Here is a 72,089-nt window from a genome sequence, read left to right as displayed (position 1 = left end):
TGTACCTCAAAACCAACCACCTGCGATATTCTGTTTGTAGAGATCCAGATCTTCTTACATTTCAGGCTGGTTTCCTGGGTGCTCAGAGTGGTCTGGTAGATATCCAGCTCAATTCCGGTGACCAGCTGAAATAGGGTCCCCTACTCCTCCACCATCTTTCCCCCCTCTTGTGGATATATTATTTTTTTTACTTTTACTAGTTCCAATCTGTTATTGAGCCCCTCTGGTGAATTTTTCATATCAGTTATTGTACTTTTTAACTCTAGAATTTCTATTTGGTTCCATACATAATAGCTATTTCTTTATCCATATCCATATCCAACAACACTGTTTTTGTATTTTCTTTTAGTTTTTTAGAAATGCTTTAGTGTTTTTAATATATTTATAATATCTGATTAAGACTTTATCAACAAAGTTTGAAATCTGTGGTTCCTTAGAGATGTCTTCTTTTGACTGATTTTTCCCCCTTTGTATGTTTCACATTTTCCTGTTTCTTTGGATATATCATACATTTTTGGTTAAAACTCAATATTTTAGATTATATATTGTAACACCTCTGTTATCATATTCCTCCACCATCCAAGATATGTTGTTGTTTCTGGTTTGTGGTGTTTTTGTTTGTTTGTTTAGTGACTTTCTTGAACTAATTCTGTAAATTGGTCATTCCTTGCAGTGTATGACCCTTGTAGGGTTTTGGTCACAACTGTGTCCGTTTTAATAGCCACCCGATGTTTGTTCAGAAGATTTCCTTAATGCTTTGCCTATTTTCTTTTCCATTCACCTGTCTATGGACATCAGGCTCTTTCCATATTTTTGCTATTATTGACATTGCTGCTTTAAACATTGGGGCGCATCCCCATGCCTTTTTTGAGTGAGGCATTATCCTTGTGCATCCTTACATTTACAGGAATATTTCAGAGGTTTTCAAAATTTCTTATGGTGCTTTGGTACTCCAGTATTTCCTTTTAAATTGCTGGATAAGTTGTTGTTGATCCACCCTGAAATCATAGGCCTAGATAGCTGGTGATATGACAGTAGTTTGTTATTGTATTGGTAATGCCCTAGAGTAGGCTCTCCTCTTCCCCATGAGTTCTCAATCAAATCAACTAGCCACCAAATTTAGAGAATAAAGGAGTTAGGAACTACAGAGTTAGAAAAAAAATATTGGTTGTATTTTGGGGGTGATGATGATGCTTTTAATGGAGCTCCAAAAATAGATCTCTTCATTGTCTTCAGTGCTCTCCACTTTTGGCTGCTACACCACTAAGCTCCATGTTAAACCATCCCAGACTCCTTTCTCCCCAGTCTTCGTAAGGTTCAGTAGTTTCTCTTGGATAGACTATTTTCAATTTGTTCTGCAGTTTTGGGTAATTGCCAGAGTTTTGAAATGGTTGGTTTTCATTGTTCTGTGTGTATTTTTGTTGTTTTAGAAGGAGAGCAAGTTCACCAAGGTCCTTACTTCTCCAGGAAGTCAGTTCCCAGAACGTGCACTCCTAAGCACATGCTGCTAACGCTTATGTTCACCTACATCAACCAAGCTCTTTCCAGGTGTCTTTCTTGGACACTTCAGTTCTTGCTTACATTCTTCTTAATCTATGCTTCAGTTGTCCTGAAATGGCCTTCCACACACTTCCACATTCTGAAATGCCCTGCTCATTCTCTATTTTATCCTAATGTAGAATCAAAAGTGAATTCTATCACCATGTATCAGTAAAACCTTCAGCCATAGACCTAAGCTCTCTGTGCATCAGTTACCAATTTGTGATCATAAGAGAACCTTTGATTTGTGCTGTTGTTAAAGTTAAATCAAATAACTTAAAAACAAAAGACAAATAACTGAATTTAAAAATGGACAGTATAGGGACACCTGGCTGTCTCAGTTGGAAAAGCATGTGACTCTTGATCTCAGGGTCATGAGTTCAAGCCCCATGTGGAGTATAGAGATTACTTAAATAAATATAAAACTGAAAAAATGGACAAAATATTTTAATAGACACTTCTTTAAAGAAGATATGTAAATGACCAATAAGTACATGAAAACATGCTCAACAACCTTAGTCATTAAGAAAACGTGTCAAAACCCACAAATGAGATATTATTTAATACCCATTAGTTGAAATGGTTAAAAAAGACAGGTAATAAAAAGTGCTTGGAAGGATGTGGAAAATTTGGAACACTCATACATTGCTGGTTGGGATGTAAAATGGTGCAACCAATTTGGAACATGGTTTGACAGTTTTTCACAAGATTCAATATACAGCTACCACATGCTAGGTATATACCCCAAACAAATGGAAACGTACGTTCACAGAGAAACTTGTATATGAATGCTCATAGCAGCATTATTCAAAACTGGAAACAACTAAATGTCCATCAATTGATGAATGGATAAACAAAACGGACATATCTATCCAGCAGAATATTATTTAGCCATGGCTAGTTGAATATAATAAAAAATAAGACTAAGGAATATTAATCATCCATAAAAATGTGCTGCAATGTGGATGAGCTTTGAAAGCATGATGCTAAATGAAAGAATCCAGTCATGAAAGGCCACATATCGCATGATACCACTTATGTAAAATGTTCAGAATAGGCAAATCCATCGAGTGAGAGAGCAGAGTAATAGTGCCCTGGGGGGAGGGTGGGGAGTGGAGTGTGTGGAGGTGGGAATACGTGACTGCTAATGTAAATGAAGTTTCTCTTGGAGGAGTTGAAAATGTCCAAAAGTTAGATGTTGGTGCTGGTTGCACAACTCTGTGAATATTCTAAAGACCACCGAACTGTATGGTTTAAATGGGTGAATTTTATGGTCTGTAAAATATATCTAAATAAAGCCATGAAAAATTGAACATGGTAAAAAAAATAAAATACAGATAAAGGGCTAAGACTCCCCCCCCCCCAATAAAACTAAGTTGATGGCTTTGGCAGCCAATGGAAAAAAATTCAATTGAACAGTGCAAGAAAGGCCCTTAAAACCATGTTAGGTTCACAGGACTCTCAAAGTCTGTTAACATGTTTGTGGGCTTCTCCTTTGCTTCAACACTGTTTATCTCAGTAACATCATTCACTGTTAATATCTCAGCTAAAAATATAGTTTCCTTAGAGAGTCTTCCTTACCCATCCTAATCCCTGAGACTCCAAACTAAGCATTGACATCCAATCATACATCTCATAGCCTCACATTTTTGTTTTATTGTTACAGTATGTCTAACTGTGTGTCTTATACTCCATGTTAGATTTATGGGTTTTAAGACCATGTTTACTTTCTTTTTTATTGTATCTTCAGAGCCAACCACAGAGCCTGTCACAAAAGCTTTGCATCGACATGGATGGAACTGGAGGGGATTATGCTAAGTGAAATAAGCAGGCAGAGAAAGACAATTATCATATAGTTTCACTCATATGTGGAACATAAGGAATAGAGTGGAGGACCATAGGGGAAGGGAGGGAAAACTGAATGGGAAGAAATCAGAGACGGAGACAAACCATGAGAGACTTGACTCTGGAAAACAAATGGGGTCACAGAAAGGAGGGGGTTGGGGAATGGGGTAACCAGGTAATGAGTATTAAGGAGGGCATGGTTGGGATGAGCACTGGGTGTTATAAGCAACTAATGAATTGTTTAACACTACATCAAAAACTTATGATGTGCTATATGCTGGCTAACTGAACACAATAAAAAAAAAGTCACTCAATATTTGTTGATGAATAAATGAATGAATTTATATAATAGTTTTATATTCCTAAGGACTAATGCATTTTTTATTCTCTCTCTTGCTCAGCTGCTGGATCCACCCAGGCAAGAGATTTATATGGAGCTTCCTTGGGCCAGTGTGTGCCATCTTCTCTGTGAGTAATGATGTCATTACTAGGTATATACACCAAACAAATGGTTTACAAACAAATCAAAACTGATTATATTACTAGGTATATACCCCAAACAAATGGAAACACACGTTCACACAGAAACTTGTATATGAATGCTCATAGCAGCATTATTCAAAGCTGGAAACAACTAAATGTCCATCAATTGATGAATGGATAAACAAAACGTGACATATCTAGCCAGCAGAATATTATTTAGCATTTAAGCATCCTTAATGCTCTCACTCGATGGATTTGCTTATTCTGAACATTTTACATAAGTGGTATCATGCGATATGTGGCCTTTCATGACTGGATTCTTTCATTTAGCATCATGCTTTCAAAGCTCATCCACATTGCAGCACATTTTTATGGATGATTAATATTCCTTAGTCTTATATTTTATTATATTCAACTAGCCATGGCTAAATAATATTCTGCTGGATAGATATGTCACGTTTTGTTTATCCACTCATCAATTGATGGACATTTAGTTGTTTCTAGTTTTGAAACTGCTAAATAATATTGTTTAGCATTTAAGCATCCTTAATGCTTAGCTGGGGGTCATTAGAAAACCAAAACTTTAAGGGTGGTGACAGGGGCAGGCATGTCCCTGGATTGTCACGGCATTGTATGGTTTTCTAAGACTGCTCCTAAAACTACAAACTCTAACACTGTTGCTTAATATGGAAACGACTTAAATGTGGAATTGATGTTGGACAGGCTAGGATACAGATCACAGATTGAAATTTTATTGAATAAACCTTCTGTGGTTTCTTGAAGGTCAATTTACCTTTTGTTCTGATGAGCCTCTGGATTTTGAAAAGTAAACTGTCTTCCCTCAACAGTGATGTATCCACTCTCCAGAATAAAAGATAAGATTGAGAAGAGAGTGACAACCCCACAAACATGTGGGTGGTCCTAAGGACAAAGCCATGTGCCTCAGCAGTCCCTGATGCTTCTTCTTGAGGTCTGCTAAAGGGACCTAGAGCAGAGAGATGCAGCTATCCTTCTATGGCAGCTGGCTCAGATTCAGTAGTATGCTTCTGACACCCTGGCCAAAATATTATGTCTATTCTTTTTTTTTTTCTTCAGACAGAGAGAGAGTGTGGGAGAGGGGAGGGCAGAGGGAGAAGGAGGGAGAGAATCTTAAGCAGACTCCATGCTCAGTGCGGAGCCCAACATGAGGCTCAGTCCTATGACACTGAGATCATGACCTGAGCTGAAATCAAGACTCAGATGCTTAACTGACTGAGCCACCCAGATGCCCCTGTTCTATTTATAACCTCATTTTGTAACTCCGTCAGCAACAGAAAGAATTGGCATTGGTTAATAAACATTCTTTGGACTTTTGCCAGCAATCCTATGACAAATGTGCAGAGAACATTTATGTTCCCATGAAGCACTTAGAAAAACCTGTGATTGCTCTCACAACCCAACCTACACTTGCACACTCCATACTCAGTTCAGGCTTCTTCTGACCCCTCTTCCATTCCTCTCTGTGGAGAAAATCATAGTCAATGTCAAATCTTCTGGGAGGCTTGGGCAGTCCTTTGCTCCAGCAACCTTTGTGCAAATTTAATGCTATTTCTTCTATGTTCCTATTATTATCCTCTCCAAATGAAAATAGAAATCTTGTCCTTGTTATTTTTAATGCCCAGGTCCCAGCTCAGAGACTGATGCAAAATGCCTCCTCTGTAGTGTTGGATGAATGAAATTCAGGATCACCATGGAGCGTCATAAATTTTTGAAACTTACATTATGAAGTATCCCTATCTTCCTCAATCCGAATCAAAACTCCACCCAGGTCCCTCGTGGCATTTTTTTTCCTCTAGGGAATCATAGACGGTAAATATCAAAGCAGATCACAAGTCAGTATGAGAACTCATCACCAACAGGGAAAGAAAGGAGAATCCATAGGGTAGAGAAGAGAATGGTTGTCATTGTGTTGCCCCGGGTACATCATGAGCCTCCTTTCTCGTCCAATCCAGGATGCTGACATTTAAAACCACAGCTCAGCTCCTCATCCTGGGCTGCACCTGGTGCCTGGGCATCCTGCAGGTGGGTCCAGCTGCCCATGTCATGGCTTACCTCTTCACTATCATCAACAGCCTGCAGGGCTTCTTCATCTTCTTGGTGTACTGCCTCCTCAGCCAGCAGGTACCACTGCCCAGCTCCCACCCAGCAGTCTTCCTATCCTCACTCCTCTCAGTGAGCTGATCCAGAGTGTATTTGCCTCTGCAGGTCCGGGAGCAATATGGGAAATGGTTCAAAGGGATCAGGAAAACAAGAGCTAAGTCTGAGAAATACACACTGTCCAGCAAGGCCATGTCTGATACCTCCAAACCCAGCACTGTAAGATCAGGCATTGCTCCCAGAGTGCTTTACTAAGTGATCTGCTTGAGTACCATATGCTTATCACAATGAACACCTTTAGAGAGCAGCAGATGATGCCCTAGGGTGGCTCACACTTGGTTTGCTTTTTGACTCTTTACCTGTTAGTTTAATGTTAATAATTTAGCTGTTAATTAATTATTAACTTTTGGACTCCTCTATGAAGATGGTGCTTCCACCTGCTCTTTGGATCCCATCATTCATGCCTTCTCAATTATCTTTAACTATTAGCAATGGCCTTTAAAAAAAAAAAGGTTTGTTTAAGAATATATTTTGCTCCTTAGGAAACCGTGTTCATCTTAACTCTTACACATCAACACTCATGAAACTAAGTAAACAAGAATCAGTGATCTGAAGCAGTGATGCACATTCAACTCAGGCCACATTATCCTATCCTTTTTCTCTACACCAACCTATATCTCACAATTACTGAGCAGCAAGTCCCAGAAAGGCAATCATGGGGGAGGCTGATGTTCATATTTATAAATTAAACAGAAGAGTTAGCTGGCACTTTGGACTTTCTCATAAGAATGCCTGATATTTTCAGCACTCTCTACTCACTGCAAAACCAGGAAGGAAAAGCAGTAATGGCATGGTAAAATTCATGGGGATGGTTATTCAGAACCAAACTTACTGGTTTAGATTGAACCAAGTTCTTTGCCTATGGTTTCTTTCCTCTTCCATTTTCTGTTAAAGACTCCCCTGAGTCTCCCTTCCCATCTAAAGGAACCTACTCTGCTGCCAGGAAGTCCTCCTGCATGATCTTCTTCACCCAACCCCCACTGGAACTGTTTCTGCCACTGAATCTTCTGTGTTCTCCCCCTTTCTCAGCAAATGTGCTTACCACTTATTTCACAGAGATAAATGGAGTCATCATGATGACACCTTGTGAACTCTATGCAGTTGGCCATACCAACCAAATATCAGCATGCATCCTGTCCACATTTCCGGATCACGGATGCAGTTTCTGTGTTTCTCTAGGAAGAGTGCTTCCATCTGCTCTTCGGATCCCATCCTTCACACCTTATCAATTATCTTTAAATTATTGTTCACACATTCTCCTCTCTCTCCCCTTCCCTCTGGCATCATCTCAACAGTATTTCTCCCATAGTCATGGAAATATGTTTGGTTCTCTTCTATCTTAAAAACATGTACTGCCTGCCCCCCCTTTACCTACCAGCCAAGAGTTGACTTCTCTGTCTCCATTTCCTTGCCTTAAACTTACTCCTTCCCTCAACCCTTCCAAATATGGCTTCTTTCCCCCATCATGCCACCGTAACAAACATCTCTTAGACATACAATGATCTCCATGTCCCTAAAAGTTTTCTCAGCAACTTGTGACACTATTCATTCTTTCTCATGAAATACTCCATCCTCATCTGGTCTAGATCCTACTTACACACGCTTCTATGTCATTCTTCCATTCTTTCTAGCTTTTCTGTCTTTGTTTCCTTTATAGCTCCATCCAATGGATCAGTTCCAGAACAACTTCAGTCCTCATTAAATTCTTTCCTCCTGGACAATAGCATCTATTCTTTAGATTAGTTACCACTAGATACAAATGACGGCCATGTATATTTTTCTAGTTCTGATCTCTGAGATCTAGACAAGTATTTCCAGCTTCTTATTTCTCATATCTTGAAGACACCTTTAGCTCAGTCTTCCAGTAGAAGCCTTGTAATATTTACCCCAATTAAATCCTTTCCCATGATGTCTTTCTCTCTCTGGATGGCACTACATCCATCCTGTGGCACAAGTTTGGGCAATAAAAGTTACTCTCAAGAATGATTTTATTTCCCACCACAGCCTATCCATTATACAATCCTTGTTTTACCTTCTCAATATGTTCCCAGTATGTCCTGCTGGCTCAATCTTCATCACTCCTCCTTAGCAGGCTGCCATCTTTGCTTGGCTGAACAACTGCAGTATACCCCTTGTCACCTTTCCGTGTATCCTTTACACACAAGTTGGAGGGATCTTTTCAAAACACACAAAAAATCATGTCACTACTTTGTTAAACTCCTTACATTTAGGATCAAACCCCAAATCCATAAATCAATGAGTATTTGCTTGGGTTGTCTCCTGCTTTCCTCTCAAGCTTCATCTACCATAAACTCGCCATTATTCTGGCCACATTAGATTTCTTTCAATATTTTTTAAAGATTTGTTTATTTATTTGACAGAGAGAGGGAGAGAGAGTACTAGCAGCGGGAGTGGCAGGCTGAGGGAGAAGCAGGCTTCCTGCTAAGCAGGGAGCCTGATGCGGGACTCAGTCCCAGAACCCTGGTATAATGACCCAAGCCAAAGGCAGATGCCCAATCAACTGAGCCACCCAGGTGCCCTTCTTTTAATTTTTTAAATTCACTGTGCCTCTTTGGAGCAAAGGCTTTGCACATATTCCCTCTCCTTGAAACACTCTCTTGTTTTCCTTGACACAAAACTATGTAGGTCTTCAGATCTCAGTTCATGTGTCCATTCCTCAAAGAAGCCCTCTCTTCCTGCTTATATTAGGTCAGATTCTCTTGTTTTTCACTCTGATAGCCCCTGTACCTTTCCTGCAGAGCACTTGTCAGAGTCATTTACTCTTGGTTTTCACTGTTTGATTAGTGTCTGTCTTCCCTCTGGGTGTCAGCTCAACAGGCACCATGTTGGTTTTTCCCTCTAATGTATCCCCAGAATTTCACTCAGGGCCAGGCACATAGAAATCAGTGCTCAATACATAATTGCTGCATGACTGATTAAATTAAATGAACAAAGTGCTGTTGCAGAAGGTGCAGGAACTGTCGTGCTCACCAATCTCTTTCCAACTTTCCAAGTGGTCAGTAATTATCTAGTGAGCAAATAAGTGAATGAATAAATGAATGAATGAATGAATTGCCTGACCATGAGGGGAGTAAAACAGCTGAATAAACTACTGATTAGTTTAGGATGCCCCTTTCTCTTATGAATTTCAAGATAATTCTCTTCCCTGTGGTCTTATTACTGACCATCATGTCATCTTATTAAGACCCATATAGTTCCTGATGATCTAAGAGCATAATGTAGAACTTAGTTCTCAGACTGAAACAAGCCTGGAATGAAATACCAGCTCTCTCAAGTGATTGATATGTGAACTTGGTCAAATTGCTAAAAATTTTAAATCATCCATTGCTGCCGTCCTCTCTCCCCTACACATGAGAGAGTTTTCGTAGATTCACTCAATCAGTACTAATTATTTGCTTCCATGTGTAGGTTTTGGATGGCTCATGCATTGGTGGGAGGGGGCTGAACATCTTCCACACACATTGTAGATGTTGATTCAGCCAAGGAGGGGAATATAACCAAGCAGGAGCTAATGCAGCATCCCTCAGTACAACTGATGCCATCACACAAGCAGAGGGATCAGGACATACATCTTGAAACAGGTCTTTTTTTTTTTTTTCAGTAGCACATTTCATTGCTCTTATCTTCTGTAACTTGGGGGTTAGGAAATGTAGGGAGATGGGACTTCTGGGGAAGACCAGGGTCTCACCTAATGTAATCTGATATGGCCTTTTTTATTTTATTTTTTTTATTATGTTATGTTAATCACCATACATTACATCATTAGTTTTTGATGTAGTGTTCCATGATTCATTGTTTGCGTAAAACACCCAGTGCTCCATTCAGTACGTGCCCTCTTTAATACCTATCACCAGGCTAACCCACCCCCCACACACCTCCCCTCTATAACCCTCAGTTTGTTTCTCAGAGTCCATAGTCTCTTGTGGTTCATTTCCCCCTCCGATTTCCGCCCCCTTCATTTTTCCCTTCCTGCTCTCTTCTTCCATCTCCTTCTCCTTCTTCTTTCTTCTTTCTTCTTTCTTCTTTCTTCTTTCTTCTTTCTTTCTTTCTTTCTTCTTTCTTCTTTCTTCTTTCTTCTTTCTTCTTTCTTCTTTCTTCTTCTTCTTCTTCTTCTTCTTCTTCTTCTTCTTCTTCTTCTTCTTCTTCTAACATATAATGTATTATTTGTTTCAGAGGTACAGGTCTGTGATTCAACAGTCTTACACAATTCACAGCATTCACCATAGCACATACCCTCCCCAATGTCCATCACACAGCCACCCCATACCTCCCACCCCCACCACTCCAGCAACCCTGATTATTTCCCGAGATTAAGAATTCCTCATATCAGTGAGATCATATGATACATGTCTTTCTCTGATTGACCTATATTGCTCAGCATAATACCCTGCAGTTTCATCCTCGTTGTTGCAAATGACAAGATTTCATTCCTTTTGATGGCTGCATAGTAGTCCATTGTATATATATATATATATATATATATATATATATATATATATATATATATATATATATATACCACCTCTTCTTTACCCATTCATCTGTGGTTGGACATCTTGGCTCTTTCCACAGTTTGGCTATGGTGGACATTGCTGCTATAAACATCGGGGTGCACGTACCCTTTCGGATCACTACATTTGTATCTTTGGGGTAAATACCCAACAGTGCAACTGCTAGGTCATATGGTAGCTCTATTTTCAACTTTTTGAAGAACCTCCACACTGTTTTCCAGAGTGGCTGCACCAGCTTGCATTCCCACCAACAGTGTAGGAGGGTTCCCCTTTCTCCGCATCCCCACCAACATCTGTCGTTTCCTGACTTGTTAATTTTAGCCATTCTGACTGGTGTGAGGTGGTATCTCATTGAGGTTTTGATTTGGATTTCCCTGATGCCGAGTGATGTTGAGCACTTTTTCATGTGTCTATTGGCCATTTAGATGTCTTCTTTGGAAAACTGTCTGTTCATGTCTTCTGCCCATTTCTTGATTGGATTCTTTGTTCTTTGGGTGTTGAGTTTGATGAGTTCTTTATAGATTTTGGATTCTAGCTCTTTTTCTGATATGTCATTTGCAAATATCTTCTCCCATTCTGTCGGTTGTCTTTTGGTTTTGTTGACTGTTTCCTTTGCTTTGCAAAAGCTTTTTATCTTGATGAGGTCCCAATAGTTCACTTTTGCCCTTGCTTCCCTTGCCTTTAGCGATGTTTCTAGGAAGAAGTTGCTGCGGCTGAGGTCGAAGAGGTTGCTGCCTGTGTTCTCCTTTAGGATGTTGATGGACTCCTGTCTCACATTGAGGCCTTTCAATCATTTGGAGTCTATTTTTGTGTGTGGTGGGAGGAAATGGTCAGTTTCATTCTTCTGTATGTGACTGTCCAATTTTCCCAACACCATTTTTTTTCTTATGTTAATCCCCACACATTACATCATTAGTTTTAGATGAAGTGTTCCATGATTCATTGTTTGTGCATAACACCCAGTACTCCATGCAGAATGTGCCCTCCTCAATACCCACCACCAGGCTAACACATCCTCCCACCCCCCTCCCCTCCAGAACCCTGTTTGTTTTTCAGAGTCCATCGTCTCTCATGGTTCGTCTACCCCTCCGATTTCCCCCACTTCATTCTTCCCCTCCCGCTACCTTCTTCTTCTTCTTTTTTTTTTTCTTAACATATATTGCATTATTTGTTTCAGAGGTACAGATCTGAGATTCAACAGTCTTGCACAATTCACAGCACTTACCAGAGCACATACCCTCCCCAGTGTCTTATCACCCAGCCACCCCATCCCTCCCACCCCACCCCCCACTCCAACAACACTCAGTTTGTTTCCTGAGATTAAGAATTCCTCATATCAGTGAGATCATATGATACATGTCTTTCTCTGTTTGACTTATTTCACTCAACATAATAGCCTCCAGTTCCATCCACGTCGTTGCAAATGGCAAGATCTCATTCCTTTTGATGGCTGCATAATATTCCATTGTATATATATACCACATCTTCTTTATCCATTCATCTGTCGATGGACATCTTGGCTCTTTCCACAGTTTGGCTATTGCCCAACACCATTTTTTGAAGAGACTGTCTTTTTTCCATTGGACATTCTTTCCTGCTTTGTCGAAGGTGAGTTGATGATAGAGTTGAGGGTCCATTTCTGGGCTCTCTATTCTGTTCCATTGATCTATGTGTCTGTTTTTGTGCCAGTACCATACTGTCTTGATGATGACAGCTTTGTAATTGAGCTGGAAGTCCGGAATTGTGATGCTGCCAGCTTTTCTTTTCTTTTTCAACATTCCTCTGGCTATTCGGGGTCTTTTCTGGTTCCATACAAATTTTAGGATCATGTGTTCCATTTCTTTGAAAAAAGTGGATGGTATTTTGATGAAGATTGCATTGAATGTGTGGATTGCTCTAGGTAGCATTGACATCTTCACAATATTTGTTCTTCCAATCCATGAGCATGGAACGTTTTCCATTTCTTTGTGTCTTCCTCAATTTCTTTCATGAGTATTTTATAGTTTTCTGAGTACAGATTCTTTGCCTCTTTGCTTAGATTTATTCCTAGGTATCTTATGGTTTTGGGTGCCATTGTAAATGGGATTGACTCCTTAATTTCTCTTTCTTCTGTCTGGTTGTTGGTGTATAGGAATGCCATTGATTCCTGTGCATTGATTTTATATCCTGCCACTTACTGAATTCCTGTATGAGTTCTAGCAGTTTTGGGGTGGAGTCTTTTGGATTTTCCACATAAAGTATCATATTCTCTGCAAACAGTGAGAGTTTGATTTCTTTTTTGTCGATTCAGATGTCTTTTATTTCTTTTTGTTGTCTGATTGCTGTGACCAGGACTTCTAGTACTATGTTGAATAGCAGTGGTGATAGTGGACATCCCTGCCATATTCCTGACCTTAGGGGGAAAGCTCTCAGTTTTTCCCTATTGAGAATGATATTCGCTGTAGGTTTTTCATAGATGGCTTTTATGATACTGAGGTATGTACCCTCTACTCTGAAGAGTTTTGATCAAGAAAGGATGCTGTACTTTGTCAAATGCTTTTTCTGCATCCATTGAGAGGGTCATATGGTTTTTGTTCTTTCTTTATTAATGTATTGTATCACATTGATTGATTTGTGGATGTTGAACCAGTCTTGCAGCCCAGGGAGAAATCCCACTTGGTCATGGTGAATAATCCTTTTAATGTACTGTTGGATCCTATTGGCTAGTATTTTGGTGAGAATTTTTGCATCCATTTTCATCAAGGATATTGGTCTGTAGTTCTCCTTTTTGATGGGGTCTTTGTCTGGTTTGGGGATCAAGGTAATGGTGGCCTCATAAAATGAGTTTGGAAATTTTCCTTCCATTTCTATTTTTTGGAACAGTTTCAGAAGAATAGGTATTAATTCTTCTTGAAATGCTTGGTAGAATTCCCCTGGGAAGCCAACTGGCCCTGGGCTTTTGTTTGTTGGGAGATTTTTGATGACTGCTTCAATTTCCTTAGTGGTTATAGGTCTGTTTAGGTTTTCTATTTTTTCTGGTTCAGTTTTGGTAGTTGACACATCTCTAGGAATGCATCCATTTCTTCCAGATTATCTAATTTGCTGGCATATAGTTGCTCACAATATGTTCTTATAATTGTTCGTATTTCTTTGGTGTTGGTTGTGATCTCTCCTCTTTCATTCATGATTTTATTTATTTGGGTCCTTTCTCTTTTCTTTTTGATAATTGTAGCCAGGGGTTTATCAATCTTGTTAATTCTTTCAAAGAACCAGCTCCTAGTTTCATTGATCTGTTCTACTGTTCTTTTGGTTTCTATTTCATTGATTTCTGCTCTGATCTTTATTATGTCTCTTCTCCTGCTCGGTTTAGGCTTTATTTGCTGTTCTTTTCCCAACTCCTTTAGGTGTAGGGTTAGGTTGTGTATTTGAGGCCTTTCTTGTTTCTTGAGAAAGGCTGGTATTGCTATATAATTTCCTCTGAGGACTGCCTTTGCTGTATCCCAAAGATTTTGGACAGTTGTGTTTTCATTTTCATTGGTTTCCATGAATTTTTAAAATTCTTCTTTAATTTCCTGGTTGACCCATTCATTTTTTAGTAGGATGCCCTTTAGCTTCCATGTATTTGAGTTCTTTCTGACTTTCCTCTTGTGATTGAGTTCTAGTTTCAAAGCACTGTGGTCTGAAAATATGCAGGTTATGATCCCAATCTCTTGGTACCAGTTGAGACCTGATTTGTGACCTAGGATGTGATCTATTCTGGAGAATGTTCCATGGGCACTAGAGAAGAATGTGTATTGTGTTGCTTTGGGATGGAATGTTCTGAATATATCTGTGAAGTCCATTTGGTCCAGTGTGCCATTTAAAGTCTTTATTTCCTTGTTGATCTTTTGCTTAGATGATCTGTCCATTTCAGTGAGGGGGATGTTAAAGTCCCCCACTATCAATGTATTGTTGTTGATGTGTTTCTTTGCTTTTGTTATTAACTGGCTTATATAATTGGCTGCTCGTATGTTAGGGGCATCAATATTTACAATTGTTAGATCTTCTTGTTGGATAGACCCTTTAAGTAGGATATAGTGTCCTTCCTCATCTCTTATTGCAGCCTTTGATTTAAAATCTCATGTGTCTAATATAAGGATTGCCACCCCAGCTTTCTTTTGGTGTCCATTAGCATGGTAAATGGTTTTCCACCCCTTCACTTTCAATCTGGGTATGTCTTTGGGTCTAAAATGAGTCTCTTGCACAGCATATTGATGCGTCTTGTTTTTTTTTATCCAATCTGATACCCTGTGTCTTTTGATTGGGGCATTTAGCCCATTTACATTCAAGGTAACTATTGAAAGATATGAGTTTAGTGCCATTGTATTGCCTGTAAAGTGACTGTTACTGTATATTGTCTGTGTTCCTTTCTGGTCTATGTTACTTTTAGGCTCTCTCTTTGCTTAGACAACCCCTTTCAAGATTTCTTGTAGGGCTGGTTTTGTGTTTGCAAATTCCTTTAGTTTTTGTTTGTCCTGAAAGCTTTTTATCTCTCCTTCAATTTTCAATGACAGCCTGGCTGCATATAGTATTCTTGGCTGCATATTTTTCTCATTTAGCGCTCTGAATATATCCTGCCAGTCCTTTCTGGCCTGCCAGGTCTCTGTGGATCGGCCTGTTGCCAACCTAATGTTTCTACCATTGTAGGTTACATATCTCTTCTCCTGAGCTGCTTTCAGGATTTTCTCTTTGTCTATGAGACTCGTAAGTTTTACTATTAGATCTTGGGGTGTTGACCTATTTTTATTGATTTTGAGAGGGCTTCTCTGTGCCTCCTGGATTTTGATGCCTGTTTCCTTCCCCAAATTAGGGAAGTTCTCTGCTATAATTTGCTCCAATATACCTTCTGCCCCTCTCTCTCATTCTTCTTCTGGGATCCCAATTATTCTAATGTTGTTTCATCTTATGGTATCACTTATCTCTCGAATTCTGCCCTTGTGATCCAGTAGTTGTTTATTTCTCTTTTTCTCAGCTTCTTTATTTTCCATCATTTGGTCTTCTATATCACTGATTCTCTCTTCTGCCTCATTTATCCTAGCAGTTAGCACCCCCATTTTTGATTGCACCTAATTAATAGCCTTTATGATTTCGACTTGGTTAGATATTAGTTCTTTTATTTCTCCAGAAAGGGTTTCTCTAATATCTTCCATGCTTTTTTAAAGCCCAGCTAGTATCTTTAAAATCATCATTCTGAACTCTAGTTCCAACATCTTACTAATGTCCATATTGATTAGGTCCCTGGCAGTAGGTACTGCCTCTTGTTCTTTTTTCTGAGGTGATTTTTTCCATCTTGTCATTTTGTCCAGAGGAGAATAGATGAATGAATGAACAAAATGCTAACAGGGTAAGAATGACCTTAGAAAAATATACACTAAACAAATCAGAAGAGACCTAAAACCAGGGGGAAAGAAATGGAAAGAAAGAAAAAAGAAAAAAAAATTAAAGAAAAAAAAAAGATTAAAAAACCCAACCAAACAAAAAGAACCCCAGAATGTGATCAAATATGATCAGGCTGGTGCATAGATCAGTGCCACACACTAGATTTTGGGTGCATTTTGGTCCATTAGAAGAAAGTGCCTCCCAAAATTTTAAAGAAAGAAAAACTTATATATGTACAAAAATAAGGGTAAATATGATGAAGGGATGGAATATGACTTTAAAGATGAAAATTATAAAATATTTTATAAAAGGAATTGATAAGATAAGAAGTTGTTTAAAAAAAAGAAAGAAGAGGATTTAAAAAAAAAAAGGGAGAGTGGCGCCTGGGTGGGTCAGTCGTTAAGAGTCTGCCTTTGGCTCAGGTAATGATCCCAGGGTCCTGGGATCGAGCCCCGCATTGGGCTCCCTGCTCAGCGGGAAGCCTGCTTCTCCCTCTCCCTCTGCCTGCCACTCTGCCTACTTGTGCTGTCTATCTCTCTGTCAAATAAATAAATAACATCTTTAAAAATAAATAAATAAATAAATAAATAAATAAATAAATAAATAAAGGAGAGAATGTGATCAGGCAGGAGACTAGAACAAAGCCATACACTAGAGATGTAGGGTATATTTTGGTCTGTTAGAAGAAACTGTATCCCAAAATTTTAAAGAGAGAACAACTTATATATATATACCAAAAATAAGGTTAACTACTATGAAGGGATAGAATATGACTCTAAAAATGAAAAATAAAAAAGCTTTTTTAAAAAAGGGATTGATAAGATGTTCGTTGAAAAAGGGAAAAAGAAAAATTCAAAAAAAAAAGAAAAAATAGAATATTAAAAAAATTAACTTTAGAAGACTAAAGAATCATGGTAAAAAAGCCGTGAATTCTATGTGCAGTATTCCCCTAGTGCTGGAGTTCTGCCCTTCTCATTGATCGGTAAACTTGGTCTTGGCTGGCTGTTCTTGCTGATCTTCTGGGGGAGGGGTTTGCTCTGGAGAGCTTTTGTTCCCTGCAAGCTTTCTGTACAGCTGTGGAGGACAAGAGTGAAAATGGAGGCCTCCCAATCTCCCCCCCCAGGAGCCGAGAACTTGGGGTCCCCCTCCTCAGTGAGCCCCCAGAGAGAAGCAGTCAATGACTCTGTCTCCCTGGTCTCTGGCCGCACCCTGTGCTCACCCGGCCTGTGACTGAGCGTTTCTATCTCTGGCGCACGACCCCGTGTGGAGTCTCCAAACCCAGCAGATTCCTGGAGTGTGCTCCTGCGCTGCTCCTCCCGGGGGAGGAAGGGGAGTCTCCCTGGATCTGCCACTTGTTGGGTCCCTGCTGGAGAAGAAGTGTCCCGACTATGCCTCAGATCACGGCTTATGGCAACCCCGAGCTGGGAGTCCACTCCTAGGCTCTGTCTCTGCAGCCAGCTTCCCTGCTCTGATACCTGGGAGCCCTGCCACACTCAGGCAGCCTCGGTCTTTCTGTGACCCCAAGGGTCTTGAGACCACACTGTCCCAGCGAGGGTTCCACCTCCCGCTTAGCAACTGGAGTGACATCCCTCAGCAGAGCCGACTGCTAAAATTTCTGATTTTGTGCTCTGGTGCTCTATCATTTGCCAGTAGCAGCTGATGGAGACCCCCTCCCCCACCTTCTGTTTTCCTGAATATCGCCTCGGATTCATTTCTCCACACATCCTACCTTCCAGAAAGTGGTTCCTTTTTTGTTTGAAGAGTTGCTGCTATTCTCTTCTTCGATCATTTGAGGTTGAAGATGTTCAGAATGATTTGATCCCTATCTAGCTGAATTCCTGGGACCAGAGGGAATTTAGGTCTCCTACTCCTCCACCATCTTCCTGATATGGCCTTTTGATCTTACTCTGACATATTCACCTGGCAGGGAAATTTTGTGATTGAAGGCTTCTTAAATTTCTTATTTCTTTTTTTCAAAGGAAACTTTAAAAAAACATTTATTTATTTATTTTAGAGAGAGAGCATGAGTGGGAGGGGCAGAGGCAGAGGGAGAGAGAATCTCAAGCAGTCTCTGTGCTGAGCATAAAGCCCAATATGGGGCTCAATCTCACGACCCTCATCATGACCTGAGCTGAAACCAAGAGTTACACATAACTGACTGAGCCACCTAGATGCCCCAAAGGAAACTTTAAAATTATCTTTCGGTAGTGTTGTATATTATTCCTAAAATATTTTTTCTAGGTTAATTAAAAAATGTTTTGAATTATATCCTCTTATCCCATGGAAGATTGGAGCTGTTATTCTCTGAGCCATTGAGAGGATAAACAAGACTTTGTTGTGTGTGTTTCAAGAAATTCACCACGTCAACCATGTTTGACACTCAAGATCTGCAAAATCTGGAATTTTTCTGTGTCCTTCAGTGTGCTCAGAAAACTTTCAACATATAAAGGGCCAGATGTGGCCCAATTTCTTGGTCACTTTGGATTACATCTTTTTTTTCTGAAGCCTCTCCTTCCTTCAAAGGCTCTTCAAGATGCTGAATGTCTATGAGCAGGAAATCCCAACTCAATGGATTTTCCTACTAGAACATCCACAAGAATGGAAAAGTTCACACCAGAGTCTGGATTTTGTAATTTCTTTGTTCTGTTTTCTGTGTGTTTAATTATTCACTCATTCAAAGATATTAATTTCTCACTAGGTCCAAGGCAGAGATCAAGAGAGACACAGGTTTTGCCTTCATGGAGATTTCAGGGGGAAATAAAGTGATTTTTTTGCAGCTAGAGTTGACTCAGAGGCTGAAAGATTCCTATAATACATGTCTCTATGGCTGGATAATTGAAATATAAACCATTTCACAGACCCTTCTTGTTTTACCCTCACATGATGATACAGATAGTTTGAAAACTCAGATCATGTATGTTTTAGGCTTTGTGGGCCAGTGTATTAGTCAGGGTTGTCCAGAGAAATACAACCAACAAGATGCACACACACACACACACACATGTTTTTATGAAGTGATTTATAATGAGGTATTGGCTCACATGATTGTGGAGCTAAGTCCCACAGTCTGCTGTCTCCAAGCTGGAAACCCAGGAAAGACAGTGGTGTAATTTGAAGGCCTGAGACCCTGAGAGCTGATGGTGTATATTGCACTCTGTGTCTGAAGGCCTGAGTACTGGGTGTGTTGAGGGTAGAAGATGGATGTTCCAGTCAAACCATCAGACTGAGTTAATTCAACCTTCCTCCACATTTTTATTTTATTCAGGCCCTCAAGGGATTTGATGATGCCCATTCACATTGGAGAGGGCCTTCTGTTTTACTCAGTCCAACTCAAATGCTAATCCCTTCTGGAAACTCCCTTACAGATTCATCCAGAATTCATGTTTAACCAGCTCTCTGGCATCCTGTGACCCAGTCTAGTTGACACATGAAATTAAGCATTTTGGCTAGAATCTATAGCAACAATTTAATTCTGCCATTGTAACATGAGAACTGTTATAGACACTCATAAATGAATGATCATGACTCTGCGTGTGTGTGTGTGTGTGTGTTTTAAAGATTTTATTTATTTATTTGACAGACACACAGAGAGAGAGGGAACACAGGTGGGGGAGTGGGAGAGGGAGAAGCAGGCTTCCCACAGAGTAATGAGTCTGATGCAAGGCTTGATCCCAGGACCCTGAGATCATGACCTGAGCTGAAGGCAGGCGCTTAATGACTGAGCCACCCAGGTGCCCCGATCATGACTGTGTTTTAATAAAACTTTATTTTTGGACACTGAATTTGAATTTCATGTGATGTTCAGAGGACATGAAATATCATTCTTCTTTTGATTTTTTTCACCTGTTTTAAAATGTAAAGACTATTCTTACCTTGTGGGGTGTACAAAACCAGGTGGTGAGCCAGATTTGGCCCATCGGCTGTAGTTTGCTGACCTATATCCTAGGATGTTCTGGGGAGCTCTTCATCCCACATCAATTTATTCAGGCACTTTTCAAATATGTGATAAGTACTTACTCTTTATGGCATGATACTAAATTGAAAAATTGGAAATGAACAAGCCAGACTTGATTCCCATGTCTGGGAATCCTGAGGATCTGTGCATTAGCTTAGACTCCCATCACAAAATACCATAGACTGGGGGGCTTAAACAACAGAAATTTATTTTCTCTCAATTCTGGAGCCTGGGAAGTCCATGATCTAGGTTTGTCAGTGTTCAATTTTTGGTGAGAGCACTCTTTCTGGCTACCTTCTCACTGTGTGTTCCCATGGCCTTCTCTCCCCACTCACGTATAAAGTGATAAAAGGCAAACTCTCAGGTGTCTCTTCTTACAAGGGCACTAATCACATCATAAGGGCTCCACTCTCATGTAATTCTAATTATCTCCCACAAACCCCATCACCAAATACCATCACATGGGGAGGGGGCTAGGGATTCAAAATATGAATTGGGTAGAGGTTCACAAACATTTAGTCCACAACAATCTGTAAGGTGGGAAATTAGAAGAAAGGGACATACAGTATAGTAGCTACTGTGGTCTAGGGGACCCTGTGCCTGTGGGGACATGGCAGACGTGGGACAAACCCTGTTTGGGGAGGGCAGGTGGGAAGGAGCAGTAGGGTCAACTGATGGCTGCCTCCCTAGGTTATGGTTTGGGGGGCAGATCTCAGCATTTGTCCCCATATCTTCACTTTTAAAATCTATCAAATTTAGTCTTTTTATTTATAATGGGAATGACTGTATTAATTTTGTTATGAGTCAGTTTTGAATGTTAAGTGAGAAAATAAATCTTAAGTTCTAGTAGGAAAATGAAAGACAAACAAGAGTTAACCGGGTCAATTGGACATGGGTGTTTTCTAGCTCATTTCTCCAGAATTCTGTCATCAAGTTAGAAACCACCATGAGGCAAGGCTCTTAAGTGGGATTCCACTTCTCACACTAGAACTCCAGTACAAGACCACAGCCATCAAAGAGTAAGTGGTAGAGAGGGGCTAAGATTGGAGGTTGAAGAGATCTATCCCTTTTGGTTTCTGCTTTGAGGGGCAGTGGTGAGGAGCTTCCATCACCAGTTGCCCCTTTTCCTGGATCTGACAGTAATTGTATGGATGAGTACACAGGAACTCATTTAGGATTTAGCCCCTTCGTAGAGATCTGGAATCTGAACACCAGAAGTATGTTACAATAAGGTTTTGGAAGCTGAAAATTAGGGAGCCCATGTGTTGAGGAACTGGAAGTGTAAAAGTCAGGGGCCAAAAACCACAACAGCAGAACCTGCAGACTTGGAGTCCTCAGGTCCAAGGGATTACTTTGATATCCATAAGTTGGGCACTTGGGTACTAGGGATGTGAGCATGTGAGAATGAGTGTCTTGGATATGGAATTTCCTAGGGATTAGGAGGGCGGCTTAAGAAATGAAGTAGAAGCTAGGGCATTGGGAAGGAATAGAGAAAAGGAATGCATGGAGGGGACCACTGGGGCCTGCTCTGGACTGAACTAGACCAGTCAGCCTTCCTTTGGGGCAATCTTGAGTGGGAGTATCAAAGGTTGTTGGTGAGATAGGGATAGGGGCCTGGGAAGAACCTGGTGGGAAATTTTGTGAGTGAAAATGGGAAGGTCAAGGATGGTGAGGGGGCCTGATAGGAATTGTGTTGTATTGAGAGAGGCTGGTATAGGGGCCCTGGGGAAGTGCTAGGTGCTGTGTAGGGGCTGAGGAGAAAGTGGAAGCAACAAGGATTTGGAGACAGATTGCATCAGGGGTAAATGCCATCACAGAGAGGGGAAAGGGGATTGATGGGAGAGACTAGGAGAGACAGAGAGGATAGAGGGAACCATGCAGGAACAGAGGGTGGAGGATGCAGGAGGGTGCAGGAGTAGAACCACTCAGGGGGATTGTGGGGATTCAGGATGGTGGGCTGATTAGGTCTGAGGTGGTATAGCAACTGGGGGAATAGGAAGGGATGGAGTGATAAAATGGGGAGGTCTGGGGGCTTGAGGAAAAATGAGGAGAACTGGTGGGAGTGGGAGCACTCAGGTACTCTGGGAATTATTGATCTGGAACCTGGGATGGACAGAAGTCCTATGGTTCTTAGGTGCCTGGAGCCATTAAGTACAAGGGTGAGTGGAGAGGAGCACAAGGAGAAACTGGAGTGTGTAGTTGTAAAAGAAGGGCCCTGGAAGAATGGGAAGGAGTGAAAATTTGGGGGGAAATTAGAGTAACTTTAATATAGGGTTGAGTATTTAGTAGAGACAGGAAGGCTTGAAGTGGTTGGATACCTGATAGGGTTCAGAGTGCCGGGTGAGGGGCTGAGAGGCTGCTACTGAAATGGGAATATGGGAAAGCATGGAAAGAATGGGCAGGGTTGGGCAGATACGTGAGATCAGGGAAAGAAATAGGAGATTGGTGTTTGAATGGAATCGGAATGTTCTCCACACTCTTTGGCATCAGGGGCAAGGTGATTCTAGACTTGGTGGAGTTTACTGGACTAGGGAGATTGAAATGGGAGAGAAAACAGGATGGTGAGGGTATGGGCAATGGTTTGAATACGGTGGGGGGTTGCAGACTTAGGGAGGACTAGGGAGATAGAAGTAGGAGAGTACAATGATAGCTGCAGGACAGCATGGGAAGGGTGGTGGAGAAAAGCACTGAGAAGTAGTGAGAAGAGGTGAGAACCTGGGGGATCCAGGTGAAGAGACCTGTCTCAGGACTTCCTCCAAGAAAAGAGAAGAAAAGGGAGCAGCTGTGCACACACCTCTCTTCTCTGCCCCCTCATCCATAATGCCTTTGAGCAACTATTGTTTGGATTATAAATACAACATTGACTTCTTATTCAGAGAGAAGATAGGATGGTTTTCCAATTTCAAAAGGAATGCAGGAAAAATGCAGAACGTTTGGAAAATTTTGAAAAGCATGAAGGAAAACAAAATAAATTAGGAATCCCACACTGAAAAAATCATGGTTGACTTGTGCATTTTTCTCTGTCTCCTCTCATTCTTTAGCTTTCTGTCATCCACACCCAGGTGGGTAATACCCTAGGGTCATATTTGTATTTGTTCTACTTAGGGTTTGCAGAGCTTCTTGAATCAATAAATTATGTCTTTCAACAAATTGGGGGAATATTTAGCCTTTAGTTAAATATTTTTCTGCTCCAGTTCTCTCCTCTACTTCTTGAATTCCAGATACTGAGAATCCTCAGAGAACTCCAAAAAACATTACTTTAAATTTATAATATATATATTTTAGTTGTGAAATAGATTATTTCTAATTTACTAATTTGTAACTAAAATGAATGGCTATGAATCTTAAATACCCATAAAAGGGCTTATGTTTTTGTATTGGATGACAGTCCTTTGGATGGATTCTTCCGACCCACTTGTGGTCTCAGAACCAATGTCAGGATGACTATGTTAGAGTAGTACTTACAGGGACACCTTAGGGGAAAGAGGAGCAAATGGAAAGCCACAAGAGATTTGGGCCTCAGTGAAATTGCTCTATTTTTTTAAAGACTAATTTTTTAAAGAGCAATTTTAGGTACAGAGCAACATTAACAAGAGGAAGCACTGATTTCCCCATATAGTGTTTGTCCCCACACACGTATACTGCCCCTCTCCATTAACATACATCACTCACAAGAGTGGTGCATTTGTTACAATGGATGTACCTACATTGACACATCATAATCACCCAAAGTCCATAGTTTACATTAGGGTTCACTCTTGGCATTGTGCATTCTATTGCTTGCATAGTTTACACTCTTGCAAATGTAATTCAAAAAACATTCTTGTAAATATCTCCTTATAAGCATAGTAGTGTTTCTCTGAGGTAGATAAAAAGAAGTGGGATTGCTGGGTATGTGGGTATGTAGGTATGTGCATCTTAAATTTTCATTGCTAATATAAATTGCTGAATAAAGTGTTTATATCAATTTACCCCAGTATCATAAGGGAATATCCATTTCATCCTGGTCTACCCCATATTGAATGCTGTCCAATTTTGAGGATATTTTTCAATCTAATGCATGACAATATTAGCTTCTATTAACTTCAATACCCTTGTATTTATTAGCAATTAGTTTTTCTTTTTCTGTTAGTTACTTAGAAATTTTCTAATATTTTGTGAACCTTTTTATTATTGAATTTTAGAAGTTCTCAGTACATGATAGATATTAGTCTTGTATGAACATTGAACATAATTTATCTGGTCTTCAGGCTTTGTTCATGTTGCCTTTTATCATCCTGAAACTATTGTTTAAGTAGTAAAGCTTACCTTTTTTTCCCCAAGGCTTTTGGCTTTTGGTTAAAAGGATGTTATTGATGAAGGTTTTTTTCTTTTTTTTCCTTTTTCACTTTTCTCTTTTTTTTTAAAATTTAAATTCAATTAGCCAACATATAGTACATCATTAGTTTTTGAGGTAGTGTTCATTGATATTGGTGAAGTTTGTTTTATTTATTTATTTATTTAATTTTATATTTTATTTTATCATGTTATGTTATATCACCATACAGTACAACATTAGTTTTTGATGTAGTGTTCCATGATTCATTGTGTATAACACCCAGTGCTCCACGCAATACGTGCCCTCCTTAATACCTATCACTGGGCTAACCCATCCTCTACCCCCTTCCCCTCTAAAACACTCAGTTTGATTCCCGGAGTCCATAGTCTCTCATGGTTCTTCTCCTGCTCTGATCCCCACCTCCTCATTTTTCCCTTCCTTCTCCTAATATTCTCCATGTTATTCCTTATGTTCCACAAATAAGTGAAACCCTATGATAATTGACTTTCTCTGTTCGACTTATTTCACTTAGCATAATCTCCTCCAGTTCCATCTATGTTGATGCAAAAGTTGGGTATTCATCCTCTCTGATAGCTGAGTAATATTCCATTGTATATATGGACCACAGCTTCTTTATGTATTCATCTGTTGAAGGGTATCTCGGCTCTTTCCACAGTTTAGCTACTATGGACATTGCTGCTATGAACATTGGGGTGCATGTGGTCCTTCTTTTCACTACATCTGTATTTTTGGGATAAATGCCCAGTAGTTTAATTGCTGGGTCATATGGTAGCTCTATTTTTAACTTTTTGAAGAACCTCCACACTGTTTTCCAAAGTGGCTGTATCAACTTGCATTCCCACCAACAGTGTGATGAAGTTTTAAATTGTGACCTGTGTGTATTTTCTTTGAAATTTCCTGTACGTCCATAATAGTGTCTGCTTTTCCCAATAGAACAGGATTTCTCAACTTTGGGGGTAAGAGAAGAGAATATGAAATTTCCTATTAACAGCTACTTTGTCTTTACACCTTATATGTTGCTGTAGAAATTTTCCTGTTTCTAATGGACAATAGGAAAACACCTGTTTTTAGCAACTATATAATGTAAAGGAGTTCCAGCAGTTTCTTTTTTTTTTCTTTTAAAGATTTTATTTATTTATTTGAGACAGAGAGAATGAGAGACAGAGAGCATGAGAGGGAGGAGGGTCAGAGGGAGAAGCAAACTCCCTGTCGAGCAGGGAGCCCGATGCGGGACTCAATCCCGGGACTCCAGGATCATGACCTGAGCCGAAGGCAGTCGCTTAACCAACTGAGCCACCCAGGTGCCTGTTCCAGCAGTTTCTAAAGCTCTGGGGTGGGGTGGGGAAAGTGGGGGCTGGATATTTCTTTGTGTCTGGGGCTGTCCTGTGCATTGTACAATGGTGAGCAGAATCTCTTTCCTTCACTCACTAAATGTCAGTACGTACCTCTCCAGCCATGAAACCAAAGATGTCTCCAGAAATTGCCAAATGTTCCCTGGGGCAAAAGTGTCCCCAAGGTGAGAACTATTGCACTAGACCCTTTGAAATGTGAAGGAGGGTTATTTAAAACTCCCCCTCTGCTAGTTTTAAGTCTGGTTCTGTCGACTTCTGTATGGGTTATTTTACTTATTTTTGCTTGTGTTTTTATTTTTTTATTTTATTATGCTATGTTAGTTACCACACGGTACATCATTAGTTTTTTTTGCTTGTGTTTAATAACTTTTGATTTGATGCTGGACAGTGTGTGTAAAACAGCAGACATTGAGGTATAGGCTATTTGTTACTGGAAATAGGCACACCTGTTCTTCTGCTAGGCTATTTTTGAGGGAGCTTGAGTCTAATTAGGAGTCTTTGCACTCTGGGCTTCAATTTATTCTGGTGTTACCTTGTTATCCTGTGCTTACTGTGGGGCTGCTTTGCCAGAAGTTTTTTTCTCATTGTTCCACCTTTAGCTGTAAACCTTCCCTGTGTGGCTGCATCTAAGAGGTCTCTCCACATTCTTGCCACTCTCTCAAGAGTTTCTATACTCTCCTAATTGTCCACACTCAGGCCTGAGTAATTCATTCAGGAATGTAGGTTCTCTTTAAGCATTTCTATGGCATGCTGATCACTTCTTTTTGTCCTTTGCCATAGGTCAGCCAGTGCTCTTGACGGTCTCTCTGTGGATGATCCCGTCTTCCCTTAGACATTAGGCTACTTTGTTGTCCTTACCTCTCCTTGCTCAGAGGTTGAAGAAAATGAATGATTTTGCAGTTTATGTGGATTTTTTCTTACTGTTAGGTTGAAGGCAATACTTGTTTCCATTTTTTATTTTCTAGGCAGAAGTGGAGATTCCCTCTATTTTCTTATATTTTAATAACTTTGTTTTATTTATTTATTTTTATTCTTATGTTAATCCCCATACATTACATCATTAGTTTTAGATGTCGTGTTCCATGATTCATTGTTTGTGCATAACACCCAGTGCTCCATGCAGAATGTGCTCTCCTCAATACCCATTACCAGGCTAACCCATCCTCCCACTCCCCTCCCCTCTAGAACCCTCAGTTTGTTTTTCAGAGTCCATCGTCTCTCATGGTTCGTCTACCCCTCCGATTTCCCCTGCTTCATTCTTCCCCTCCTGCTACCTTCTTCTTTTTTTTTTTCTTAACATATATTGTAACTTTGTTTTATTTTTAATTTTTGATTTGAAATCTGTCACCATTAGTCATGCAAATTCATGGCTTTAGAAAAGATCCATTCATGGGGGACCTGGGTGGCTCAGTTTATTAAGTGGCCGGCTTTTTTTTTTATTATTATGTTATGTTAATCACCATACATTACATCATAAGTCGCCGACTCTTGATTTCAGTTCAGGTCATGATCTGAGGGGTTGTGGGATCAAACCCTGAATAAGGCTCTGAGCTCAGTGCAGATTCTGCTTGTCCCTCTCCCTCTGCACAACCCCCTCCCCCCCGCCTTGTGGGCTTTCTCTCTCTCTCTCAAATAAATAAATAGAATCTTAAAAAAAAGATCCATTCACAAAGTTAGTTTTGTGCAGAGGAAAAAGCATTTTATCTGGACATCTAGGAATTTATGAGAGTATATATCTTTAATGAATTAATAACTAATATATTTATCTACTTTTCTGACACCTTTTATTTACCATTTTACACATTGAGAATTTGGAAAAATGATACAATAAACACTCATATACTCTCCATCAGGAGTCAACAATTGTTAACATAGTGCTACATTAAAACACCTTTCTCAACTTATTTCCACACGCGGATTAAATTTTCTTGCTAAAACATATGATAATACGTGGTAGACATCATGACACTTCATTCTTCAATACTTTCTCGACAAATATTTGAGAATTCAAGGAATGTTCTCTACATAACCACAATACTATCATTATACCCAAGAAAATTAGCAACAATTTCATAATTACTTTCAATGTCTGATACATATTCAAATTATCCTAATTGCCTCCAAAATGTCATGGATAGTTGTGTATCTGAACAAGAGTCCTACTAAAATTGACACTGAATTTGTTTGTTATGTCACTTTCATTTCTTTTAATTCAGAGCATCCTCTAGTCACTTTTATTTTTTCTAAGTTTTATTATGTTATGTTAGTCACCATACAGTACATCATTAGTGTTTGATGTAGTGTTCCATGATTCATTGTTTGTGTATAACACCCAGTGCTCTAGTCACCTTTAAAAATGATATTTTAGACGAGGGCAGGCCAATTGTCTTGTTGAATGCCCATGTTCAGGATTTGCCTGATGGTTTCCTCATGATGTCATTTAAATTGTTTTGTCCCCTGTATTTCATAATATTGATAGTTAGGTCTAAAAGGACAGATATCAGCAAGCTTCTTCTAAAAAGGGCCAGGTAGCAAACATTTTTGGCTTTGTGGCCTTACAGCTTCTGTCACAACTCAACTCTGACATTGTAGCATGAAAGCAGCCATAGGTAATCCATCGATGAAAGGGTGTGGTTGTGTTCCAATAAAACTTTATTAACAAAAACAGGAAAATCCCTGGATTTGGACTGCATGCTATACTTTGCCAATCCACAGCCTAAAGACTGGATTAGATTTCAGTTAGACTGATTTGTTAATAATTCTTTATTTACTAAAAATGGGATGTTGTAATTTCATGACATATCAGGAGATACATAAAGTCAGTTTGCCCACCACTGATGATATTAAATTTCATCATTAGTTTCAGATGGTGGCTGTCAGATCTCCATGTTGCAAATGTATACTTTGTCCCTTGTAATTAATTGGTAGTCTGTGAGGTGATTCTTTGGCACTGTGGTCCCCAGCCTGTTCTCCAAAGCTTTTTACTCAGTGCTCGTAGTGGCCATTTATGGGATATTAAAAGAAACATGCTCTTCTAATTCTGTTGTATTTTCTACATCTATTAGATGATCTTTTAAAGTATCAGTATGGACTCATGGATATGCTTATTTAAAACATTATAATCATGTACAGTCATTTTCCTTGATGTTCAAATTGATACAGAATTGGTCAGAGGGAGCCCTCAGGGAGTTTCTTGTAGGTGTAACTGCTCTGGATTTAGATCTTGCTTAGACTGCATGAGGGTGAAATAATGTTATCTATAAATACATCTCACAAAATGTGCAGTAGCCATATACACCTTTTTCCACAACTCAACTTATAAAACATAAAGATGCAGAAACTCTAGTCCCATAGCTCTGATTTTACTCTGATGAAACTCCCCCCCCCCACTTTTAAATTCTGTGAAATCAGGAATTGGATCTTCTTGATCTGTTCCCAGTACATATTTTTGTATTTTTTTTTAAGATTTTATTTATTTATTCATAAGAGATAGAGAGAGAGAAGCAGAGGGAGAAGCAGGCCCCCAAGGACCAGGGAGCCCAATGTGGGACTCGATCTCAGGACCCTGGGATCATGACCTGAGCCGAAGGCAGACACTTAACCATCTGAGCCACCCAGACGCCCCCCAGTACATATTTTTGAAATGAATAAATTAGTAAGTCTTTAGAAATGGAGAGTGAAGAAGTTGAGGCATGTATATATGTATGAAGACCAACTGGTCTACTTTGCCTGTAACCAAAATGTTTTCTGGGATGTAATACTTTAATACTATACTAATACTAATAAAACCAGGAAAGTCTTGAGAAACTGTGATTTGTTGTTTATACTACGTGCAGGTATGTGAATATTACTTTCCTCTCTGATGCTATTTTAGGAAAGTCCTTTGAGGCTGGTTTTCCTTGTTATGTATCATCAACCTGAGGAAGAATTTTTGTAGACGAGGCTTCTACTGGGGTATTGGGTCATAGCTCCTGATTATACTGGGAGTGAGATGAGAATGTTGTATACACCAGAAAACCAAAAGTCTCCAGCAACTGAATGTCAAACATTTACTGCTTACTTTCTCCCACAGTGGTGCCAAGAAGAGTTATTTGTAATAAACATGAAAAAGCATTTTTTAATACTCTTTGCCCAAAGGATGACAGAGAGTGTTTTCTTCATTTCCTAAGAGACAAGGTCGTCAGGCTTAGCTCTTCATTATAATTCTCCTAAGAAGGAAGGTGCAAACATGATTTTGTGTTAGAAGGTGCAAGATGTGTACACAGAAAAGTACAAAATATTGTCAAGAGAAGCCCAAGAAGAGAAAGGTTTTGTAAACCTGAACATACAAATGCTAGCTACAATTCACATTGCCAGAATCTCTCCTCTGCTTTCTGTGATTCTCTAGTGAGGTTTTGCAGTGTTTGTGTATTTGGAAATACTAGGAATGACTGCAGACTTTGAAAAGTCTCCAATCCAACTTAATACTTATTTTACTTTCCTTTTATGACTATATATACACGTATTTATTGTTCATCATATACAGGGATGGCATGGAATGACTAGGGATAAAGGATGTGCGGTGACTGCGCAGCTTGTGCATCAGTGCTACAGATCATTATTCCTGATTACTTGGTTGATCACAGCATTGTTCTCTGCTCAAGAGTATTTTGTATCTTGTCCCTAAATACAATTAAAAAGGGGTTGCACTCATGTCACACAAAGTGGGTGCTCTACAATTGTGGAGAAAGAGGACAGTCATATGCAAGGGTCAACGAGAGCATAGAAAGTGAGTGAAAGTATAGGAAGACCTCCTTTCAAGACAGGGAAGTGCCTTCAGGTGAGTTCAGGTGAAAACCAAGGGTGAGCCATTCTAGGGCATCAACTGCTATATACCCAGGTTGTTCAATGAGATAGGTACGAGCTTCTCAAGAGGGCTGGTTAGTGAAGTGCTCTGGGAGCACTGCATAATCTTACCACGCTGTGTTTGGAGGCATCAGACATGGTCCCACTTGAGAGAGTATACTTCTCAGACTCGGCTTTGGTTTTCCTGACCCCTTTGAACCATTTCTTGTATTGTTCCCGGACCTGCAGAGGCAAAGCATGCTTGGGTCAGCTCACTGAAGGGAGTAAGGGTGGTAGGAGGACCGGGTGGAAGTCAGGCAGTGGTACCTGTTGGCTGAGGAGGCAGTACACCAGGAAGATGAAGACGCCCTGCAGGCTGTTGATGATGGTGAAGAGGTAAGCCATGACATGGGCAGCTGGACCCACCTGCAGGATGCCCAGGCACCATGTGCAGCCCAAGATGAGCAGCTGAGCTGTGGCTTTAAATGTCAGCATCCTGGGTAGGAGGAGAAAGGAGGTCATGATGCACCCAGAGCAACACAATCAGGGTTGGTTTCATGTCCACTCCATGGATGCTTCTGACTGAGTTGTGATCAACTTTGATCTTTATTGTCAATGATTCCCTAAAGAGAAACACTGTTTGGGTCCAGGATGGCATTTTGACTAGGACTGAGGATAATGGTGACACTTGAGAATGTGAGTTTCAAAAAGATCATGATGTTTCATGAAGATCCCGAATTTGTTCAGCTGACATTACTGAGAATGTTCTGTGCACCGGGCTCTAGGCTGGGGCTAGGGCATTCAAAACAACAAAGACAAGACTTCTGTTTTTACAGACCTTAAAGTCTAGTGGAAAGACAAGAACAAAATGATCACTTATAACATTTGCGAAGTGAGGTACTTCTTTTCATCCAGGGCTGTTCCTTTCCTCACCCTCTCCATGAACTGAACCAGGCATGCTTTGCCCAGAATAGAGGCCATTAATTCTGTGCAAAGTTGAGGAAAGCAGAGGACATCCCCAAACTCTTAGATGATGTGATATGTGGATGTTGAAGCTGAGTTCCCCAGGTGCAAGGGAAGGGGAAGGCAGAGGGCAGAGCATGCATGAAGGCATGGGCATGATGGGGTATGCTGGTTCTGGAAACTGTTGTGTGATTTCCTGCGTGTGTTATAAGTATGTGAATGTTCTCAGGACCTTTTTCATAGGACCATGGTAGCAATCCCTGCTTATCAGAATGAAGCCCATTCTCTCTGCAGCTGAAGCAGTTTGTTGTTGGGGTTGTTCATGGGTGGAATGTTTTTGGCATGGGTGTCAGCAGCAAACCACAGAATCTGATCTGGCTGCCAAGGAGGGTGGCTGCACCTCTCTCTTCCAGGCCCCACAGGAGCACCGTGAAGGGACACTAGAGCCTTGGAGGTGTGAGGATAATGTTCTGTGTAGGGGGTGGTGTGCACCTGTGACCCATCCTCACCTTGTGTTCTGGAGGGAGGACACATCTCTGTTGATGGAAGAGAGCTTGGTTTTCACAATCCAGAAGGTCATCAGAAAGAAAGCCAAATTAATCTGCAGAAAACCCACAGGTATATTAACTACACTCCACATCTGGAAAACCTTCGTCCTAGCTCATCCAGCTCCTAATCTGGCAGGGAAGAAGCTTTTGTGTTTTGTAACAGTCCTAGAAAAGCAAACCAAACACCCAGTAACTCAGGCCCATGTTTGCCCTGTAACATCGGTAACCACTTCAATTCAGTGCATGGGAATTACAAATGTTAGCACTGAAAGTGCCACATCTCAGGAAACACCTTAGTCTTGGTTTTACAATGGGAATTCCCACCTCCTGGGAGCCCCTCATCAGTCCTGGGCCAACTGGAATGACTGCTCACCCTGCCTGTCACCCTCCTGATACACCTGATCTTTGAATAACACTCAGCTGGGCAGGTGGGTTGCTCTGATGTCATCCATTACTCACGGAGAAAATTGTGCAGATAGGGCCAAGGAAGGTCCATATGAATCCTTTGTCTGTGTGGAGCCAGCATCTTAGAGAGAGATGGGAAGAGATTCAAGAAAATATTGGCTTTCATAGACAAAGGACTGATAAATAAACATACCCCTCCCCTCCTAATGTTTCCTTCTGCCTTCATCATTATTATCATTTTTTTTGTTAAAACATTTAACATACCCTCCTAGTAAATCTTAAGTATAGAATACACTATTGTTAGCTATATGCACTATGTAATATAGATCTCCTAAACTTATTTATTTTGCAGAACTACAACATTGTATATGCCTTTGATGGTGGCAGTGGTTTCATGGGTATTAGCCCCAAACTCATCAGGTTTTGTACATTAATTACATATGGTATTTTACATGTCGATCACACCTTACTCAAGTGGTCTTTAAAAAAAGATAAGTTCCTTTCAAAAGCTCTTCTATGTCTTGGCCCCCAGATATGCTGGCAGAAATAAATATAACTTTTAAAAAGAAAATAACAGTATTGATCAGTAAATTAATTTATGGGTTTTTTTGGATAAGTATTGAGTGTCTCCTCTGTGTCAGGATCTGTGCTTGGCTCTGAAGACCCAGTTGGGATTAGGGTAGAGTGGTCTCTGTCCTCAGGGAGACACAGATGAAGTTGGTGGATCAACAATTAGACAATAGACAAAGTCAAGATGATGAATTTTATGACCAAGTATGAGGAGCTTTGAGGATATGTAGCTGGATCCATAACCTAATCCAGGGTATAGGAGATCCAGATAATTGGGAAGGGTTTCCCTGAAAGAACTGAATTGTGTTTAAGCTGAAATAATGAGTGATGAGTGGGTGTAGACAGGTGAAAGTTTTGGACCATCGAAGAAGTGAGTGAAAAAACCCAAATGAAACAAAACAGTGAGCCTGCCCCAGCAGTAAGGCTCACGTGCATTACATAACTTATTCCTCATGAGGACACAGGTATTCACACACTCATAGGTCAGGCATCTCAAGGCCGTACTGAGAGCAATGACAGAGATGGACTTTATCTCCAGGGAGGGGAGCTGTGAGTGAGGTGGGAGGTGTGAGGACTGGGGAGAAGGTCAGAAGGACCCAGCAGGAAGCATCAAAGGGAAACTTCGAAGGTAGGCATTGGCAAAGCAGGAGGCTGCCGCCTGCTCTTATAAGTGGGTTTTACTGGAACACACACTCATTCCCTCCCAAATTGTCTGTGGCTCTGTTTGTGCTCTGAGGACAGAGCTGAGTAGTTGTGGCAGAGACCATAAGACCAAGAAAGTTGGAAATATTGATTATCTGGCCCTTTATGGAAAAAGTTCATTGACCTTTATGCTCAACTCCTTAGGGAGGCCAGCTGGCCAGGGCTCCCTGTTGCAGCTGAGTAACTCATGTCATCAGGATAGGCGTATGGTGTGAGCGCCAGACTGGAAGTGACCCCCGCTCCGCCACCAACCAGCTGTGTGATCTTGGCCATGTTAGTTAATCTCCTTGTGCCTCAGTTACTCATCTGTAATATGGCTTATTACTAGTTTCTACTGCACAGGTTGTTGGGGGGATGATTTGAGCTGACACGTGAAAAATATTTAGAACAGTGATTGTACATCAGAAGTGATTTCTAAATCTTAGCTGTGGTTACAGTTATTTTGTCATCCAAATGACCCTTTGTTTCTTTTAAAATTAGGATAGAGAAAGAGTTTATACAAATTAATGCCATCTATTCATTTCAGTTTTGCTTTCTGGAAGATTTAAAACTGTCCCCTCGGGGCGCCTGGGTGGCTCAGTCGTTAGGCATCTGCCTTCAGCTCAGGTCATGATCCCAGAGTCCTGGGATCGAGCCCTGCATCGGGCTCCCTGCTCCACGGGAAGCCTGCTTCTCCCTCTACCAGTCCCTCTGCTTGTGTTCCCTCTCTCGCTGTGTCTCTCTCTGACAAATAAATAAAATCTTAAAAAAAAAATTAAAAAAAACAAAAAAACAAAAAAAAAACCTGTCCCCTCAATTGATGCAATGAATACTATATTAATATATATTTGCTAATACATATGATGCTATTTATATTATGGACTATAGTCACTAATACAATATAGTTATTAACATAATATACACTTAATATTTAAAATAATTAAATCTAAAATATTAAGAAGTAACCTCATTTATCTTAACTAGATTAATTTGTAATTATTAAACATCAATATTAGTGTATAGTTATTAACATAATGCACTTTATTATTTAAATAGATAATTATTAACATACATTATAATTAACATTTAAAAAACCCACAGCGAATATCATCCTCAATGGGGAAAAGCGGAGAGCCTTTCCCTTAAGATCAGGAACACGTCAAGGATGCCCATCCTCACCACTGTTGTTCAACATAGTACTAGAAGCCCTAGCAACAGCAATCAGACACAAAAAGAAATAAAAGGTATTCAAATTGGCAAAGAAGTCAAACTCTCTCTTTTTGCAGATGACATGATACTCTATGTGGAAAACCCAAAAGACTCCACCCCCAAATTACTAGAACTCATCCAGCAATTCAGTAATGTGGCAGGATACAAAATCAATGTACAGCAATCAGTTGCTTTCCTATACACTAGCAATGTAACTGTAGAAAGAGAAATTAAAGAAACGATTCCATTTACAATAGCACCAAAAACCATAAGATACCTGGGAATAAACCTAATCAAAGAGGTAAAGGATCTATACTCTAGGAACTACAAAACACTCATGAAAGAAATTGAAGACACAAAAAGATGGGAAAATATTCCATGCTCATGGATCGGAAGAATAAAAATTGTTAAAATGTCTATGCTACCCAGAGCAATCTATACCTTCAGTGCCATCCCGATCAAAATTCCAATGACATCTTTCAAAGTGCTGGAACAAACAATCCTAAAATTTGTATGGAATCAGAAAAGACCCCAAATCGCCAAGGAAATATTGAAAAAGAAAAACAAAGCTGGGGGCATCACGTTGCCCGATTTCAAGCTATATTACAAAGCTGTGATCACCAAGACAGTACGGTACTGGCACAAAAACAGACATATAGACCAATGAAACAGAATAGAGAACCCAGATATGGACCCTCAACTCTATGGTCAAATAATCTTTGACAGAGCAGGAAAAAACATGCAATGGAAAAAAGACAGTATCTTCAATAAATGGTGCTGGGAAAATTGGACAGCCACATGCAGAAGAATGAAACTCGACCATTCTCTAACACCATTCACAAAGATAAACTCAAAGTGGATGAAAGACCTCAATGTGAGACAGGAATCCATCCAAATCCTAGAGGAGAACATAGGCAGTAACCTCTTGGACATCGGCCACAGCAACTTCTTTCAAGATACATCTCCAAAAGCTAGTGAAACAAAAGCAAAAATGAACTTTTGGGACTTCATCAAGAGAAAAAGCTTCTGCACAGCAAAGGAAACAGTCAACAAAACAAAGAGGCAACCCACAGAATGGGAGATGATATTTGCAAGTGACACTACAGATAAAGGGCTGGTATCCAAAATCTATAAAGAACTTCTCAAACCCAACACCCAAAAAACAAATAATCAAGTCAAAAAGTGGGCAGAAGAGATGAACAGACACTTCTCTGAAGAAGACATACAAATGGCTAACAGACACATGAAAAAATGTTCATCATCATTAGCCATCAGGAAAATCCAAATCAAAACCACACTGAGATACCACCTTACACCAGTTAGAACAGCAAAAATGGACAGGGAAAGAAACAACAAATGTTGGAGAGGTTGTGGAGAAAGGGGAACCGTCTTACACTGTTGGTGGGAATGCAAGTTGGTACAGCCACTTTGGAAAACAGTGTGGAGGTTCCTCAAAAATTTAAAAATAGAGCTACCCTATGACCCAGCAATTGCACTGCTGGGTATTTACCCCAAAGACACAGATGTAGTGAAAAGAAGGGCCATATGCACCCCAATGTTCAGAGCAGCAATGTCCACAATAGCCAAACTGTGGAAAGAGCCGAGATGCCCTTCAACAGATGAATGGATAAAGAAGATGTGGTCCATTTATACAATGGAATATTACTCAGCCATCAGAGAGGATGAATACCCAACTTTTGAATCAACATGGATGGGACTGGAGGAGATTATGCTAAGTGAAATAAGTCAAGCAGAGAAAGTCAATTATCATAGGGTTTCACTTATTTGTGGAACATAAGGAATAACATGGAAGACATTAGGAGAAGGAAGGGAAAAATGGTGGGGGGAGGAATTGGAGGGAGAGATGAACCATGAGAGACTATGGACCTGAGAAACAAACAGGGTTTTAGAGGCGAGGGGGGAGGGGGGATTGGTTGGCCCGGTGATGGGTATTAAGGAGGGCACGTATGGCATGGAGCACTGGGTGTTATACAAAAACAATGGATCGTGGATCACTACATCAAGAACTAATGATGTATTGTATGGTTAAAAAAAACCCAATTATATCTTAATGACTTAAAAACAATTACTTCAATGAATACAATCTTCCACCGGGTAGATGTCCTTGGAGTGGTCACTGACCTTTTCTCTGTCTATCTGATCTGGTGGAATTAAATAACTATTGGTTCTATGATGGCCATAGTCATGCTGGAGAAGATAAGGACAGTGGGAAATTGCATTTACCGGGTGGGTGTTCCATAAAGGTGAGGCCTGGATGCAGCAGAAATGGCCACAATTATAGCTGGGACTCCATAGCCCACGGGGAACATGAGCTTCTTCATGACCCTGCTCACACTGGAGTAGTTGACCACCGTCAGGTTGCGTGCAGTGAGGAAGAGATTCAGACCCTCCAGCAGCATCCAGGTGAAGGACTCCAGGTAGAGATAGTGTAGGGCACCCGCAATGATGGCACACAGCACCTGGGGGAGGAGAAAGGTGTCACCAGGAGGGATTGTCAGGGAGGAGGGTGGCCCCAGGACCTTTCCCATACTTTGCCATTGAAGAGAACTCTCATGTATATGGTCGAGTTGTCAGGAGAGGGTTTGTCTCCTAATGTCTTCCATTCATTAGTCAATGTGAAATAGGCTACCTATCCCTCCAACCTCCCTGGACCCGAGGCCATTTCATTAAGGTATCAGTGCAGCATGGCTCCATGAACTGAGCACCCCTGGGACAGGGCATGGGCTCCTCTGTGGCAGTGTCAGTACCTTGATCTCGGTCTGGTTGATGGCTGTGAGGAAGAGCAGGTGGGCCAGGAAGAGGCAGATTGAGAGCTGCAGGTGGATCGAGGTGCTGGCGTTCTGGATGGTTTTGCACAGCAGGAAGGTGAGGGCTGCCAGGAGGAGGCACAGGAGAGAGAGGCCCAGCCCCAAATAGGTGATCACAGCCAGCATGGGATCCTCCTCCTGGGATCCAGCAAAAAGAAGCAAAAAGGACATCAGAGTCACATTTTCCTACTCTGGGGTAATTTAAAAATCTTCTATTTAAAAAATTTTTATTTTATTTTTATTTTTGCTGTAGCCAAATCGGGAAAGAAGGATGCAGGTAAATTTGTTATGTTATTTGGGAAATTCCTCCAGGTTCAGAATGCTAGAATGGAAATCTGAACTGATTAACCCAGACCTTGGAAGAATTGAGGGGTAAGAGAGTCCTTACTTAAGACAGAGCCCAGGAACTCACAAGGGTTTATTTTACTTTACAAATCACCTAAGTAAGTCTTTGATGTGGTGATCCAGAGGAAGTAACCAGCTCACCTAGCCAGTGGAACAGGCAAACATAGTTCTTAACCCACCTGTACTCACTGGCTTTCTTGGCCCCTTTGACCTCTGCCACCACCAAATCTTCCTTTCTATAGTCCCTGAGAGCCACTTTCTACAGCCTTCCTGTCCTGAAGACCCCTGTGTTAAGCAGAAATCTAATTTGTCAATAATAGGTGTACACACACTTTCTTCTGGATTCTCAGTTAAATGCCATTTTAGGTGCTGCTCTGAAGGGATTTTGCAGATGGAATTCAGATCCTAGTCTTTAAGAGAGGGAGTCTGTTGTGGGTGGGCCTGGCCTAATCAAGTTAGCTTTAAAAGCTCTGGGCTCTTGGAGAAAATGGTTCAAAGTGTGAGAGCGTTTGCAGTGAGGGAGCTCCTCCGGCTGGCCTCTGGATAGAAATGCTGACACACTGTGTGAGGGCTGCTAGAGAAGGAATGCAGGCAGCCCCTAGTTCGCTGAGCAAGGTTCCCTTCTCACAGCTAGCTAGAAAGTGGAACCCCAGTCCTATGACTGCAAGGAAATGAATCCTGCCAGCAACCAGGGAGCTCACAGGAGGAAACTGAGCTGCAGAAGAGAATGCAGATCTGGCTGATTTCAGGCTTGTAAGACCCAGAACAGCAACTCAGCACCACCATACCCGAGCTGACCCAAAGAAACCACAAGATATAAATTTCTGTTTTTTTTTTTAAAGCCCCTACATGTGGGGAAATATATTACAGAGCAATAAGCATGGAATCCAGCCTTTCACAGGGCTCTCACCTGCACATTGTAGTGGGCCATGAGGACTGCAAAGCTGCTGAGGTGGGTGCACTGGCAGGTGGTGCTGGTGTCTCCAGTGGCCACCATCCTGCAGCCTGTGGTGGACCAATGACCATATCCATCCGGAGTGTGATCCCAGAAGACGCAGAACACCTTTTGCATTGGCCCACGGGTCACTGACTGTAGAAACAGAGTGTAGGTGGAAGCTGGCTGTTCCAGTGCTCAGAAATGCTTATCCAAAGCTGGCTTGCAAAAGGCTTTCTTTGGGGAATGATGCAGCCATGGGGAAGCCCCCAAGAACCTCAATCAAGACTGAGCTGAGCAGCAAGGCTGTGCCCAAGACCCAGGCTCCTTCCACACCCACAGTCCCATCTCACCAGCACTCACATGGTGGGAAAAGATGAAGGTGATAGGGGAGCTGAGGTTCTGGGTGTCCCTGTTGCTCATAAAGGCAGAGATGACGTGTGAGAGCAGGACAGAGGAGACTCCTCGCAGCACGCCCTTGTGTGCCCCATGCAGAACTGCCTGCATCTCAGCCTCCAGGACCAGGCGGGCCTCAGCCAGCAACTTGCCCATCCCCGGTGTGGAGACAAGGCCCACCACAGAAGGACCTGCAGGAAGAGGTCAATGTTGATACCTTGGGGTTCCTACAGGGCCCCTTCCTCGTCAGAGAGACTCTTTGTGGCTCCACTAAACCCCCCCTTTCCCTTTAATCTTCAGTTCCCCATTTGTCACATCCTTGGGCATCTTGTGACCTTCCTCCCATCTCAGCCAGTACCTGAGTCATCAGATTCGTGCACCACATCCCAGTTCAGCAGCATCTTCACCTGACTCTGACTCAAGATGACATTTCTATCTCCTTGCTCCCGCACCTTCAGGGACAGGTCTATAAGATGTCAGAGTTGTATAAGGGAGTTAGATTAGTATTTGTGGCTGTAGTGGTTGGTATAATACCATTTTATGTGTGTATATATGATGTATGTATAAAAATATTTTATACATTACTTAAATCTATAATATAATACTTTATATATAATATAAATTTATACAAAAGCCATATATAATATATAATATGATACTGAATATTATATATTATATAATTTATAGAATGCACACATAATATAATATATGCATATAACATATGCATATTCTAGATCTATATATTATATATTAATAATAGTATTGTTTGGCACACATAATAACAATATTGCACATATTTGGTATACATAATAATTTTATATATGTATATAATTTGAATTTATCAAGGGTTATAAGAGAATATTACAAGCAATTATTCAACAGTAGGTTAGATGAAATGAGGAAATTCCTAAACAGTCACAAACTACTGAAACTGACTTTTTTAAAAATTAAGTTCAATTAGCCAATATATAGTAAATCATTAGTAAAGCTGACTTTAGAAGAAACAGAAAATCAGGACAGACTTGCAATAGGTAAAGACATTGAATCGTTTATCAAAAGCTTCCCCAAACGAAAAGCCCACACCAGATGGAGTTGTTGTTGAATTCTATCATCCATTTAAAAGACTAATCCTTTGTAAACTTCTCCATTAAATAAAATAAAATAATGTAAAATAATATAGAAAGGAATACTACCTAAATAATTCTATGAGGCCACCATTACCCTGTAAACAAAACCAGATAAAGATTTCACAAGAAAAAAAAAAACAAAACTATAGACCAATCTCTTATGAACATAGATGTCAAAATAGTCAATAAAATATAAGGAATAATTTTATCCAAGGATGCTCAAGACTTGTACACAGAAAACTGTATTCATGGATGGGAGAATCAATATTGTTATGATGGCAATGGTCCCTGCAGAGATGTACAGATTCAGTGCAATCCTTATCAGGATTCCAAAGCAATTTTAGTTATTTAATTTTTTGCAGAAATGGAAAAGCTCATCCTAAAATCCACAGGGCATTGCATATACCCAAATAATATCTTGAAGATGAAAAAAAATTGGAGTACTTAACTTCCTAATTTCAAAACTGACTACCAACCTACAGTAATCAGAACAGGAGGGCACTGGCATAAGGATAGTCCTACAGATCAGTAAGATAGAATTGAAAGTCCAGAAACAAGCCCATACATCTATGGTTAATTAATTTCCAACAACTGGTGTCAAAACCTTTCAGTGGAAAAAGAAAAGTCTAACAAATGGTCCTGGCACATCTGGCTATCCACACACAAAAGAAGGAAGCTGGAACCCTACCTCACACAACACACAAAAATTATTTCAAAATGGGTCAAAGACCTACATTAAAATTTTTTTAAATTTATTTTATTTTTTAATTTAAATTCAATTAATTAACATATAGTGTATTATTAGTTTCAGAAGTAGAATTTAGTAATTCATCAGTTGCATGTAACACCTAGTGCTCATTACATCAAGTGCCCTCCTTAATGCCCATCACCCAGTTAGCTCATTCTCCCACCCACACCCCTCCAGCAAGCCTCAGTTTGTTTAAGAGTCTCTTATGGTTTGTTTCCCTTTCTGATTTCATCTTATTTTATCTTTCCTACCCTTCCCCTAAGTTCATCTATTTTGTTTCTTAAATTCCACATATGAGTGAAATCATAAGATATTTGTCTTTCTCTGACTGACTTATTCCACTTAGCATAATACCCTCTAGTTCCAACCACATTTGTTGCAAATGGAAAGATTTTTTTCATTTTAACTTATCAAACTCAACACCCAAAGAACAAATAATCCAATCAAGAAATGGGCAGAAGACATGAACAGGTATTTCTCCAAAGAAGACATCCAAATGGCCAACAGACATATGAAAAAATGCTCAACATCACTCAGCAACAGGGAAATACAAATCAAAACACAATGAGATATCACCTCACATCAGTCAGAATGGCTAAAATTAACAAGTCAGGGAATGACAGATGTTGGCAAGGATGCAGAGAAAGGGGAACCCTCCTACACTGTTGGTGGGAATGGAATCTGGTGCAGCCACTCTGGAAAACAGTATGGAGGTTCCTCAAAAAGTTGAAAATAGAGCTACCCTCCAACCCAGCAATTGCACTACTGGGTACCCCAAAGATATAAATGTAGTGATCCAAAGAGGCACCTGCACCCCAATATTTATAGCAGCAATGTCCACAATAGCCAAACTATGGAAAGAGCCAAGATGCAAAATGTCCATCACAGATGAATGGATAAAGAAGATGTGATTGATATATATATAATGGAATATTACACAACCATCAAAAATGAAATCTTTCCATTTGCAATGATGTGGATGTAACTAGAGGGTATTATGCTAAGCAAAATAAGTCAATCAGAGAAAGACAAGTATCATATGATCTCACTGATATGTGGAATTTAAGAAATACAATAGAGGATCATAGGGGAAGAGGAAAAAATACAACAAAATGAAACCAGAGAGGAAGACAAGCCATAAGAGACTGTTAATCAGAGGAAACAAACTAAGGGTTGCTGGAGGGGACAAGGGTGGAGAGATGGGGTAACTGGGTGATGGATATTAAGGAGGGCATGTGATATAATGAGCACTGGGTATTATATAAGACTGATGAATCACAGACTTGTACCTCTGAAACCAATAAATACATTATATGTTAATTAAAATAAAAGTAAATAAATAAAAAAATGATTTCATTCTTTTTGATGGCTGGGTAATATTCCATTGTATATATACACCACATCTTATTTATCCATTCATATGAAAGACCTACAATTATGAGGTGAAACTAGAACTAGAACTAGTTAGGAAGGAGGAACACAGGTGTAAATCTTCATGACCTTGGGTTTGTCAATGGATTCCTAGATATGACACCAAATGCCCACAAAACAAAAGAAAAAACGGAGAAAATGGATTTCATCACTTTAATGTTCATTAAAGTGAAAAGACCACAGAGAAAATGCAAAGACAATCTATGGAATGGGAGAAAAAATTAGCGAATCACATGTCTCATAAAATCTACTATTAGAATATATGAAGAACTCTTACAGCTCAACAACCATAAGCCAAACAATGAATTAAAAAATAGGCAAAGGACTTGCATAGACATTTCTCCAAAAAAGTTACACACATGTTCAACAATTACACAAAATGATGGGAAACATGATTAATCATCAGGGAAATGCAAATCAAAATCACCATGAGATATCCCCTGACATACACTGAAAAGACTACCAGGAAACAAAACAAAAGGAAAATAGCAAGTGTTGCTGAGGGTGTAAAAATTGGAGCCTATTGCTGGTGTGGATGGAAAATGAAAAAAATCACCTCTTTGGAAAATAATTTGGTAGTTCTCAAAAAATTGAACATAGAATTACCATATGGGCGCCTGGGTGGCTCAGTTGGTTAAGCGACTGCCTTTGGCTCAGGTCATGATCCTGGAGTCCCGGGATCGAGTCCCATATCGGGCTCCCTGCTCAGCAGGGGGTCTGCTTCTCCCTCTGCCCTCTTCCCTCTCGTGCTCTCTGTCTCTCATTCTCTCTCTCTCAAATAAATAAAAAAAAAAAAAAAAAAAAAAAAAGAATTACCATATAACTCAAACTCCAATCCTAATTGTGTATCCCAAAGAACTGAAAACAGTTATTAAAACAAAAACATGTGAACCAATATTCATAGTAGTACTATTCACAATGGTCAAAAGGAGGTAACAAACCAAATGTCCATCAGTTGATGAAGGGCTGAACAAAAGGTGTTGTATTCATATACAATGGAATATTATTCAGCCATAAAAATAATGAAACACTGATAGATGCTACAACATGGATGAGCCTTGAAAACATTATGCTAAGTGAAAGAAGCCACACTATAAAGCAACATAGTGTATGAGTCTCTCTATATGAAATGTCCAGAATAAGCACATCCATAGATAGTGAAAACAGACCAGTGGTGTCCAGGGGCTGGGGGAGGGGAGGAATGAGAAGTGACTCCTGAGGGGGGTACAGTATTTACTTCAGGGGTGATGAAAATATTTTATAAATAGAGGCAATGATTACAACTCCGTGAATATACTAAATGCCACTGAATTAGGGCGCCTGAACTGGGTGGCCCAGTTGGTTGAGCATTGGATTCTTGGTTTTGGCTCAGGTCATGATCTCAGGGTCATGGGATCGAGCCCCACGTCAGGCTCGTGCTCAGTGGGGAGTTTGAGGTTTCTCTCTCCCTCTCCCTCTGACCCTCCCCTCTGCTCTTACTCTCTCTCTTTCTTTTTTTTTTTTTAAGATTTTATTTATTTTTATTAGAGAGAGAATGAGAGAGAGGGAGTACATGAGAGGGGGGAGGGTCAGAGGGAGAAGCAGACTCCCTGCCCAGCAGGGAGCCTGATGCGGGACTCGATCCAGGGACTCCAGGATCATGACCTGAGCCGAAGGCAGTCGCTTAACCGACTGAGCCACCCAGGCGCCCCTCTCTTTCTAAAATAAATAAATAAATCCTAAAAAAATAAATGCCACTGAATTGTACACTTTGTTTAAAACGGTGAATTTTATGGTATGTGAATTTTACTTCAAATAAAACAAATGAAACACTTAAATATCAGATAATATCAAATTCATATTATTCCAAATTAAATAAATTGTTTTCTTGGGAAGCCATTTCTATTTTAGCTTAAATTCTTCATTATCATTAATTCATCTGCTCATAATTTATTTCATATTAACATGTATATTATTTATAGTTTTATTCATTTATTTTTTATTGAGGTATAATCGACATTAATTTCAGGTGTACAACATAATGATTTATTATTTGTATATATTGCAAGATGATCACCACAGGAAGTCTAGTTAACATGTGGCACCATACACAGTTACAAAATTTTTTTCCTGAGATGAGAACTTACAAGATTTACTCTTGTAGCAACTTTGAGATATGTAACATAGTATTATTAACTATAGTCACATGGTACCTTACATCCTATGACTTATTTATTTTATATCTTCTGACCCCCCTTCGCCCATTTAGCCTACTGCCCCACCCCCACATGTCTCACCAGCACCCCTCTCACCCACCCATGGCAACCACCAGTCTGTATCTATGAGCTTGTGTGTGTGTTTATTTATTTATTTTTAAGATTCCACATATAAGTGAGATCACCTGGAATTTGTCCTTCTATGATTTATTTTACTTAGCATAATTTATTTATTTCTTTTTAAGCACTTATTTTAATTTGTTTATACATGTAACACTGAGATACAAGCATGGTCACTCTGCTCCAGTGAGGCTGGGGGACAAAGGAGGTGGGGACAAAGGAGGTGGGAACAGGCAGAGCAGAGCCTGGGGCAGACCCCAGTACTTACCTGTGCCTGCAGATGCGTTGAAGGTCAATGTCCCATTGGGCAGGGCCTGGCTCAGATTTCTCAGGACATCCTCCAGACCAACAAGCAGGTTAGTGGCCACACAGTGCTGCTCTGAGCGGGGCAGGGCCTCCAGGTCCTCAGGGGTCTCCAGCAGCTCATCCACACCCTGTACAAGGTCCTGGGGGATGGGGACACAGACGTAGTGCATGATGGGCCTGACAGACTGCATGAAGATGCTGTCCACTTAGCCTCAGAATAAAGATCCTAGAGACTGTCATCTGTTTGGGATTTCCTGGGATTGCCCTGGAATCCAGCCACTCATGGTTAATGCTGTTCATGAATGCCAAGGATGACATAAACCCAATTTCCAGGAACAGTAAGATGAAAGGTTGTTAGTAGGTACAGGTGGGTTTCTAACAGTGAGTACAATACCTGGATGTCTGCTCTTCTCACCCACCCTGGGAGAGGCAGGGCCACAGGGAGGCCACCACTGTGTTGGGAATGCCTCTTTCCACACCAAGGCTTTCCTGGACCTTCATGGGATGCCTCCAACTTGTCTCCACTGGATTCTGACCTTACCTGGATAGTGTCCTGGACAAAGGCTGGTATGAACTTTCTGCCCAGATCTTGGACTCTTTCAAAGAAGTGGGAGAGTCTCTAGGGAGAGGGGAGATGAGGAAGTCAGAGAGCCTCAATGTGGGTGCAGAAGCTTGGGGAAAATGGCGGCCATGAACGGTGGGGAGCCCATGCTTTGAGGAAGGATTTCCTGTCTCCTGGTCCCAGCTGGGGCCACTCACCTGGCTCTTGATTCCATGGGGTGGGGTCCAGGTGGGAAAAACAATGCCTGCAGGGGATAACAGTAGTTGATTAGGTGTAAGAGCATCTGTGTGTGGGATGGGGGAAGGGGCCTGGGGTCAGGTCAGGGCCAGGTACCTTCTCAGGTGGTCATTTGGTTATTCAGGGACCCTAGTATGGGCATAGAAGCATCAGGAAGGCCCCACTCTCTCCTCCCTGGTGAGTGGGTGTCTTTTCTTATTCATACAGAGGTGTGTTATGGGTGAATGTGGTGGCCCAGATGCTCAGCTGTCCAGATATGGATGGAATTGGCCTGAATCCTCCTGTTTTCAGCTCCAGTGCTCTTAGCTTCCCTGGGCAGCTTTCAGCCAGGGTGGGAACATCATGGTCATCTGTATCCCAGCTTGAGCATTTGGACAAAGACCAGAATGGGTCTTCTAGGGAACCATGTGCAGGGAATATGCCAGATTTCCCAACCAGGATCCTGTCTGGCTCCCAGTGATGGCTTTTGTTTTAATTCCCTCAGGGCAACTGCTCACTTGCTGGTCTCCGATGATATCTTCCATTGCTATCTGGTCTAGACAGGAGCTGCTTCTCATCACCCAATTCTCCGTGTGTGTATGCGGGTGGGTCCGTGTTACTCTGTGTAGACACCACACAACATCCTCCTGGGTCCTGGTCATCTGGTCTGCTCTCAGGACTGTGAACTGAAATTATTGGGGAGAGTCAGGGTAAGCTTTGTTCAGAGAAATAGACAGAGGCCCAGCAGCTGAGAAGAGGGGTCTGGATGCTGAAATTGTTGGCCAGGGAGAGTGCAGGCCCAGGAAAGGGGGATGGCCCTCCCATCTTCCCACTGCAGTGTTTCTGGATGGGGTCCCTGGGTCCAACATGGCCCAAGAGATCTGAGAGTTTTCCTAGCATGGCCAAGCCCAAGTAGGCTCTGGTGGGGAAAGGTCTCATCCTGGCCATCACTGATGATGGTGAAGAGGAGGGATTTTGCACTAGAAACAGTGTGCTGTGGAGCTCCTGAAATATCTTGAGTGCCACTTTTTTTTTTTTTCACAAAAATAAAATGCCAGGGAGCAAGGGGGATTTTTGAACTTTCAGAAGTGACCTTCTACAGAGGGTTCTGAGCCTTGGAGTTCAAAGAGATATGGGTGCCTGGGTAGGTGCTGAGGATGTTCTCTGATGCCTGGAGAAAGTGAGCTAAGTGACTCCAAACCTTGTGGGCGAGGAGATGGAAGTCACAAGTCAATTCTTACCTTGACACATGTTCTCACTCTCATTCCTGAACGTTTTTGCCCCAGAAGCAAGCTTGTATCCTGGGCTGCATGTACAGTAGTAGCTGCCCTCTGTGTTCCAGCAGTCTGCGAATTTTCCACAGGACACTGCCGAGGGTGGTCCACATTCATTGATGTCTGGAACACAACAGGGCAAAGGGTCACCTCCCAAAGATGTGAGTTCCCATAGGGCAGAGGCGCTGGCCTCCAGCCTGACTCGGCCAACAGGACTGGAGAGAACTCAGCTTGCAGGTGGCATTCCTGGGGCAGGTCTGAGCTGGAGCCAGCTGCTCAAATGCCTGCTCACTGTTCTGCATCTCTGCTCTCTGGCTGGGACTAAGGGCACCTAGATTCAGACACTTTGCTGTGCCATTGTGGGGGCTGGAAGGAGGTCTGCATCCCCTTCTGCAGGCCTTGTGGGGTGGACAGAGGCACTGAATTTCTGGTTGCACTACTAGGGACCTGGGGGTGGGCTCTAGTCAGGGTGACTGTGGCACTGAAGGCCACTCTCAATGCTGAGTCAGTGAAGGGAGTCATGGCTGGAGTCTGTCCAGAGTAACACTCTTTCACACCTGAGGATAAAGCCAGGTGATCAGGCCCCTGCCCATTGACAGGCTCCACCTCCCATTACTCACAGTGGCCCAAGTTCACCCCACAGTCTTCATCACCCGCTCCCCAAAGGTGCCCATGTCTGGCATTTTTAAGATGCCCAAAGATGTCTCTGTGGGAGTCCTACTATCTCCACTCCTGAAGGAAGTCCCCTCTTGTCAGAGATGTTGGGGATGTGAAATGAAGAAGCTACACGAAGTGTCTCACAGCTGAGTCATTGGGGATATTATCTGGCATCTTATCTCTCCTGGTTCTTTAAACATGAGAGGAAAGATGTCCATTAGCCAGGTCCTCTTTGAGCAGCTCAGGGACTCATAGAGCAGAGGCTGGACACTGTTGGCTAAAAATAACAACAATTTTATAAGAACCATGGACACAAGAATGAATCAAAATGCAGGGACAGAATATTTGGTCCTATGCATTCCAATACATTCAGAGTTTCTTCTCTGCACCTTGGACTTCCCTTCTAAGGCTCCAGGCTCAGGCTGTGGATGTCAACACCAGGACACAACCAGATGTGGGAAGATGCACATCTGACACATTCATGTTGTCCCCCATCTGGACAATGGGACTGCCCTCCTCTCTTCTCAGATGGTGGCAATGGCCTGTCTTCAAGGTTGTGGGATGGGGTGGAGTTGAGTGGGGGTCAGCTGAGAATGAGGTGCAAGGTGTGGAAGGCATGAGGACAGGAAACTCCTCAATCAGATAGATGTGCTCCCAGAAAGGAGCTGGGATCCAGTTATATTAGCAGTAGGATCTCCTTGCCATGTTCACCCAGCCACGAGTCTCCATGAGACACACATGCAAATGCACCAAAGCTGGCTAATAGTCACAACAACTTTTTTTTTCATCTGATAACATCTTTTCCCCAAGTACTAAATGACACATGGGTCTTAGAAAACAAAGAAAATGTGAAAAATGAGAACAAAGAAAATCAACTGTAAGTCCACTCTATATGGACTACTAGAGAAGATTTAGGATATTTTTTTCCTCAGCTTTTCAAACATACTAGGAACATTTTCCCTTTTTATTAATAAATATGCATCTAAGATGATTAGATGAAGAATATTTCTTGGTGTGAAAATTGTTTATTTCCCCTTTTCCCTACTAATTTTTTTATTGTGGTAAAATGCCCAAAATATAAAATTTACCATGTTAACCATACTTAAGTCATATAAATTTCTTTTATGATCCGGCATTGTTGAAGAATAAGAACTCTTTTGTTTTAGACCTTGGTCTAGGTTCTACATTATTAACTGTGACTTTGGATAAATCAATCTCTTTGATCCCAGTTATGATAATTAAAAAAAATGAGTCTATAAAATTCATAGAAAAAACCACAGGGGATAAGGTCTTTGAAATTGGTCTCAGCACAGATTTTTTGGATTTGACTCCAAAAAGCAAAGATAAATTCCAAAGACATTCTTCAAAGTGCTGGAACAAACAATCCTAAAATTTGTATGGAATCAAAAAAGGAAACATTGAAAAAGAAAAACAAAGTTGGGGGCATCACGTTGCCTAATTTCAAGCTACATTACAAAGCAAGGATTACCAAGACAGCATGGTACTGGCACAAAAACAGACATATAGACCAATGGAACAGAATAGAGAGCCCAGATATGGACCCCCAACTCTATGGTCAAATAATCTTCAACAAAGCAGGAAAAAATATGCAATGGAAAAGACAGTCTCTTCAACAAATGGTGCTGGGAAAATTGGACAGCCATAGGCAGAGAATGAAACTCGACCATTCTCTAAACACCACACACAAAGATAAACTCAAAATGGATGAGACCTCAATGTGAGACAGGAATCCATCAAAATCCTAGAGGAAAACATAGGCAATAACCTCTTTGGCATCGGCCACAGCAACTTCTTTCAAGATACATCTCCAAAGGCAGGTGAAAGAAAAGCAAATATGAACTTTTGGGACTTCATTTAGATAAAAAGCTTCTGCACAGATTACTAGCAAGATGGCAGAGGAGTAGGAGACCTGGATTTCGTCTCCTCTCAGGAATTCAGCTGGATAGGGATCAAACCATTCTGAACACCTACAAACTCAACAGGAGATCGAAGAAAGGAATAGCAACAACTCTCTGAACAGAAAAGCGACCACTTTCTGGAAGGTAGGACGTGCGGAGAAGTGAATCCGAGGCGATATTCGGGAGGATAGATGGCGGGGGAGGGGCCTCCGTCGGCCGCTTCTGGCAAGTGATAGAAGCACGGAGCACAAAATCGGAACTTTTAGAAGTCGGCTCCACTGAGGGACATCACTCCGGTGGCTAAGCTGGGGGTGGAACCCTCCGGGACAGTGTGGTCTCAGGACCCTCGGGGTCACAGAAAGACTGGGGGTGCCTGAGTGCGGCAGAGCTCCCAGGTATCGGAGCGGGTAAGCCGGCTGCAGAGGCGGAGCCCAGGCGCGGGCTCTCAGCTCGGGGTTGACATAAACCGTGATCCACGGCACAGTCGGGCCCCTGCTCCTCCAGCAGGGACCCAACAAGCGGCAGATCCGGGGAGACTCACCTTCCTCCCCCGGGAGGAGCCGTGCGGGAGCGCACCGCAGGGATCTGCTGGGTTGGGAGACTCCACACGGGGTCGGGTGCCAGAGACAGAGGTGCGCGGTCACAGGCCGGGCGAGCACGGGGTGCGGCCGGAGAACAGGAGACGGGAGTGACTGGCGGCTTTTCTCTGGGGGCTCACTGAGGAGCGGGGCCCCGAGTTCTCGGCTCCTCCGGGGCGGAGATTGGGAGGCCGCCATTTTCACTCTCCGCCTCCAAAGCTGTACGGAAAGCTCGCAGGGAACAAAAGCCCCAGAGAGCAAACCTGAGCAGATTACTTAGCCGGGAGGGGGCAAGGGCGGGGCAATTCCGCCTCCGGCAGAGACATTTGGAAACCACGGCAACAGGCCCCTCCCCAGAAGATCAGCGAGAACAGCCGGCCAAGACCAAGTTTACCCATCAATGAGAACGGCAGAACTCCAGCGCTAGGGGACTACTGCACATAGAATTCACGGCTTTTTTACCATGATTCTTTAGTCTTTTAAAGTTAATTTTTTTTAACTGTCTTTTTTGTCTTTTTATTTCTTTTTGAATTTTTCTTTTTCGCTTTTTCAATCAACATCTTATCAATCCCTTTTTAAAAAATTTTTTTATTTTTCATTTTTAGAGTCATATTCTATCCCTTCATAGTAGTTACCCATAGTTTTGGCTTATATATATAAGTTGCTCTCTCTTTAAAATTTTGAGATAGTTTCTTCTAACAGATTAAAATATACCCTAAATCTCTAGTATATGGTGTTTTCTATTCCCCTGCCTGATCACATCCTCTCCCTTTTTTTTCTTTTTCTTTTTTCTTTTTTTAAATCCTCTTCTTTCTTTTTTCAAACAACTTCTTATCAATTCCTTTTATAAAATTTTTTATAATGTCCATTTTTACAGTCATATTCCATCCCTTCATCTTATCAACCCTTATTTTTATACATATATAAGTTCTTCTTTCTTTAAAATTTTGGGAGGCACTTTCTTCTAAAAGACCAAAATACACCCCAAATCTAGTGAGTGGCACTGATCTATATACCAGCCTGATCATATTTGATCATATTCTGGGTTTTTTTTTTGTTGTTGTTGTTTTGTTTCGTTTGTTTTTGTTTTTATCTTTATCTTTTTCTTTTTTTTTTCTTTTTCTTTTTTCTCTTTTTCCCTTTCTTATCCCACTGCTTCAGGTATTTTCTGATTTCTTTAGAGTATATTTTCTGGGGATGTGGTTACTCTGCTAGCATTTTGTTCTCTCATTAATCTATTCTCCTCTGCACAAAATGACAAGACGGAAAAAATCACCTCAACAAAAAGAACAAGAGGTAGTACCGACTGCCAGGGACCTACTCAATACGGACATTAGTACGATGTCAGATCTAGAGTTCAGAATCATCACTTTAAAGATACTAGCTGGGCTTGAAAAAAATATGGAAGTTATTAGAGAAACCCTTTCTGGAGAAGTAAAAGAGCTAAAATCCAACCAAGTAGAAACCAAAAGACTATTAATGAGGTGCAATCAAAAATGGGGGCGCTAAGTGCTAGAATAAATGAGGCAGAAGAGAGAATCAGTAATATAGAAGATGAAATGATGGAAAATAAAGAAGCTGAGAAAAAGAGAGATAAACAACTACTGGATCACGAGGGCAGAATTCGAGGGATAAGCGATACCATAAGGCAAAACAACATTAGAATAATTGGGATCCCAGAAGAAGAAGAAGAAAGAGAGAGAGGGGCAGAAGGTATAATGGAGCAAATTATAGCAGAGAACTTCCCTAATTTGGGGAAAGAAACAGGCATGAAAATCCAGGAAGCACAGAGAACCCCTCTCAAAATCAATAAAAATAGGTCAACACCCCGACATCTAACAGTAAAACTTACGAGTCTCATAGACAAAGAGAAAATCCTGAAAGCAGCTCGGGAGAAGAGAGATGTAACCTACAAGGGTAGAAACATTAGATTGGCAACAGACCTATCCACAGAGACCTGGCAGGCCAGAAAGGACTGGCAGGATATATTCAGAGCACTAAATGAGAAAAATATGCAGCCAAGAATACTATATGCAGCCAGGCTGTCATTGAAAATTGAAGGAGAGATAAAAAGCTTTCAGGACAAACAAAAACTAAAGGAATTTGCAAACGCAAAACCAGGCCTACAGGAAATCTTGAAAGGGGTCCTCTTAGCAAAGAGAGAGCCTAAAAGCAACATAGACCAGAAAGGAACACAGACAATATACGGTAACAGTCACCTTACAGGCAATACAATGGCACTAAATTCCTATCTTTCAATAGTTACCCTGAATGTAAATGGGCTCAATGCCCCAATCAAAAGACACAGGCTATCAGACTGGATTAAAAAACAAGACCCATCGATATGCTCTCTGCAAGAGACTCATTTTAGAACCAAAGACACCCCCAGATTGAAAGTGAAGGGGTGGAAAACCTTTTACCATGCTAATGGACACCAAAAGAAAGCTGGGGTGACAATCCTTATATCAGACAAATTAGATTTTAAACCAAAGACTGTAATAAGAGATGAGGAAGGACACTAGATCCTACTTAAAGGATCTATCCAACAAGAAGATCTAACAGTTGTAAATATCTATGCCCCTAACATGGGAGCAGCCAATTATATAAGGCAATTAATAACAAAAGCAAAGAAATACATTGACAACAATACAATAATAGTGGGGGACTTTAACATTCCCCTCACTGAAATGGACAGATCGTCTAAGCAAAAGATCAACAAGGAAATAAAGACTTTAAATGACACACTGGACCAAATGGACTTCACAGACATATTCAGAACATTCCATCCCAAAGCAACGGAATACACATTCTTCTCTAGTGCCCATGGAACATTGTCCAGAATAGATCACATCCTAGGTCATAAATCAGGTCTCAACCGGTACCAAAAGATTGGGATCATTCCCTGCCTATTTTCAGACCACAATGCTTTGAAACTAGAACTCAATCACAAGAGGAAAGTCGGAAAGAACTCAAATACATGGAGGCTAAAGAGCATCCTACTGAAGAATGAATGGGTCAACCAGAAAATTAAAGAAGAATTAAAAAAATACATGGAAACCAATGAAAATGAAAACACAACTGTTCAAAATCTTTGGGATGCAGCAAAGGCAGTCCTAAGAGGAAAGTATATAGCAATACAAGCCTTTCTCAAGAAACAAGAAAGGTCTCAAGTACACAACCTAACCCTACACCTAAAGGAGCTGGAGAAAGAACAGCAAATAAAGCCTAAACCCAGCAGGAGAAGAGAAATCATAAAGATCAGAGCAGAAAACAATGTAATAGAAACTAAAAGAACAGTAGAACAGATCAACGAAACAAGGAGATGGTTCTTTGAAAGAATTAACAAGATTGATAAACCCCTGGCCAGACTTATCCAAAAGAGAAGAGAAATGACCCAAATCAACAAAATCATGAATGAAAGAGGAGAGATCACAACCAACACCAAAGAAATACAAACTATGATAAGAACATATTATGAGCAACTCTATGCCACCAAATTAGATAACCTGGAAGCAATGGATGCATTCCTAGAGATGTATCAACTACCAAAACTGAACCAGGAAGAAATAGAAAACCTGAACAGACCTATAACCACTAAGGAAATTGAAGCAGTCATCAAAAATCTCCCCAAAAACAAAAGCCCAGGGCCAGATGGCTTCCCAGGGGAATTCTACCAAACATTTAAAGTACAATTAATACCTATTCTCCTGAAACTGTTCCAAAAAAATAGAAATGGAAGGAAAACTTCCAAACTCATTTTATGAGGCCAGCATTACCTTGATCCCAAAACCAGACAAAGACCCCATCAAAAAGGAGAATTACAGACCAATATCCCTGATGAACATGGATGCAAAAATTCTCACCAAAATACTAGCCAATAGGATCCAACAGTACATTAAAAGGATTATTCACCACGACCAAGTGGGATTTATCCCTGGGCTGCAAGGTTGGTTCAACATCTGCAAATCAATCAATGTGATACAATACATTAACAAAAGAAAGAACATGAATCATAGGATCCTCTCAATAGATGCAGAAAAAGCGTTTGACAAAGTACAGCATCCTTTCTTGATCAAAACTCTTCAGAGTATAGGGATCGAGGGTACATACCTCAATATCATAAAAGCCATCTATGAAAAACCTACAGCGAATATTATTCTCAATGGGGAAAAACTGAGAGCTTTCCCCCTAAGGTCAGGAACGTGGCAGACATGTTCACTATCACCACTGCTATTCAACATAGTATTGGAAGTCCTAGCCACAGCAATCAGACAACAAAAAGAAATCAAAGGCATCCAAATTGGCAAAGAAGAAGTCAAACTCTCACTCTTTGCAGATGATATGATACTTTATATGGAAAACCCAAAAGACTCCACCCCCAAACTGCTAGAACTCATACAGGAATTCAGTAAAGTGGCAGGATATAAAATCAATGCACAGAAGTCAGTGGCATTCCTATACACCAACAACAAGACAGAAGAAAGAGCAATTAAGGAGTCGATCCCATTTACAATTGCACCCAAAACCATAAGATACCTAGGAATAAATCTAAGCAAAGAGGCAAAGGATCTGTACTCAGAAAACTATAAAATACTCATGAAAGAAATTGAGGAAGACACAAAGAAATGGAAAAACGTTCCATGCTCATGGATTGGAAGAACAAATATTGTGAAGATGTCAATGCTACCTAGAGCAATCTACACATTCAATGCAATCCCCATCAAAATACCATCCACTTTTTTCAAAGAAATGGAACACATAATCCTAAAAATTGTATGGAACCAGAAAAGACCCCGCATAGCCAGAGGAATGTTGAAAAAGAAAAGCAAAGCTGGCGGCATCACAATGCCGGACTTCCAGCTGTATTACAAAGCTGTCATCATCAAGACAGCATGGTACTGGCACAAAAACAGACACATAGATCAATGGAACAGAATAGAGAGCCCAGAAATGGACCCTCAACTCTATGGTCAACTAATCTTCGACAAAGCAGGAAAGAATGTCCAATGGAACAAAGACAGTCTCTTCAACAAATGGTGTTGGGAAAATTGGATAGCCACATGCAGAAGAATGAAACTGGACCATTTCCTTACACCACACACAAATATAGACTCCAAATGGTTAAAAGACCTCAGTGTGAGACAGGAGTCCATCAACATCCTAAAGGAGAACACAGGCAGCAACCTCTTTGACCTCAGCCGAAGCAACTTCTTCCTAGAAACATCGCCAAAGGCAAGGGAAACAAAGGCAAAAATGAACTATTGGGACTTCATCAAGATAAAATCTTTTGCAAAGCAAAGGAAACAGTCAACAAAACCAAAAGACAACTGACAGAATGGGAGAAGATATTTGCAAATGACATATCAGATAAAGAGTTAGTATCCAAAATCTATAAAGAACTCATCAAACTCAACACCCAAAGAACAAATGATCCAATCCAGAAATGGGCAGAAGACATGAACAGACATTTTTCCAAAGAAGACATCCAAATGGCCAACAGACACATGAAAAAGTGCTCAATATTGCTCGGCATCAGGGAAATCCCAATCAAAACCTCAATGAGATACCACCTCACACCAGTCAGAATGGCTAAAATTAACAAGTCAGGAAACGACAGATGTTGGCGGAGATGCGGAGAAAGGGGAACCCTCCTACACTGTTGGTGGGAATGCAAGCTGGTGCAGCCACTCTGGAAAACTGTATGGAGGTTCCTCAAAAAGTTGAAAATAGAGCTACCATATGATCCAGCAATTGCACTACTGGGTATTTACCCCAAAGATACAAAAGTAGGGATCCAAAGGGGTACGTGTACCCCGATGTTTATAGCAGCAATGTCCACAATATCCAAACTGTGGAAAGAGCCAAGATGTCCATCGACAGATGAATGGATAAAGAAGAGGTGGTATATATATACAATGGAATATTATGCAGCCATCAAAAGGAATGAGATCTTGCCATTTGCAACGACGTGGATGGAACTGGAGGGTATTATCTTGAGTGAAATAAGTCAAACAGAGAAAGACATGTATCATATGATGTCCCTGATATGAGGAATTCTTAATCGCAGGAAACAAACTGAGTGTTGTTGGAGTGGGGGGTGGGGTGGGAGGGATGGGGTGACTGGGTGATAGACACTGGGGAGTGTATGTGCTCTGGTAAGCGCTGTGAATTGTGCAAGACTATTGAATCTCAGATCTGTACCTCTGAAACAATGCAATATATGTTAAGGAAAAAAAAAAGAAGAAGAAGAAGAAGGTAGCGGGAAGGGAAGAATGAAGTGGGGAAAATCAGAGGGGTAGACGAACCATGAGAGACGATGGACTCTGAAAAACAAACAGGGTTCTAGAGAGGAGGGGGTTGGGAGGATGGGTTAGCCTGGTGGTGGGTATTGAGGAGGGCACATTCTGCATGGAGCACTGGGTGTTAGGCACAAACAATGAATCATGGAACACTTCATCTAAAACTAATGATGTAATGTATGGGGATTAACATAAGAATAAGAAAAAAAGCTTCTGCACAGCAAAGGAAATAGTCAACAAAACAAGGAGGCAACTCACAGAATGGGAGAAGATATTTGCAAATGACAGTACAGATAAAAGACTGGTATCTAAGATCTATAAAGAACTCAAACTCAACACCCAAAAAACAAATAATCAAGTCAAAAAATAGGCAGAAGACATGAAGACACTTCTCTGAGGATGACATACAAATGGCTAACAGACACATGAAAAAATGTTCATCATCATTAGCCATCAGGGAAATTGAAATCAAAAGCACATTGAGATACCACCTTACACCAGTTAGAACAGCAAAAATGGACAGGGAAAGAAACAACAAATATTGGAGAGGTTGTGGAGAAAGGGGAACCGTCTTACACTGTTGGTGGGAATGCAAGTTGGTACGGCCACTTTGGAAAACAGTGTGGAGGTGCCTCAGAAAATTAAAAATGGAGTTACCCTATGACCCAGCAATTGCACTGCTGGGTATTTACCCCAAAGACACAGATGTAGTGAAAAGAAGGGCCATATGCACCCCAATGTTCAGAGCAGCAATGTTGCAATAGCCAAACTGTGGAAAGAGCAGAGATGCCCTTCAACAGATGAATGGATAAAGAAGATGTGGTCCATATATACAATGGAATATTACTCAGGTATCAGAGAGGATGAATACCCAACTTTTGCATCAACATGGATGGGACTGGAGGAGATTATGCTAAGTGAAATAAGTCGAGCAGAGAAAGTCAATTATCATATGGTTTCACTTATTTGTGGAACATAAGGAATAGCATGGAGGACATTAGGAGAAGGAAGGGAAAAATGAAGTGGGGGAAATCAGAGGGAGAGATGAACCACGAGAGACTATGGACTCTGAGTAACAAACTGAGGGTTTTAGAGGGGAGAGGGGTGGGGGTTAGCCTGGTGATGGGTATTAAGGAGGGCATGTACTGCATGGAGCTTTGGGTGTTGCATGAAAACAATGAATTGTGGATCCCCACATCAAAAACTAATGATGGCAAAATTTCATTCCTTTTGATCGCTGTATAATATTCCATTGCATATATATACCACATCTTCATTATCCATTCATCTGTCGATGGACATCTTGGCTCTTTCCACAAAAAAAAATACGAAAAATTTTCATTGCCAACAGTATTCAGTGAAATAAATGTAAATTAAAACAAAACAAACAAACAAAAAACTAATATTGTATGGTGACTAACATAATAAACTAAAGTTACAAAAAAAAAAGAAGTGGGAATACGCCAAACTAAAAAGATTTTGTAAGTCAGGGCAACCATCAACACAATGAAAAGGCGATCTGTAATTTAGGAGAAAATATTTGCAAATCATATATCTGAGAAGTGATTAACATCCAAAAAATATAAAGAACTCATTCAACACAATAGAAAAAACCTAAACAATCCAATTTAAAAATGGGCATAGAATCTGAATAGACATTTTCCAAAGAAGACATCCAAATGGCCAACAGGTGTATGAAAAGGTACCCAACATCACTCATCATCAGGGAAATGCGAATCCAAACCATGTGATTTCACCTCACACCTGTTGGAAGGGCTATTATAAAAAAGATAGAATAGCAAGTATTGGTGAGGATGTGGGAAAAAGGGAACCTTGCTCCCTGTTGGAGGGAATGCAAATTAGTGCAGCCACTGTGAGAAAAAATCTGGAGTTTCCTCAAAAAATTTAAAACGGAACTACTATATGATCCAGCAATTCCACTCTGGGTATTTATTTGAAGGAAACAAAAACACTAACTTGGAAAGATATCTGCATCCTCATGTTCATTGCAGCATTTATAACAAGCAAGATAAGGAAACAACCTGTTTCTATCAGTGCATGAATAGATGATGAAAAGTGGTGTATGTATACAGGGGAATATCACTCGGCCATAAAAGAGAAGGCAATCTGGCCATTTGCAACAACACAGATGGATCTTGAGGGCATTATGCTAAGTGAGATATGTTAGAGAGAAAAGGATAAATGACATATGATTTCACTTATATGTGGAATCTAAAAACAAACAAAACAGAACTCATAGAAGAGATGAGTGGGTGCTGGAGGTGGGGAGGAATTGGTGGGGGTGGGCAAAATGGGTGTAGGTGGAAAATAAAAACTGTGCTAGCTCTGCTTGCCTCATGGGGCTACTGTGAGGAGCGAGGTGGGAAACAATGACCATGAAGGGGCAGGAGTTCCCAGTGAGCTTATGCTAGAAGACCCTGAGCTTCCAGGCTCTGTTGCTTCCTCTTGCTGCTTCCATTACTCTCCCCTTTCCTTGTGCTATGAGAATCATCACAGTAATAACAGTAGTGACCATGATAATAACTTGTGTCTGACAGTCTGTTCTGTACTAGTCTTTACCTGTTCTTCACACACATGAATTTTAAATCTCACTCCATCCATGGGGGGGGTAGGTACAATGATTGTCCCCAGTTTACAGACAAGCAAACTGAAGCATAGAGAGGAGAAATAATTTCCTACATGTCAGATGTAATCAGTGGTGAGCTGGACTTTGAACCCACATTGCTCAGCTTTGCTGTGTAAGTTCTCAACACTCTACCTACTGATCATGAAAACCTGATTGTCCGCTTCCCTCATACTCCCCCTGCCTTGTCACCTCTCTCTTTTCCTTGATGAAGTGCTGGGTGCTGCTGTCAGTGAGGCTGAGGGCTCGGGATGCTCCACCATCTCCCCCCTCCGTATCCGTGCCTCTCCACCACCCCAAGCCCTTGTACCATCACAACTCTCCAACAGGCTGGTGAACATCTCCCCGGATGAAGAAATGAATCCCGGGGAGCAGCGACAGGCAGTGGCATTGACACACGTGGATTTCGGAGGGCACCACTGAGCACAGTCTGTGGGGGCAGAGGCTGTGGGGACGAAGACCACAGTCAGAAGGCTTAAGAAATGGAGGGAGCCAGCTGCCAGTTGGGGGTCCAGGAATAGAGCAGGGGAGGGTAGGGAAGGTATAGCTGCCATTGGAAGAGCTCAGAAAACTCTGGACATTTAGGGAGGAGGAAACAGCTTCTTGGATACCCAGAAGACCATCTGTGAGACTTACTTGTGGAATAAGCTCCCTTCCCTACCCCTTGTTGGTGAGAAAACCCAGACCCCAGCATGCACTCCCCAGCTTATGTCACCAATGGGGCTGGCTGGGCACTCACCTTTCAGTTTCCGTACAGGTCCCAGTGTCAGCAGTAGCAGCACTAAGACCCCTGGGACAGAAAAACAGATGAAAAAGAGAGGAGAGTCAAGTTCCAGTTTCAACCCATGTCTGCATGGTCATTGCCTTCTGGGGGGTGGTTCTGCCTGCAGCCCAAGGCTTTCCAGCAGGATCCAAGAGGCTCCTATACTGCACACAGAACCAAGACTCAGCCTGTCCTCTCCATCTCCCTGGACTCCCCAAGAAGTCAGTCAAGGATAACCACAGGCTTCATGGAACCCCAGGTGCTACAGGTGAGGGGACAGAATATACACAGACAGCTGATGTCAGGGACACAACGTAGAAACTCCAACCTCTCCCAAAGGAGGGGAGTAAATCTATTTTTTTTAATTTTTATTTATTTATTTTTTTAAATTTTATTTTATTATGTTATGTTAGTCACCATACAATACATCATTAGTTTTTGATGTAGTGATCCATGCTTCATTGTTTTCATATAACACCCAGTGTTCCATGCAATACATGCCCTCCTTAATATCCATCACCAGGCTAACCCATCCCCCCTCCCCCCCCTAAAACCCTCGGTTTGTTTCTCAGACTCCATAGTCTCTCATGGTTTGTCTCTCCCTCCGAGGGGAGTAAATCTTGAAGGAGAAACTCTTCCAATCCATGTGTCTTGCCCATATGCAGGTTCTTTGTTCTATGGCAATAGTAGAAATCTGCTTGGAGAAGGCCCTTTCTCTCCTCCATGGTGAATGGGTGCTTTTTCTATTTCACATGGAGCATCCTATGGGATAATAGTGTGGCCAGATGGTCTGTTGTCCAGATGTGGATGGAAGTGGCCCAAGCCCTCTCAATCTGTCAAGCCTGGTGCCCTCAGCTTACTCCAGATGGGGTGGGGATGTCACAGCCACCTGAGTCCCAACCTGAAGACTTGAACAAGTCCAGGGTGGGCTTTCCTGGGAACTGCGTGCAGGGGAAATGCTGCATTCCCGACCAGGACCTATCATGACTCCCAGCTATGGCCTTTGTCCTGACTTTCCCCAGGTGGATTCTCACTACCTGCATAACCTTTGGTATCTCCGTTGTCCTGGCAGGAGAGCATGCTCCTATCCATGCTAACTCTGAGACTCCAGCTCCACGGAGATGGACAAGACCCATACCTGAGCCAGGCCCTTTAAGGGGCTTGAGGCAAAGAGTCGAGAGAATGAAAGTGATGCTGGACAGGCAGGGTCACCTGGACAGTGGGAACCAGGGCTGTGGTAGACAATGGGGCTGACATCCAGTCAGGCAGCCTTGGGACAGTGGAGTTGCCTTTTTGGATCCCTGTGAAGGCATCCCCTGGACTGGCAGGAAGTGGTGAGAATCCGCATCTGAGCAAGGCCAGCAGTGGGTGAGGGCAGGGTGGTTGGAGAGGGGAGCAGGTGCTGATGGGCAAGAAGTGGCAGATGTTTCTGTTTTCTTGGCCCTTGGCCTCCCACCAGGGATGCACACACTGGGCCCAGCTGAATGGGGCTTGGCCTCCATCTTTTGTCCCTGATGGTCTGGGTCAACGTGGGGCCTTGACTGACCTCCTTGGAAGAGGGTCAGGCCTCTGGCAATGGTCCCTTCTCTTTATATCCAATCCAGATGGCAGCGTCTTCCATTCACCTAAATTTTAGAGTGTGTGTGTAGGGTGGTCCACATCACTCTGCCCAGCCCCACACAACATCTTCCTGGTCCCAGATTGCCCACAGGTCTATAAACTAAAATTATTGGGGAGGTTCAGGGCAGAGCCTTGCATGGGGAATTAGAGCTGGGAGGCCAAGAAGCCAGTTCACTGTGCCAGGAGGAGCCTTCTCCAGGTGGGGTTATTGGCCACGGGCAGGGATGGCCAGGGGAGGTGGGCCTACCCTTGAATCTCCCCACTTCCCACATTTCTGGACAGGGTTCCTGGGTCCATCCTGGTGTGGCCGAGCCTGTGTGGATTCCAGGGAGGTAGGGAAGGTCTCATCCTGGCTGCCATTGATGAAACAGAAGAAACCGATATTGCACTGTGAGCTTGTGAAGTATCCTGGATGCCACCCCTCTGTTTTCTGAAAACAAAGTGCCACATGGCAAGGGAGACGTTCCAAAATTGTGTGAGTGGCACTCTGCAGAAGGATCTGAGCCTTGGGGTCTGGAGAAGGATAGGACACAGGTCGGTGCCCAGAATATCTCTCTGATGCTTGGAGAAAGTGAGCTGAGTGACCCCAGACCTCATGGATGGGGAGATGGAAGGTGCAAAGCCATTCTTACCTTGACACATATTCTCACTCTCATTCCTGAACACTGTCTCAGAAATGAGCTCCTGTCCCGGGCCACACATGCAGTACCTGCCATCCATGCCCTGGCAGTCAGCGTAGGCTGCACAGGACCTTCTCAAGGGTTGTTCACACATGTTAATGTCTGGAATACAACAAGATAAAGGATCACTTCCCAAAGGAGTAAGTTCCCCCAGGTCAGAGGCCCTGGTCTGCCGCCTGGCCCCACAGTGAAGTCTGGATGGATGCAAGTGCCAGGTGGTACACCTGGGGCAGGTCTGAGCTGGAGCCAGCTGCTCCAAACGCCTGCTCACTGTTCTGCTCATCTCTGCTCTCTGGTTGGGCCTGAGGGCACCTAGATTCAGACACTCTGCTGTGCTATGATGGGGGCAGGAAGGAGGTCTGCACCCCTTTCTGCAGGCCTTGTGAAAAAAAACAGAGGCACTAAGTCAGGCTCCAGACCCTCCCCTGTGGTCCTGTTGGCACCATTGGAGACCTGGGGTGGGCTCTAGTCAGGGCATGGAAGGCCACCCTCAATTCTGAGGCAGTGGAGGGAGTCATGGCCTAGGGGCTGTCCAGGGTGATACTCATCATTCACCCCCAAGGATGGAAGCAGATGGTCAAGCCCCCACCCATTGATGGTTTTTACCCACTTTTCTCACAGTGGTCCAAGTACACCCCACAATCCTCATTAAGTACTTCCTCAAATCCCAATGTCAATCCTTTTCCAGATGCCTCAGGATGTCTCCGGGGGAATTCCCTTTAATTAGAGCCCATAATAGATGGGAAATGAAGAAGCAACAGGAAGCTGCTAATAGCTGAGTCATTGCAGGGCGGCTTCCTGGCCTCCTGTTCCTAAACCTGAGAGGAAAGAGTCCCATGAACCAGGTCCTTTTGAGTAGCTCAGGGACCCATAGAGCAGGGGCTACACATCACTGGCTAAAAATAACAGTTTAATAAGAGCCAGCAAGACAAGAATGCATCAAAATGCAGGGAAGAATGTTTTCTCCTGTACATGCTAATCAGGGGACCAAAGACTTTTAGAGCTTAAAAGGACTCACGACATCCTGCTGAGTCAGAGCAGGCAACTGGGCTCCCCAGAGCAGAGTTTCCTACCTGAACTTGTGGACATCCCTTCTAAGGCCCCAGGTCCAGGCTGTGGGTGTCAGCACCAGGACAAAACAGGATGTGGGAAGACGCACACTTGACACATTTGTGTTCACCCCCATCTGGGCAATGGGACTGTCCTCCTCTCTTCTCAGAGGGTGGCAATGGTTGGACACTTGCCTTCAAGGTTGTTGGGTGGGGTGGAGTCGAGTGGGAGACAGGTGGGAATGAGGCATGTGGGAGGGGAAGACATGATGATGAGAAATCCTCAACCTGACAGGCATGCTCCCAGGAAGGAGCTGGGATCCAGGTACACCATCAGCAGGGCTCCTTGCCATGCTCACCCAGCCATGAGTCTCCATGAGACAGATACACAAATGCAGGGAGATCTGCTAGGGATACCTCTCTGGCATGGAGGGGCTGGGCAGGAGTCAGAACACCACCTTTTCTTCCATGGTAGATTTACTTTCCCTCAAATATTAAATGACACACAGCTACTTAGAAGGACAAAGAAAATGTAAAAAAATGAAATAGAAAATCACCCATAAGTCCACTACACAAACTACTGGTAAATTTTGAGGTCTTTTTTTCTTATCTTTTTAAACATATTAGGAATTTTTCCTTTACTTACCAATATATATGCATCTAAGACTATTTTGAGTACATGAAAGAATTTCTTGGTGTAAAAACTGTATATTTTCCCACTTTTCCCTATTTTCTTATTGTGGTAAAAGGCACACAACAAAATTTTCCATCTTAACCATTTTTAAGTATTAGAATTTTCTTTTATGATCCTATTTTGTTGAATAAAAACCTCTTGTCCACAATAGCCAAACTATGGAAAGAGCCAAGATGTCCATCAACAGATGAACGGATAAAGATGTGGTATATATATACAATGGAATATTCTGCAGCCATCAAAAAGAATGAAATCTTGCCATTTGCAACAATGTGGATGGAACTAGAGGGTATTATGCTGAGTGAAATAAGTCAATCAGAGAAAGACATGTATCATATGACCTCAGTGATATGAGGAATTCTTTTTTTTTAGGTTTTATTTTTTATTTTATTTTATTTTTTTATTCTTATGTTAATCCCCATACATTACATCATTAGTTTTAGATGTAGTGTTCCATGATTCATTGTTTGTGCATAATACCCAGTGCTCCATGCAGAATGTGCCCTCCTTAATACCCACCACCAGGCTAACCCTGAGAAACAAACTGAGGGTTCTAGAGGGGAGGTGGGTGGGGGGATGGGTTAGCCTGGTGATAGGTATTAAAGAGGGCGCGTATTGAATGGGTGCACTGGGTGTTATACGCAAACAATGAATCATGGAACATTACATGAAAAACTAATGATGTGTGGTGATTAATGTAACATAAAAAAAAAGATAAAAAAAACCCCTCTTCAGTGTCATTATAAAATGTTTTTTAAAGCAAACTTTAGTTCCAGCTTCCTTTATTCAAGTTGTATTTATTTTCATCTTAAAGGAAAAACAATTTTTGTTTTTGTTTTTTTAAAGATTTTAAAATCCCCCTGGGGGGTGGGCAGCAGGCAGAGGGAGAGGGAGAAGGAGAAGCAGGCTCCCCGCTGAGCAGGGAGCCGGACGCGGTGCTCAATCCCAGGACCTTGGGATCATGACCTGAGCTGAAGGCAGATGCTCAACTGACTGAGCCACCCAGGTGCCCCAATTTTTGTTTCGTTGATTTGAGAAAAATAGTTGATTTTCTTTATGAGGTTGAAATTTCTCTTTCTTTCTCTTTCTCTTTCTTTCTTCTTTCTTTCTTTCTTTCTTTTCTTTCTTTCTTTCTTTCTCTCTCTCTCTTTCTCCTTCCTTCCTTCCTTCCTTCCTTCCCTCTTTTTCTTTTTCAGCATAGTTTAACAACTGTGTTGTTTTAAAGTTAAGGTTATTTCATCAATCCATTATTAGTATTTATTTATTTATTTATTTATCGTATCATATGCCCTCTTTAATTTCCATCACCCAGTTACCCCATCCCCCCACCAACCTCCCTTTCAGCAACCCTGTTTGTTTCCTGGAGTCAAGAGTCTCATATGGTTTGTCTCCCTCAATGATTTCTTCCCATTCAGTTTTCCCTCCCTTTCCCTATTATCCTCTACACTATTCCTTATGTTCCACATATGAATGAAACCATATGATAATTGTGTTTCTCTGATTGACTTATTTCTTTTTAGGTTAAAATTATGTTACCTTTATTTAAATGTTTTGAAAAGATATTCATATATAACAGAATTTTAAAAATACACTTCTAATTTTGTATAATTTCTTAAGCAGATATGTAGTATAACTTAATTCTTGGATTGTGAAAGTTTTTTTAAAGATGATTTTATTTGAGTGAGAGAGAGCAGGGGAGGGGCAAAAGGAGAGGGAGACAAGCTGACTCCCTACTGAGCAGGGAGCCTGACTTGGGCCTCTACCCTAGGACCCTGAGATCATGACCTGAGCTGAAATCAAGAGTCAGAAGCTCAACTGACTGAGCCACCCAGGTCCTCTGAAAGTTTGTTTTTGTATACTTAAAAAATTATTTCAGGGGCAAAATAAATGATTTTTTTTGTTAAATTTATATTTTTAATCTTCAACAGTAAATTTAATACATAATAATAGTCATCTTTGAAATTAATTTTCTTTTTTTATTATGTTCAGTTAGCCACTGTATAGTACATAAAAAATAAATGATTTAAATAGTACTAAACAATACTATCTTATTTGTGCATAGTGCTCTTTAGCTTACAAAGTATTTTTTTTATTGTTTTTTATTGCAGCACTATTTGCAATAGCCAAGATATGGAAGCAAATTGAGTGTCCGTCAACAGATGAGTGGATAAGGAAGATGTGGTATATGCACAATGGAATATTACAGAGCCATAAAAAGGATGAGATTGTGCCGTTTGAGACAATATGAATGGACCTAGAGGTTATTATGTTAAGTGAAATAAGATTGAGAAAGACAAATACCATATGGTATTACTCATAAATGGAATCTAAAAAAAACTGCAAATGAATAAAACAAATAAGCAAAAAGCAGAATCAGACCTATAAGTACAGAGAACAAACTGATGGTTGCCAGAGGAGAGGGGGGCTGGGGGTTGGGTGAAGGGGAGTGGGAAATACAGGCTATCAATTATGGAATGAATAAGTCATGGGAAGAAAAGGCACAGCATAAGGAATATAGTCAATGCTATTGTAACAGCAATGTGTTGATTCAATGGCAGCTACACTTGTGGTGAACATAGCATAATGTATAAATTTGTCAAATCATTATGTTGTATATCTGAAACTAATGTAACATTGTGTGTCAAATATACTCAAATATAAAAGACTTTAGAAATGTTTGCTTTCTTTTTTTAATTTTTTTAAAGATTTTATTTATTTATTTGAGAGAGAGAGAATGAGAGACAGAGAGCATGAGAGGGAGGAGGGTCAGAGGGAGAAGCAGACTCCCTGCCGAGCAGGGAGCCCGATGCGGCACTCGATCCCGGGACTCCAGGATCATGACCTGAGCCGAAGGCAGTCGCTTAACCAGCTGAGCCACCCAGGCGCCCCTGCTTTCTTTTTTAAAATATATTTTCATCGAAGTATAATTAACATACAGTGTTATATTAGTTTCAGATGTATAACATAATGATTTACCAGTTCTAAACATTACTCAGTGCTCACCGTGATGAGTGTAGACATCAATTGTCACCAGACAATATTATTACAGAATTATTGACTATATTCCCCATGCTGTGCTTCTCATCTCTGTGACTTATTTATTTTATAGCTGGAAGTTTGTACCTCCTAATCCCCTTTATCTATTTTGCCCATCCCCCTGCCACCTTCCCTCTGGCAACCACCAGTTTGCTCTCTGTATTGGAGTCTGGTTTTGTTTGTTTTATATTTTAGATTACACATATATGTGAAATCATATGGTATTTGTCTTTCTCAGACTGACTTACCGCACTTGATATTAAGCCTTCTAGGTCTATTCATGTTGTTACAGATGGCAAGATCTTTTTTTTGTGGGTGAGTAATGTTCCATTGAAGATGGATGCCACATCTCATTTATCATTTCATCTACGGATGAACACTTGAGTTGCTTCCATATCTTGGGCATTGTAAATAATGCTGCAATAAAAGTTAGGGGTGCGTATATCTTTTTGAATTAGTGTTTTTGTTTCCTTTGGGTAAATACCCAGTAGTGAAATTACTGGATCATATAGTATTTCTATTTTTAATTTTTTGAGGAACCTCCATACTGTTTTCCACAGTGGCTGTACCAATTTACATTCCCACTAACAGTGCATGAGGGTTCCTTTTTCTCTACATCCTCACCAATACTTAAACCCCCCCTAGCTTTATACCTGGACATGCTTCTACCATTTTATTAGTTGTAAGACTTTGGATAAGTCACTCAATCTTTTTGAGCTTAAATTTGATAATTTAAAAAATGATGCTACCCTGAAACCATAAAATTCATAGAGGAAAACAGGGAGTGAGCTTTTTGACATTGGTGTAGGCAATGATTTTTTGGACTTGACACCAAAAGCAAAGGCAACAAAAGCAAAAATAGATAAGTGGGACCATAGCAAACTAAAAACTTCTGTACAGCAAGGGAAAGCATCAACAAAATGAAAAGGCAGTCTACAATTTGGGAGAAAATATTTGCAAACCATATTATCTCATAAAGGATTAACTTCCAAAATATATAAAGAATTCATACAACTCAATAGCAAAAAAAAAAAACCCTCTAAAGATTATTATTAATAAATTTAAAGTTGGGTAGAGGATCTGAATATACATTTTTCCAAAGAAGACATCCAAACGGCCAAGAGGTACACGAAAATGTACTCAACACTAGTAATCATCAGGGAAATGCAAATCAAAACCACAATGAGGTATCATCTCATACCTGTTAGAATGGCTGTTATAAAAAAGACAAGAAATAACTGTCGGTGAATATGTGGGAAAAAGGGAAATTTGTGCACCGTTGGAGGAAATTTAAATTGGGAAACTATGACCCTGAGGGGGCAGGAGTTCCTGGTGAGCTCATGCCAGGTGGAGTGGCTGAGCTTCTAGGCTCTGGGTGTTTCTTCCCTCCTGTTGATTCCATTACTCTCCCCTTTCCTTGTGCTATGAGAATCATCACAGTAATAACAGTAGTGACCATGATAATAACTTGTGTCTGACAGTCTGCTCTGTACTAGTCTTTACCTGTTCTTCACACACGTGAATTTTAAATCTCACTCCATCCATGGGGGGTAGGTACAATGATTGTCCCCAATTTACAGACAAGCAAACTGAGGCATAGAGAGGAGAAATAATTTCCTACATGTCAGATGTGATTAGCGGTGAGCTGGACTTTGAACCCACGTAGCCCAGCTCTGCTGTGTAAGCTCTCAACACTCTGCTTATTGATCATGAAAACCTGATTGTCCATTTCCCTCGTACTCCCCCTGTCCTGTCACCTCTCTCTTTTCCTTGATGAAGTGCTGGGTGCTGCTCTCAAGACTGAGGACCCCCTTCCTGTCTCCCCCCACATCTCCATGCCTCTCCACCACCCCAAACCCCTGTACCATCACAATTCTCCAAGGGACTGGTAAAAATCTCCCCAAAGAACTGAATCCTGGAGAACAGTGACACATGATGGCATTGACCCATGGAGAGTTCAGAGGTCACCAGTGAGGACAGGTGTGGGGGAACTAGCAGTGGGGATGGAGACCATAGCCAGAAGTTTCGAGGAATGGATGAAGCCAGCTGCCAGCTAAGGGTCCATGAGTAGAGCAGGGGAAGGTAGGGGATGGATGGCTGCCATCAGAAGAGGAAAGGACAGAAGACTGGACATTTATGGAGGAAGAAACAGTTTCTATTATCTCCAGAAGACTATCTTGGAGCTTCACTTGGAGAATAAGCCTCCTTTCCCCCTTGGTGCAGAACCCAGACCCTAGCATGCTCTCCTTAGCTTATGTCACTAAGTCTGGGCAGACTCACCTCTACTGTTCTGGACTGAAGCTCCCCATGTCAACAGCAGCAGCATCAAGAGTCCTGGGGCAGAAAAAACAGTGAGAGAACAAAGAAAGGAGAGTGGAGCTCCAGTTTCAATTCCTGGTGGCATGGTCATTGCCTCCTGGGGAGGTGGCTCTGACCCTGCAGCCCACAGCTTTCCAGCAGCATCCACAAGGCTCTTGTACTTTATGTAGAATTGAGGACCAGTCCTATTCCCTCCCTCTTCCTGGACTCCCTGAGAAGTTAGTCACTAACGGACACCACCCTCATGGAACCTCAGTGTTACAGGTAAGGGGACAGAATATACACAGACAACTGATGTCAGGGACACGATTTAGAAATTCCAGCCTCTCCTGATGGAGGGGGTAAATCTTAAAGCACAAAGTCCACAGATGGGTGTGTGCTCTGTCCACAGCCAGGTCCTTTGTTCTCTGGCAATGGCAGAAATCTACCTTGAGGATTTCTCTTCCAGGATCACTCCCCTCTGTTTAACCCACATGTTTTGGGGCACACAAGAAGAGCATGGGTTTGGGAGTCAGCCAGCCCCAAGTCTGAGTCCCAGCTCACAGTGGTATTGGTCGTGCAGGGAGCCATGGAATCACGAGAGGGGGAGCTGATGACAGGTGAGGGGTGAGAACTATCACCCTGGCGGTTTGAGCCACCATCTCCTGGTTAAGTGGCCGCTCCAGGTGCAGCACCCATGGCTTCTATGGTTCCTTTCAAGTGAGCTCCTGGCCATCCTACAGTGCACTGAGGACACAGCATTTCCATTTATCTCCCAGTCTGGTCCTGAGTGATGGGTCACTGGGCAGGGTTACTTGTATGAAAACCACTGCAGGTGTGAAGGAATCTACCCTACAGGCAATCACCTGGCCACCTGTTAGAGTCTGTCATTCCATTCATGGGAGGCAATGAAGTTTATAGAAGTCTTTCCATATCTCAGTACCTTTATAGGATTTTCCTAAAATGTGCCCAGCATGAAAAATAATCATGTTCTGCACATCAGATGATAAGAAATTTGACTATTTTCACAACAACCAGGGGAAAAAATTACAACCAATGAGGACAACTGAAACACTTAACTTGTTATCTAACAGGTATTATCCTAAGCATTGAGGGAAAGAAAGACTAATCAGCATTAAGCTGTCCCTGCTATTATGCAGTTATTGCCCTTTCAACCATTCCATGACCCACACAAAGCCTATGGACTAAAGGATGATGTTCTTCTTAGCTCATTAGAGTTTTCAGAGAATTTGGTTATGTTCCCTTGTGAAAAAAATAGTATAGGTGGTATGAGGGTTAGTATATGTGCTGCCGAAGCGAGCACAGGTGGTATGAGGGTTAATTTCATGTATCAGTTTGGCTGGGCCACAGCACCCAGATATTTGGTCAAACACTAATCTAGATATTGCTGTGCAGGTGCTTTTTAGATGAGATTAACAATTAAATCAGTAGACTCTGAGTAAAGCTGATTACCCTCCATAATGTGGGTGGGCCTCCTCTAATCAGTTGAAGACCTTGGGGGGAAAAAAAAGACTGACCTCCTCTGAGGAGGAGGGAATTCTGCTTCCAGAATGACTTCAGACTTGAGATGTAACATCAAGTCAGCCTGCTGGCCTGCCCTGCAGAATATCAATTTCCCAACTTCCACAATCTCATGAACCAATTCCCTAAAATGAATGAATCTCTCTCTTTCTCTCTCTCCCTCACCCTCTCTCTCTCATACACACAGACAGACAGACACACAGACACACAGACACACACACACACACACATTATACTGTTCTGTTTCTCTGGAGAAACTGGACCAATATAGGTGGTAAAATGAGATTGGCTCCAGGAGTAAGTTTTACTGATTTTCTCCTTTGAGACTTAATATAAATGATCCAACATCCTTCTTAAAATCTATTCCCTTTGTCCTTTATAGAAAAAGTGGGAAAACAAACAGATTATCAAGAACACAGAATATTTTCTAACTGGATAGAGAGTTCCCAGATAGCTTTAGTTATCTGTCATTATTGTTATAATTCTACCTACCTGGCAGCAGTAGATTTCTGTTTCTCATGATGCAGACCACCAGTGAGCCCAGGCATAGAGGACGTCTGGTCTGGGTCTGTGTGTGTTACAAAGACTTCCTGTTTTAAATCTGACTTGGGCTCCAGAGGAACTGCCATAGGAAACCACTGGTCTGGATCCTTTCTTTCCAGAGAATCTGTCTTGTGATTAACTTCTCAGAAACTTCCCTTCTATTTTTTAAGTATTTGCATAGCATTACTGGTGTTTGTACTGAAAGCTTCCTTGAAGGTGGTTTTTAAATCTTTGTGGTATAGGAAGATGTAATCCCGTGTATTATAAGAACTTCCCAACATGAAGAATTTGCTGGTCTTTCTACCTCATGAAGACCTTGGATCAGAGTCAACAGAATTAACTATTTAGTATCTGTTAAAAGACAATTTTTAAAAAAGATTTTATTTATTTATTTAATTTAAATTCAATTAGCCAACATATAGTACATCATTAGTTTTTGATATAATG

The 72,089-nt window shown here is 41.4% G+C and overlaps 1 protein-coding gene across 2 annotated transcripts; it reads right to left on the bottom strand.

The window, feature by feature from the left end:
- Positions 1 to 27,357: 27,357 nt before the first annotated feature.
- On the bottom strand, positions 27,358 to 71,735 carry LOC123841066 (adhesion G protein-coupled receptor E2-like). Of its 2 annotated transcripts, XM_064598513.1 has the most exons (20): positions 71,592 to 71,735; positions 69,540 to 69,593; positions 62,433 to 62,582; positions 60,157 to 60,207; positions 59,728 to 59,862; positions 47,288 to 47,443; positions 46,565 to 46,732; positions 46,028 to 46,074; positions 45,810 to 45,887; positions 45,231 to 45,408; positions 39,700 to 39,807; positions 39,309 to 39,532; positions 38,922 to 39,101; positions 37,607 to 37,804; positions 37,083 to 37,318; positions 32,433 to 32,499; positions 31,935 to 32,026; positions 30,790 to 30,958; positions 30,595 to 30,705; positions 27,358 to 29,846 (listed from the first exon to the last, which is right to left on the bottom strand). In XM_064598513.1, the coding sequence occupies exons 1-20, from the start codon at positions 71,617 to 71,619 to the stop codon at positions 29,796 to 29,798; spliced, it is 2,481 nt and encodes an 826-aa protein (XP_064454583.1). In that variant the 5' UTR covers positions 71,620 to 71,735; the 3' UTR covers positions 27,358 to 29,795. The 2 variants fall into 2 exon arrangements, with proteins under 2 accessions (XP_064454583.1, XP_064454580.1); XM_064598510.1 differs by lacking the exons at positions 69,540 to 69,593; positions 71,592 to 71,735 and adding an exon at positions 67,508 to 69,079.
- Positions 71,736 to 72,089: the final 354 nt, after the last annotated feature.

This window comes from Mirounga angustirostris, unplaced genomic scaffold, assembly GCF_029215605.1.
Source record: "Mirounga angustirostris isolate CCGP_5_RB_7025 unplaced genomic scaffold, mMirAng1.0.hap1 SCAF_1, whole genome shotgun sequence".
In the NCBI taxonomy this organism is placed as follows: Eukaryota; Metazoa; Chordata; class Mammalia; order Carnivora; family Phocidae; genus Mirounga; species Mirounga angustirostris.
The sequence above is the reverse complement of the archived record's forward strand: the minus strand, read 5'-3'. Positions and strand labels throughout refer to the sequence as shown.

Excerpts from the sequence above, each read along its gene's own strand:
- LOC123841066 (XM_064598510.1), bottom strand. The coding sequence starts at position 67,613 with ATGAGATGTGGCATCCATCTTCAATGGAACATTACTCACCCACAAAAA. Across the intron at positions 45,409-45,809 it reads TTGTCCAGGACACTATCCAG|GACCTTGTACAGGGTGTGGA; the intron begins GTAAGGTCAGAA and ends CCCATCCCCCAG. Across the intron at positions 37,319-37,606 it reads TCAACCAGACCGAGATCAAG|GTGCTGTGTGCCATCATTGC; the intron begins GTACTGACACTG and ends CTCCTCCCCCAG.